At 47.5% G+C, this 72,089-nt stretch overlaps 1 protein-coding gene across 1 annotated transcript; it reads left to right on the top strand.

Annotated features, from left to right (window-relative positions):
- The first annotated feature begins 25,193 nt into the window (after positions 1–25,193).
- Positions 25,194–53,101, top strand: LOC147709881 (uncharacterized). Its single transcript, XM_086928324.1, has 2 exons — positions 25,194–25,321; positions 49,611–53,101. The coding sequence occupies exon 2, from the start codon at positions 50,037–50,039 to the stop codon at positions 51,300–51,302; it is 1,266 nt and encodes a 421-aa protein (XP_086784450.1). The 5' UTR covers positions 25,194–25,321; positions 49,611–50,036; the 3' UTR covers positions 51,303–53,101.
- The last annotated feature ends 18,988 nt before the right edge of the window (positions 53,102–72,089 follow it).

Raw genomic sequence — 72,089 nt, 5'->3', positions numbered from 1 at the left:
GGCACCACCATCCACCCAGGCGGTGAACGGACCACTTGGCAGGTCAATAGGAGAAAGAAGTGTCGATGGCTCTCCCCCGCCAGGCGCCGATCGCCCCCAGCCTCTCCGGGCGCTGGCTCCACCCCCCTGCTGGGTGTCTGGACTCCCTCATCCCGGACCTCCCGACTTCCCAGTGCGAGGGTCCGGACATCAAAGGGCGCCAGACCTATAACTGAGGCAGCTCCAGAGCAGGAAGGCAGTTGTATCCTGGAGTCGAGAGACACCGTGAAGAACTCATCCTTGACGGACTACTGGCGCTGCCGTAGCCCTGCCTTGTGAACTGTCGTCCTGCCTGCTGGCGCTGCCGCGGCCTTCTGCAACCTTCATCCTCGTGGGACCTGCTGGCGCTGCCGCGGCCCGTTGTAACCTTCATCCTCGTGGGGACCTGCTGGCGCTGCCGCGGCCTCTTGCAACCACCATCTTCGTCGGGACCTGCTGGCGCTGCCGCGGCCCGTTGCTATCTATGACCTTCTCGGGACCTGCTGGCGCTGCCGCGGCCCGACCTGCCGAACGCCGAGCTCGAGGATTGTGAGCCACCCATCATTCCACCTCCATACCCGAGTGGTACCAAGACTGTCCCGCTACCCCCTTTCCCTTCCAGAGACTAGAATTGAGAGGATCCTCGTGTCCTGATCTCATTGTACCGCACTATCGTACTTCAAGAACTGCATATAAAAAGCGTTAACCTTATCTTCGTGTGGTGTCCATCTGTGGGGGGGAAGTTACTTGTCTGTACGATCGCTGGAGACGGCCCTCACCGGAGGCCTCTCCCCTTGTCCTCGGCCGACCCTCCAGGTCCCCGTCTAACATGCGCTCTATAAATGTCTTTGATTGATTGATTGATTGATTGATTGAGTAGGGTACACCCAATATGTGCTCTGAGTGGGAGTAGGGTACACCCAATATGTACTCCGAGTGGGAGTAGGGTGCACCCAATATGTGCTCCGAGTGGGAGTAGGGTGCACCCAATATGTGCTTCGAGTGGGAGTAGGGTGCACCCAATATGGGGAGAGCATGTAGCCTTACGGCTAGTGCGGTCTACCTCGAAGTTGGGGAACCAAGTTCGAGTCTCGACAACGACGTTCCACATCCTGTGATGCTGGGCAAATCACTTAATATCCCCATGGCTACCAAAAAAAAAAAAATTAATGTGTCCTTCTGTAACAAAACGGATGCTCATGTAAAGTTCTCTGATACCCAATGTCTCTGATCTAGTTCGCGCTATATAAAACTCTAAAATAATGTGCGCTCCGAGTGGGAGTAAGTTGCCCCCAATATGGGCTCGGAGTGGGAGTAGGGTGCACCCAATATGTGCTCCGAGTGGGAGTAGGGTGCACCCAATATGGGGAGAGCATGTAGCCTTACGGCTAGTGCGGTAGACCTAGAAGTTGGGGAACCGGGTTCGAGTCTCGGCAACGATGCTCCACATCCTGGGCAAATTACTTAATCTCCCCATGCCTACCAAAAAATGAATATGTCTTTCTGAAACAAAACTGGTGCTCATGTAAAGTTCGCTGATACCCGATGTCTCTGGTCTAGTTCGCGCTATATAAAACTCTAAAAAAATGTGCGCTCCGAGTGGGAGTAAGTTGCACCCAATATGGGCTCGGAGTGGGAGTAGGGTGCACCCAATATGTGCTCCGAGTGGGAGTAGGGTGCACCCAATATGGGGAGAGCATGTAGCCTTACGGCTAGTGCGGTAGACCTAGAAGTTGGGGAACCGGGTTCGAGTCTCGGCAACGACGCTCCACATCCTGGGCAAATTACTTAATCTCCCCATGCCTACCAAAAAATGAATATGTCTTTCTGAAACAAAACTGGTGCTCATGTAAAGTTCGCTGATACCCGATGTCTCTGGTCTAGTTCGCGCTATATAAAACAAAAACAAAAAAAGGTACTTGGAGCAGGGTATATCCAATATGTACTCCGAGTGGGAGTAGGGAACAGCCAATATGTACTCCGAGTGGGAGTAGAGTACACTAATATGTGCTCAGAGTGGGAGTAAGGTACACCGATATGTGCTCAGAGTGGGTACACCGATATGTGCTCAGAGTGGGAGTAGGGTACACCGATATGTGCTCCGAGTGGGAGTAGGGTACATCCAATATGTACTCCGAGTGGGAGTAGGGTACACCGATATGTGCTCCGAGTGGGAGTTGGATACATCCAATATGTGCTCCGAGTGGGAGTAGTGTACATCCAATATGTGCTCCGAGTGGGGGTAGGGTACACCGATATGTGCTCCGAGTGGGAGTAGGGCACTCTAATATGTGCTCAGAGTGGGAGTAGGGTGCATCCAATATGTGCTCTGAGTGGGAGTAGGGTACATCCAATATACGCTCTGAGTGGGAGTAGGGTACACCCAATATGTGCTCCGAGTGGGAGTAGGCTACATCCAATATGTACTCCGAGTGGGAGTAGGGTACATCCAATATACGCTCTGAGTGGGAGTAGGGTACACCCAATATGTGCTCCGAGTGGGAGTAGTGTACATCCAATATGTACTCCGAGTGGGAGTAGGGTACATCCAATATGTGCTCTGAGTGGGAGTAGGGTACACCCAATATGTGCTCCGAGTGGGAGTAAGGTACATCCAATATGTGCTCCGAGTGGGAGTAGGGTACATCAAATATGTGCTCAGAGTGGGAGTAAGGTACATCCAATATGTGCTCCGAGTGGGAGTAGGGTACACCAATATGTGCTCCGAGTGGGAGTAAGGTACATCCAATATGTGCTCCGAGTGGGAGTAAGGTACATCCAATATGTGCTCCGAGTGGGAGTAGGGTACACCAATATGTGCTCCGAGTGGGAGTAGGGTACATCCAATATGTGCTCCAAGTGGGAGTAGGGTACATCCAATATGTGCTCCGAGTGGGAGTAGGGTACATCCAATATGTGCTCCGAGTGGGAGTAGGGTACATCCAATATGTGCTCTGAGTGGGAGCAGGGTACACCGATATGTGCTCCGAGTGGGAGGAGGGTGCACCCAATATGTGCTCCGAGTGAGAGGAGGGTTCACCCAATGTGTTCTCCGAGTGGGAGTAGGGTACACCGATATGTGCTCCGAGTGGGAGTAGGGTACATCCAATATGTGCTCTGAGTGGGAGCAGGGTACACCGATATGTGCTCCGAGTGGGAGTAGGGTACACCGATATCTGCTCCGAGTGGTAGTAGAGTACACTAATATGTGCTCCGAGTGGGAGTAGGGTACACCGATATGTGCTCCGATTGGGAGTAGGGTACATCCAATATGTGCTCCGAGTGGGAGTAGGGTTCATCCAATATGCGCTCCGAGTGGGAGTAAGGTACACTGAGCGGGAGTAAGGTACACCCAATATGTGCTCCGAGTGGGAGTAGGGTACACCCAATATGTGCTCCGAGTGGGAGTAGGATACATCCAATATGTGCTCTAAGTGGGAGTAGGGTACATCCAATATGTGCTCTGAGTGGGAGTAGGGTACACCCAATATGTGCTCCGAGTGGGAGTAAGGTACATCCAATATGTGCTCCGAGTGGGAGTAAGGTACATCCAATATGCGCTCCGAGTGGGAGTAAGGTACACTGAGCGGGAGTAGGGTACATCCAATATGTGCTCCGAGTGGGAGTAGGGTACACCCAATATGTGCTCCGAGTGGGAGTAGGGTACACCCAATATGTGCTCCGAGTGGGAGTAGGATACATCCAATATGTACTCCGAGTGGGAGTAGGGTACATCCAATATGTGCTCTGAGTGGGAGTAGGGTACACCCAATATGTGCTCCGAGTGGGAGTAAGGTACATCCAATATGTGCTCCGAGTGGGAGTAGGGTACATCCAATATGTGCTCCGAGTGGGAGTAAGGTACATCCAATATGTGCTCCGAGTGGGAGTAGGGTACACCGATATGTGCTCCGAGTGGGAGTAGGATACATCCAATATGTACTCCGAGTGGGAGTAGGGTACACCCAATATGTGCTCCGAGTGGGAGTAGGGTACACCAATATGTGCTCCGAGTGGGAGTAGTGTACACCGATATGTGCTCCGAGTGGGAGTAGGGTACATCCAATATGTGCTCCGATTGGGAGTAGGGTTCATCCAATATGCGCTTCGAGTGGGAGTAAGGTACACTGAGCGGGAGTAGGGTAGATCCAATATGTGCTCCGAGTGGGAGTAGGGTACATCCAATATACGCTCCGAGTGGGAGTAGGGTAGATCCAATATGTGCTCCGAGTGGGAGTAGGGTACATCCAATATACGCTCTGAGTGGGAGTAGGGTACACAGATATGTGCTCCGAGTGGGAGTAGGGTACACAGATATGTGCTCCGAGTGGGAGTAGGGTACACCGATATGTGCTCTGAGTGGGAGTAGGGTACATCCAATATGTGCTCCGAGTGGGAGTAGGGTACACCGATATGTGCTCCGAGTGGGAGTAGGGTACCCCAATGTGCGCTCCGAGTGGGAGTAGGGTACACCAATATGTGCTCCGAGTGGGAGTAGGGTTCATTCAATATGTGCTCCGAGTGGGAGTAGGGTACACCGATATGTGCTCCGAGTGGGAGTAGGGTACCCCAATGTGCGCTCCGAGTGGGAGTAGGGTACACCAATATGTGCTCCGAGTGGGAGTAGGGTTCATTCAATATGTGCTCCGAGTGGGAGTAGGGTACACCGATATGTGCTCCCAGTGGGAGTAGGGTACCCCAATGTGCGCTCCGAGTGGGAGTAGGGTACACCGATATGTGCTCCGAGTGGGAGTAGGGTACACCCAATATGTGCTCCGAGTGGGAGTAGGGTACACCGATATGTGCTCCCAGTGGGAGTAGGGTACCCCAATGTGCGCTCCGAGTGGGAGTAAGGTACATCCAATATGTGCTCCGAGTGGGAGTAGGGTACACCAATATGTGCTAGGGTACACTGATATGTGCTCCGAGTGGGAGTAGGGTAGATCCAATATGTGCTCCGAGTGGGAGTAGGGTACACCGATATGTGCTCCGAGTGGGAGTAGGGTACTCCGAGTGGTAGTAAGGTACTCCGAGTGGGAGTAGGGTACTCCGAGTGGGAGTAGGGTACTCCGAGTGGGAGTAGGGTCTTCCATCACCCTCAGGTCTCTCTCAACCTACAGTGTTTAGCTCTCTGACAGTCACGCGAGTTGCTTGATTGTCAAATGAACGCGGCTCTGATGCTTAATGAACCAACCCCAACATTACAGCCATGGTGATAAACATTTCATTTACGATCAGCATTGAACAATAAATGTACCTCGCTCTTTATTCTTACTGTACTTTCACTGCGCTGTATTTCTATAGGTGCTGTGCATTTCTAAGCTAAGGTCTATGTAAACACACCAATGTCACTGACCGCAACTTCATCACGTGGTATACCAGGGGCCACAATTTTTGGGGGCTCTGGGGGCCTCTTTTCCATTTCAACCCTAGAACTCAACAGGAGTGGCCGTCTGAGCGGTGATATTTTTAACAAATTGTTTCTAGACACCCGAGGGAGATTGGGAATGTTACTGTTCAATAATACTCTTGAACTGTACTCACAGGACTCGAGGCGCTACTAGCACCGGATTAGAAACAAGGCCCTGGACAGGAGGGTTAAAAAAAGCAAGCCTTGCCGTAGTACAGACTGTCTGTTCAACTACAATTAGAACCGTCTTTATGGACCCGCGTCTATTACTTAAAACATCACACTTCGGCTGGAACAAGCAGCTGAAAACTGCAAGAAGTACAAGCAGAGCACCCCCGGGTGAAAAGAATCGGAGTGTCTGTGTCTGCGCCCCCCCCCCCACAACTCACCTGCAGCAGATCACACGGCGCGCTCACCTCACACAACTCACCTGCCGCAGATCACACGGCTCACCTCACACAACTCACCTGCAGCAGATCACACGGCGCGCTCACCTCACACAGCCCCACAACTCACCTGCAGCAGATCACACGGCGCGCTCACCTCACACAACTCACCTGCAGCAGATCACGCGGCTCACCTCACACAACTCACCTGCAGCAGATCACACGGCTCACCTCACACAACTCACCTGTAGCAGATCACACGGCGCGATCACCTCACACAACTCACCTGCAGCAGATCACACGGCGCGCTCACCTCACACAACTCACCTGCAGCAGATCACACGGCTCACCTCACACAACTCACCTGCAGCAGATCACACGGCTCACCTCACACAACTCACCTGCAGCAGATCACACGGCTCACCTCACACAACTCACCTGTAGCAGATCACACGGCGCGCCCACCTCACACAACTCACCTGCAGCAGATCACACGGCTCACCTCACACAACTCACCTGCAGCAGATCACACGGCTCACCTCACACAACTCACCTGCAGCAGATCACACGGCGCGCTCACCTCACACAACTCACCTGCAGCAGCTCACACGGCTCACCTCACACAACTCACTTGCAGCAGATCACACGGCTCACCTCACACAACTCACCTGCAGCAGATCACACGGCTCACCTCACACAACTCACTTGCAGCAGATCACACGGCTCACCTCACACAACTCCCATGCAGCAGATCACACGGCGCGCTCACCTCACACAACTCACCTGCCGCAGATCACACGGCGCGCTCACCTGCCGCAGATCACACGGCTCACCTCACACAGCTCACCTGCAGCAGATCACACGGCTCACCTCACACAACTCACCTGCAGCAGATCACACGGCTCACCTCACACAACTCACCTGCAGCAGAACACACGGCTCACCTCATACAACTCACCTGCAGCTCACAATTGTCACTTTTACCTTTACTACCTCATGTATTTTGGTTGCTCACAATTGTCACTATTACCTTATGTAAGTAACGTATGCTTTTTTAATCTGCTCTTTTGTAATGTTTCTCATTATGTTTCATTTCTGTTCCTAATGTAAAGCGCTCTGACGCCTTCGGGTAAAGTCCGCGCTATATAAAAATGCATAAATAAATAAATACATAAATAAAAAACTCACCTGCAGCAGATCACACGGCGCTCACTTCACACCGCACTCCGGGTGAAAATTACTCGCCTGCCGGCGTCTGGCATCCAGGGGGTATGTGATCGCCCCGCCATTATCAGTGACGTCAGAAGTGCGTCATCCAGGGGGAGTGGTCAGAGGGGGGGCAGTCCCAAAACTCCCTCTGGTCTCTCCCACCTGAAGGATAATTGATGTTAATGACTGTCTGTTATGCCCCTTAGTTCGGCGCCCCTCCCCCAAGGGAGGGGAATGTGGCTGGACCGGGCGCCTTACTGGACCCCCCCCCACACCCCCTCCCAGAGCAGAACCGGCCTGGAGCGGGCGGGGGAGGGAGGGGCAGCAGGACACTGGGGTCAGCCCAGCCATAGAGTTTAAGCACAGGATCGTGGCTGGTGGGAGGAGGAGACGGCCCCCTCTCATACAGAGGGGAGGGAGTTGGAGGGCTCGGGATGGGGGAGGTGCCATGCGAGGTGGGGGAGGTATGAAAGAAGATCCCATACCCTCCACCCACAGGGGCAGCGATGCATCAGTGCCTGGGCGGTGCCCCCCGCCAGAGAAGGCCCGTGGGTGGGTGACCAGATCTTGAGAACCAAAAACCGGGACATTTTGCAAAAATAGGACTTCAATTTTACATCAACAATGCTGCGCAGAAAGACAACTCTTATCAACAGCATTGGAACACAGAAGCACGAAGAAAAAAATAAAATGAGATTTCCAAAACCAGCCGCATACCTGTTCATTAATTGCTTCCTTTTAACAGCTGCTAACTAGCACAGCTTTAGGACACCCAATCTCACGTCTCACTAGTTTCAGTCGACCCCACTTTAAAACACGGGGCAGGAGCCAAAATTGCAAAAATCTGCCAGGACAGCTGGTGAAAACCCGGGACTGTCCGGGCAAATCCGGGACGCCTGGTCACCCCACCTGTGAGGCTGACTCTCCGGGGCTCCTGGTCACCCCACCTGTGAGGCTGGCTCGCCATCCGCATAGCGGCCAAGGTTTCAGATTGCCTTGTGTGACATTTTCATCATTTCAGTGTAATTATGACTGACATTTCAATGTCTATGAGTGACACTTTCTTGCGAGCAAAATCAAGCACAAAAGACGATCGAAACATATAAATATTAGAAATCACAACCATTTGAGCAACTAGAAACTCTAAGATCTTAAACACCAGAAAGTGTGCAAAGCTCCAGAAATGGAAGGACACAATATGGCCTCTCGTTGTAGGAATGGTCATCTGCTGTGCGTGTGGCTGCCTTCCACATAGGACAACAGACCATTTCCAGGCCTGCCATCACACACCTGCAGGGCATAGGAACTGCACCACAATAAACAGGGTGCCACTCTGGCAACGTAGAACCACCTCGGAGCATGGCATCAGGACGCCAGGGCCTCTCTCTGCCACCATAGGACCCAGCCAAGACAGAGGAAATGCACCACAATAAACAGGGTGCCACTCTGGCAACGTCAAACCACCTCAGAGCATGGCATCAGGAGAGCATGGCATCAGGACTCCAGGGCCTCTCTGCCACCATAGGACCCAGCCAAGACAGAGGAAATGCACCACAATAAACAGGGTGCCACTCTGGCAACGTCGAACCACCTCAGAGAATGGCATCAGGACTCCAGGGCCTCTCTGCCACCATAGGACACAGCCAAGACAGAGGAAATGCACCACAATAAACAGGGTGCCACTCTAGCAACGTCGAACCACCTCAGAGCATGGCATCAGGACGCCAGGGCCTCTCTCTGCCACCATAGGACCCAGCCAAGACAGAGGAAATGCACCACAATAAACAGGGTGCCACTCTGGCAACGTCGAACCACCTCAGAGCATGGCATCAGGACCAGGGCCTCTCTGCCACCATAGGACCCAGCCAAGACAGAGGAAATGCACCACAATAAACAGGGTGCCACTCTGGCAACGTCGAACCACCTCAGAGCATGGCATCAGGACTCCAGGGCCTCTCTGCCACCATAGGACCCAGCCAAGACAGAGGAAATGCACCACAATAAACAGGGTGCCACTCTGGCAACGTCGAACCACCTCAGAGCATGGCATCAGGACGCCAGGGCCTCTCTGCCACCATAGGACCCAGCCAAGACAGAGGAAATGCATTTAGACAACGTGTTCTACGTGTGTAGCGCGTAATAGAGGAAACACTGTCTGCAACAGAGACCACGTGACACAAACTGATGGTACACTATGTGTGCTTTGCATGTATAATACAGAATTCAGAAAATAATGAAAGATGAAACTCTATTCGATGCAGAAGCAGTTTGTCGGAAGTTTTGTCGCATGAGCTGCAAAAGTGGTGTACAATATTTTGTTATATTATTGTTTATAGACCAGCAGTTCTTTCCTAAAATGTTTCTGATTCAATAAAAGTATTTATTTTTAAGGAATAAATCACCAATGGTTGGACAATCCAGTTTGACAAAAATCTTTTGAAACCTGAACTTGAATAAACACTGTTAGCCCACTTCCAAGTCAGACTCCCAACTCAGTAGACATTTGTCCAAATAATTTGCCCTGTTATTGCTTCAGCGCCGGGTTTCTGTAGCTTATCCCTAAATGAATATGTTTAATATCTAAATCCTGTAACAAGTATGTTCCTTTGAGTTTTTGACATAAAATACTATTTTTGAAAGTTCACTCGAGCAGTTGACTCTCAGAGTTGGTGCATTTTGCTTAACAAAGCAGACAGGAAACATATTGCACCCACAATTGACTGCCTTTAGGGCAGTTTCATTGGACAAAGTAGGATCAGCCCTGGCCAAATTGAAAAGTGGCTCTCCCCTTGACCCCGCACCTATCAGATTCCTGAAAACAGTTGTCCCCACCATCCTGCCCACCATCACGGAACTGATTAACATCTCGCTATCCCAGGGCTCTGTTCTACCGAGCTGGAAGAGCGCTGTAGTTAAGGCTCTTCTCAAAAAGCCCCAACTGGATCCCTCCGACCTGGCCAACTATCGGCCAATCTCGCTCCTTCCTAGTATCAGCAAAATAGCCGAGAAACTAGTAAACGCTCAACTGTCCCAGTTCCTTGAGTCAAATAACCTTCTACGTCGGTCCCAAACTGGGTTCCGCCCGGGCCACGGTACAGACACCGCCCTCCTCGCTGTCATCGAAGAGGCTAGGTGCATTTTGGATTCAGGAGGGTCAGTGGCAGTGATCGTCCTGGACCTCAGTGCAGCCTTTGACACGGTGAATCACCGTGTCCTACTCCACCGGCTGGCCGTGGCGGGACTCGCGGACACGGCGCTTGCGTGGATAGAATCTTTTCTATCTGGTCGCTCTTTCCAGGTTTGGGACGGCAATTCCCGCTCAGCCCCTCTCCCCCTCACTAGTGGAGTCCCCCAGGGGTCGTCATTAAGCCCTACTCTGTTTAACGCTTATATGGCCCCCCGAGGATGTCGTCTCCCCTTTCGGAATCAACATAGTGAGCTATGCGGACGACACGCAACTGGTCGTCTCACTCTCTCATCTTGACAAGCACCCAGACAACCTGCTGAACTGCCTCCAGGAAATCCACCACTGGATGTGCGAGTCATCTCTGAAGCTCAACGGTTCGAAAACCGAAGTCATGCTCATGGGCAAGAAATGGACCACCATCCCCCCATCGGTCTGGCCAGACGTTTTCGGTGAGGTGCCTACCCCGAAGCCAGAAATCAAGACCTTGGGAGTCTGGCTTGAACCGGAGCTGTCCATGAAGACCCAGGCAGCCAAAACAGCAGGCACCTGCTTCGGACTCATGCGTTCCATCCGCAAAATCCTTCCAATACTCCCGCCCCTTTCTAGGAAACTCTTGATTCAAGGTTTGATCCTTGCCCGGCTAGACTATAGCAACACTGTCTATCTGGGAGCCCCTGAATCCACCCTGGCCAAACTCCAGCGAACTCAAAACGCTGCAGCCCGGCTCCTTATGGGCCTCCCTTCCAGAACCTCGGCCAGACCAGCGCTCAAGGCCCTACACTGGCTTCCAGTGCGTCAGAGGGTAGAGTTCAAAGCGATGTGTACTACCCACAAACTCCTCAATGGTCTTGGCCCCTCTATCCTGAGAGACATGGTCACCCCTTACAAGGCCCCTAGACTCCTACGCTCGGACAACGAGCGCTTGGCCATCGTCCCGAGATTCAGGAAGGCGCGCACCGGCGGTAGACGTTTCGCAGTAAAAGCGTCCGCAGGATGGAACTCACTCCCCCGCTGCCTGCGACTGGAACCCTGCCACCTCCTCTTCCGTAAGAAATTAAAAACTTTGCTTTTCCCCAAATAAACTTCCTTTCCCCCTCTGGCTTAACATGTATCATTAGCGCGGGGATGCCTCCGGGTCACCAGGCGCTTTATAAATCGCTAAATAATAATAATAATAATAAGTGATGCAGTATATAAATGAGTAAACCTGTTCCATTACATCTCTGCCTCCCAGACCCCAATCCTGGGAGACAGCAAGTCAAAGAGCCAAGCTCACTGCATGGGTGAGCGAAAACAGACACTGTAATATGAACGGCATCGTCTCTAATGCGTGCGGGTTGTTTTTTAAATGAACGGAGGCCCGGCCTGCGTAGTGGAATGACCCGTTGTACTGGGAAGAGAACATGTTCTGGTGTGTTTTGGGAAAAATGAAGTCCTGCAGTTGAAACCTCATCAAATTAGACGTTTGTGCTGAGCTTTTATTCTGCAAAGTTAATCTTGTGTATTCATCATTCTATCTGCAGAGTGCAGAAAAACGACTTTTAGAAAAATAATGTGACTCACCGTTATAATCGCACCAATAAAACCCTCACCTTTGTATAGGCTTCATAGTAACATATTTTTGAAAAGCGGGCACAATTTTGCGGCCATGGCATGAGAGAGACTCGAGTCTCGTCATGCCTCCAGGCCACTCTCTCAGATTCCCCCGCCGCTTCTGCTTCCTTCTTAGTTCCTCCGGACGTGACGCACTCTACAGCCGGCACATCCGGATTTTAATCGCGGCCCCCATGGTGCCACGGTAATTGACAGCTGCAGTGTCGACTGATTCCAGGGCAGCACAGGCCCTGGGCAGAGTGCAGCGCTCTCAGCCACTACACAGAGCTGAGAGCAGTCTGGCTAACTATTTAGGGACTCGGCTCAGCCAGCAGCACCTCTCTCGGAGCAGCAGAGAGCCCGTGCACAGGCACCGCTGGTGGCGCGCCTGGCAAGCGGCAAAATGCGTGACAACGCATTTCAGTGCGGTGATGCGGATCACCGCACTGAAATGCGTGAGCGTCACACCTGTTGCGTGACGCTTGGCAGGACTGCATCCGCGCGTCCCGTGGGAAGGGCCCCCTCCATCCGTGGGCCCCATGGGAAGGGCCCCCTCCCAGCCCCCGCATCCCCTTCTTCTGTCGCCTTTCTTAGTGTGTGTCTGGATACAGACTCAATGTAGTGATAGAAGGTGGGGTTTTGTAGCGCTCAGAGGTTGCAGGCTGCAGCACTGAGCGCTTGGTGGAGTGGGATTGAGATGCACGGCTCATGGCGGACGCTGACTTCCCCGGGGGTGGGACGCGTCGACGCCTTGGTCCTGTGGAGTTTTTTTAATGCTTTTTTAAAAATAAAGCTCGAACTCGACCCGAAGATATCAGGTGTTGTTGGAAATGGCCCTTTTTGCAGGGTGATCCCTAAACTTTTAGCTTTTTCCTCCTATTTTTAGGTCTCGCCTGTCAATGCGCATTGAGCGGAGCGAGACTATAGGGGCTTAAACAGAGCTTACCTAGACTGGCGATTTGATGAGGTGCATGTGCACTTTTAACTCAATGCGCAAGGGAAATTAGTTAAAATGCGCGTGCACAGCATCAAATCGTCAGCTTGGTGCCGCCAGCAGCTCTTCCCGCTCCGCCCCCTGCTGCATCAAGGGCTTTGTGCTCTGCCTCAGCCCAGCCATTCTCCTCCCCTAATTACCCCCTGCTGCATCAAAGGCTTTTTCAACGCCGGCCGGCCGTGCTTTCAGTTTCACGGCCGGCCGGCCGTGTCTCCTTTTCTTTTTTCATTAATTGAATGCGCTCACAGCTGCAAAGGTCTGCGCCCTCCGTCACTGGTAATCTCCCCATCTCTTGCCCACAACGAATGGATAACCAACATGTATAAAACCTCCTCATGAGTGCTGCAAAGCCCACGGCCCCCTCCCCTCCGACAAACTTTAAGAAATCCAGGAATGTTGCTGATTTCATCTGTCGTTAAGAGCCCGCAGCGTCTCCGAACCAGCTTGCTTTTTTTTAGTCATGCCATAAGTATGCGCTATATCCACATCCACATCCACCACCACATCCACATCCACCACCACTTCCACCACCACATCCACCGCATCCACCACCACCACCACCACCACATCCACCACCACTACATCCACCACCCCATCCACCACCACCACCGCATCCACCATCACCACATCCACCACCACCGCATCCACCACCACATCCACCACCGCATCCACCATCACCTCCACAACCACCATGACATCCACCGCCACATCCACCACATCCACCACCACATGCACCACCACTGCATCCACCACCACTGCATCCACCACCACATCCACCACACCCACCACACCCACCACCACACCCACCACATCCACCGCATCCACCACCACATCCACCACATCCACCACCACATCCACCACATCCACCACATCCACCACCACATTCAACACATCTACCACCACTTCCACCACCACCGCATCCACCACCACCACTGCATCCACCACCACCACATCCACCACCACCACCGCATCCACCACCACCACCACATTCACCACCTTATCCACCACCACATCCACCACCACCACATCCACCACACCCGCCACCATCACTTCCACCACCACATCCACCACCACATCCACCACCACCACATCCACCACCACCACATCCACCACCTCCACCACATCCACCACCACATCCACCACCACCACATCCACCACCACCACCACCACATCCACCACCATATCCACCCCCACATCCACCACCATCACCACCACATCCACCACCACCATATCCCCCAGATCCACCACCATCACATCTATATGTGTGTGTGTGTGGCTCTGTGTGTGTGTAGGTGCAAATGCAATGTTCTTGGATTTTCGTCACAATATAATACACTGAACATAATCTTCACAAAAGTTATTTACAAACGGTGGAGGGGTATTGGTGGTGGTGGTATTGGTGCTTGTGGTATTGGTTGTGGTATTGGTGGTGGTGGTATTGGTGGTGGTGGTATTGGTGGTGCTGGTAGTATTGGTCGTGGTATTGGTGGTGGTGATATTGGTGGTGGTGGTATTGGTGGTGGTGGTGGTGGTATTGGAGGTTCTGGTTGTATTGGTGGTAGTGGTGGTATTGCTGGTATTGGCGGTGATACTGGTATTTTATGGTATTGGTGAAGTATTTGTATTAGCGGTGGTATTGGTGGTGGTGGTATTATGGTGGTGGTATTGGTGGTGGTGGTACTGGTGGTGGTATTGGCAGTGGTATTGGTGGTGGTGGTATTGGTGGTGGAATTAGTGGTGGAGGTGGTGGTATTGAAGGTGGTGGTCGACTTGGTGGTGGTGGCATTGGTGATGATATTGGAGGTTATGGTGGTGTTGGCGGTATTGGTGTTGTTATTGGTAGAGGTGGTGGTATTGATGGTGGTGGTGGTAATGATGGTGGTGTTGGTACTGTTAATAAAACAGGCTTTTGAAAACAACCCGTCAGGTGGCTTTAGTGCAGATGACATGTAACACAGATGTGCTGTTGTCAACTTCAGTCCATTAGCACAGGATTATGTGCTACATGGAATTCACATGACTTAATTTGCTAATCATTTCTAAATCCATTTAACTTGGGGGATTGAAACAGACACAAGATAATGCTGGGTTAAATTGATTGAAAGCAGGGCTGCCGTGCTGCTTAAAAAAACACACGTGGTTCAGCTGAAGCAGCGCATGCCTGGACTGCACTAAGAGAAACTCAATAAAGTAAGTAGTGCTTACAGACTAAATAACAGGTCCCGTGTAATGACAGAAGTAAAAGGGCCCATCGCCATGAGAGGGTACAAATGAAGCCAGGGCCGTACTAAGGAGGGAATAAAAGCCTATTAATGAATCTGAAGGCAGCATTTACAAAAGACAATGACACAAGCCAATGAAAAAAATGGGTGGAGAGTGGGCGTAGCTTCTCTCCCATACTGTACTTCAGCAGTCTTGCAGAGTGAGCAGCGCATGCGTGCTGCCGCTAGACTTGACCTAAAAAACAAGGTTTCCTATAAACCCCTTTTTCATTGATTAGATCAGTGGTTCCCAAACTTTTTAGACCCGCGGCTTCCTTGAAATAATTGGGCGTTGGCCTCGGCTCCCCATCATGGCCATTTTTGAGTGGGTGGGGTTATGAAAACCCGACCACAGGTGCTGGAATGTACAGTGATTAAGAAGGAGATGTAATAAATGAGAACATGTTATGTCACATAGCTACTTTTGGTATGGAGACTTACTGGTGTTGTGGGCAAACACATACCATAACGTTGACTCAAATTGTAAGGTAAACTAATGTGTAATCAGGGATAGAAAAGATAAGCAGGTAGTTCAGTGGGTAAATTGGACTGCAGTGGGATATGTCTGCATTCTCAGTTAATATTAATCCACGTTTCTAAAGCGCACAATCACCCGTAAGGGTCTCTAGGCGCTGGGGGCCGTCGGGAGGATTAAACAAGCTATTGCCCAGAGTCACATGGTGCTGGGCTAATCTGCCGCCGGTGCCGGGGATCGAACCGTTATCCCCAGATTCCGGAGTCAGTCGCCCTAGCCGCGGCACCACACCTCTTACCTCTTAACTTAACATGCAGCCAGTTGCATGCAATGCTCAAGACGTCACTGCGGTACAAAAGGGGGTGGTAATGGACGGAGCATTTGAATCAATCAAACACTCACACCCAGTCAACTGATCTGGGTTTAATCCATCACCATTCTTTAGCCCACTCTGCCACCCCAGTTCAGACATACCTATATGCAAATCAGTCTGACCATGTGCCTCATGGGAACAGTCTAGCCCGAACTGCCAAGCCATGCCTTCCCTGGACCGGAAACAAACTTCCGAGGACCGGTTTCTGGCATTGCAGCCGTCTTCAGCCCGGCTTGCTTGAATCCAGTGGCAAAGTGAGCAAGGGACTCACGTCTGAGCATACCTTGCCACACTTGTGGCGGCCAAAAGCGGTACAAAAGAAGGTGGTAATGACGGAGCATCTGAACCAATAAAACACTCACACCCAGTCAAAAGAACTGGGTTTAATCCATCACCGTTCTTTAGCCCACTCTGCCACCCCAGTTCAGACACGGCTATATGCAAATCAGTCTGACCCTGTGCCTCATGGGAACAGTCCAGCCCGAACTGCCAATCTATGTCTTTCCTGGACCGGAAACAAGCTTCCGAGGACCGGTTTCTGGCATTTCAGCCGTCGTCGGCCCGGCTTGCTTGAATCCAGTGGCAAAGAGAGAAAGGGACTCATGTCTGAGCATACCCTGCCACACTTATGGCGGCCAAAAGCGGTACAAAAGGGGGTGGTAATGGATGGAGCATCTGAACCACTCAAACACTCACACCCAGTCAAAAGATCTGGGTTTAATCCATCACCGTTCTTTAGCCCACTCTGCCACCCCAGTTCAGACATGGCTATATGCAAATCAGTCTGACCCTGTGCCTCATGGGAACAGTCCAGCCCGAACTGCCAAGCCATGCCTTCCCTGGACCGGAAACAAGCTTCCGAGGACCGGTTTCTGGCATTGCAGCCGTCACTGCATCATTTGGCGTTTGATTCAAATAAAGCACTGTATGTGTATAACAGCGGCACCGGGCTGTAATAAACAAGATTTGAGTTTTAAAGCGGCAGCCCAGCATTTAATAGTTTTTCAACTACTCTGAAATTTCATTTAAAATCATGTGCTTAGATAAGCCCTTTTCAGTAAATGTGTGGTTGTTTTCAATGCTTTGTTTTACACTACATACAGAGTGGGGAACATTTTGAAAGCATGGAGAATGAGCAGTTTGTATTCTTAACTTTGGAAAATATGGCAAGCAAGCTGAGAATATGGTATTGTCAGTGGCAGGAAAGAACCCCCCAAAACTCCAGAAACACTTCACCTGATCGTAACTTGACCCCTTCGCCTCACATGATTCTGTTTATCCGATTTTTCTATTATTAGAGGGCAGAAGGCAGCAAAAACACTCGCTCTGCATCACTGTCCTGATGATCCCTGTCCCAGCCTAAGCGCACACGCTCTTTATTTGTCGCACGTCATGCGCTGGTTCAAACCATTCCAGACGTTGACTGGTGTGGCTTCCGTAACTCCCCCACATGGCATTCCCACATGGGTTACATGGGGCCTGCAAATGCACCTTACAAAAAAGATAAGTGCATGTCTTTATAACGACGCCGTAGAATAAAAAACAAAGAATCACAGAGTGCACAATCGGCATCACTAATTAAGAAAGCATCGGGTTAAAGTTACAGTACAGAACCTTAGAAGTGTGCGGCGCCCCTGGTGACATCTGATGGCGTACCGGGGTGCCGAGCACACAGTTTGGGAACTACTGGATTAGATGTTGCCATATGAATTGCTGCATTATTGGTACACAATGAAAAATCATTATAAGCTGCAGTGGTGGTGTTATTATATTACTTTTGTAAATCGTCCATTGTACTAAATAACATATCAAAACATTGTCACCAATTGTTTATATATTTTATTAACTTATTTTGAATATACTTTTAATTCAACAATTAGTTTCTTTGGGAAAGCTGTGAGGGATCTACACAATGACCCCTTTCTGAATTAAGAATTTTGTCGACTTGGTATCGGCCGTGGCCAGGACCCCAAGATGGGCACACAATTGTGTGGATCCTGCTCAGCATTTCCCTACTTGCTGTTTTCTGCTGACGAAGCCCTTACATATCAGGATGCACAACTAGCTGGGAAGCCAGGGACTAGAGGACTGTGGAAATGGTGCCCGGCCAAAGGACTAATGCCCGCATTTAAAGGAGAGGGGAAAGGCAGGCCTGCGCAGCCGACACAGCCGCGGAGGCCCCGCGGCGGCAGAGGTCTGAGGCAGAGGTCAACCGACCTCATCGGTTGCTGGCACCCTCCCTCCTTCGCCTCTACATCGAGCTGCAGGAACAGGCAGCCCCTCCCTGGGGGAACAAGAATTGCCTCCAGAGACCGTGAGGTGGGCCTACTGGGTAGACGTGGCCAGATGCGACCGGGCCCTGTATGGGCGTGGTGGGCTGCCCAACACCGGGCAGAATTTGATTGAAGCCAAGACCCACTCCCTGTCGATGCACCAGGCCACAGAGAGATGGCTGAGTGGACAGAGCCACACCTACAAAATTGGAGTGAGTGATGTGCCGCACACAGGTACTAATTAGAATGCACAACTGCCCAGCGCCATTGAGTTGGCAGGGAGAGATCGTGGTGGCGCAAAGTGCTATAAGACTCTCACGGCCCTGTCGACGATGCAGCAGCACTGACTGCAAGTGAACTTTCTGCTGCCCCCGCTGTCTCAACTATACGACCAAGGGCAATACACGCTGCATCTACCTACTGCCCACTCTATATCAACACCAACCCCCAACTAGGGGGACACGACTGTTAACACCCCGGGCAGGATAGCTTCTCATCAGAGGTGCACTCCTTTTAACATCAGGGGCTAAGCATGTTGCCTCCATTGCAGAGCCACAGAAAGCATTTTCCCGACCCAGAAGGAGAGAGGGTCCTACGGGGGCATTTGGACGCCACTACACCGAACTGTTGGTCCTCCCGCCGCAGCGTTCTACAGCGGTTGCCCCCCCCAGGGGGCGCCATAGAATTCTATGTCAGGACCGGAGGCTTCTGATTATGCTTCTCAATCTTTACTAGAAGCTCACAGCAGCCAATGAAAATGCTTGCTTTTCATTTCAATAAACGTTAAATTGCATATCCCATCATGCTTTACATATAACCACGCCCCTTTAGTCCATAAGAGGCCTTAGCCTGCCGCCATCTTCCTCTTTCTTTGCTGCTCACAGAGCTAAGTACAACCTTGTTTACTCCCTCTGTGTCTCTATTGCGCTTGTTAATGTTTGATTGACATTACTTGGCACTGTATGCACTGTTCATTCTGTTTATACATTGTTCATATTGTTATTGGCGGTATTCTGCTATCGTATTGCTATTTTTTGTGCGGAGGTTGTTACCTCTTCAGGGGGAGTAGCTGTCCTTCGGTGGAGCACCTTTGGGCCCGTCGTCTTGGTAATTCATTCCTCAGGTGGCAGGAGCGCGCTGTATTCGCGCGAGGGTAGCGACGGTCCTTGACCGGAGGCAGACGGATGCCGGTAGTCTGTTTGTGGAGCCTGCTGGAGCCCGGTGTTGTCCCCGTAGGCTACGCGCGTTAGCGCATGCGCAGACGGCTTCCCTCATCGCCGCTGACGCTTATTCAGGCCGGGTGGCACCCGGCCGCGACGTGCACCCAAAGCGCGCTGAATTGGGCTATTTTCTGGTAGGTTTTCAGTCGCGCTTGGGCTGCACGTCGCGGCGCGAACCTCGTTTGTCAGTTTCAGTTGCATTTTCATATCGGAGTGTTAGGAAGGGTCCCTCTGCCTTAGCGATCGCCTGGTGAGGTGGTATAAATACTAATTGGGCCAATTTGAGCGCACACACGCTCAGTGTATTTCAGTGGCCTGGGTCTCTGGCCCGCTTTGACTACAGCTTTGCTGAGGGGGTTTTAGGTTGTGAAAGTTTGTGTGCTGTGTGGGCTGACCCCCCCCTGACCCTCCTAGTACCTGGTTTTGTCTGAACACAACCCAGTCAGTATTCCCAGTGAGAATGTCGGAAGAGCAGTTTAATGAGGGGTACTATCAGGAGGAGGAATTCGAGAACAGGCAGACTGCTGCCTTGGAGGACAACCTGGTCAGTGCTTTGGACGCTTCGGTCCAGTCCTCCGTTAACCGGGCGATGGAAACGACTGTACCTCAGACAGTGCATCAGGCACTGGCCTCAGCCCTTCGTCCTATCCGACGACAACTGGAAGGTTTTGCCAAAAGACATGGCTTTAATAAACCTCAGAAGAAGAAGGATGATGCATCCACCTCGGGTCCTTCAAGGGACTCGGCCACCTGGCCTCACATGCAGGCCTTAGCTACCCTGCCGGACACGGCGGACCATTCTTACGCTGAAGCCAAGGTCACCAGTAAACGTAGGGTCCATGACACCGACACGGACACGGATACTGGCACGAACACGGATACGGACACCGACACCTCAGAGGATCGCAATCCTCCAAAGAAGGCAAAGGTGGCGCAGCCCAAGAGCCTCGCGCCGGATGATACACCGTTCACCTTTGATCCTTTGGAGATTGTACACCCTAGATCACAGGATTGGATGCCGCCTGCTGCAGTCACGGCTTACATCCATGATAATTTGCGCAAGTGCTTCCCTAGGGATGTAAGAAATCGTTTACGCTCAGAGTGCCCTAGGCCGGAAATCCCGAATCAGGTGGCAGAAACACCGGAGATTGATCCTAATCTTCTCACCTTTCTGAAGAAGTTCACCAAGGACCCGAAGAGAGGTCTGAATAGAGCATGGCGGGGGTGTCAGGACAAAATGTTAGACGCCATCGGCCCCTTGGCAAAGATCCTAGAGATGGCCTTTGTGGCCAAGGAGACCTCAGTCATCATAAACCCGGACGTGCTCGCTGGATGGGCTCAGAGAGCCATATGTTTTTTGGGCAACGCGAACTGCGCTGTCTCGGCAGAGAGGAGAAAATCTTTGCTGATGAAGATGGATTCGAATCTTACGGAGCTCGCTGACGCGGAGCCGGGACCCCTCGCAGAAGGCCTTCTTTTTGGTGACAAATTCGTTAGGGACGTCTCAAAATATGTCGGTACCTTTACAGCTTTGGACAAGGCCAAGTCGGGCATCAAGCGCGCCCTCAGCCAGGGTGTTTTTCACAGGGCCGGACGAGGCGGGGGTCGCTCGTCAGGCCGAGGAGGTCCTCCTGGCCCCCACAGAGGAGACTTCGGAAGGGGCAGAAATGATTTTGACTCAACACGAGGAGGAACCTTCTACCCCTCCCGGAGGAGGTTCAACAAAAACAGATATCAGACTGGAGATGGACGAGGGAAATTCAAGCACCAGCAGAGCTCAGGTGAGAATTTCAGATACTTCCCTTCTTCCCCTGGGGGGTCGGACTCAGCACTGCCTGGGGCGGTGGGAGGACCTTACTCAGGACGCTTGGGTCCTTCAGACTATTCAGGGCTTTCATCTGGAGTTTTACTCAAGTCCAGTTCAGACTTGCGCACCCCCTATTCTCCATTTTTCCCAACTAGAGGCCAGTTTCATAGACGAAGAGATTGCGGCCTTGCTACAGAAGCGCGCGATTGCACCAAGTATTCGGTGCCCTCACGGCTTCTGCAGCAACATTTTTGTGATTCAGAAGAAAGGGGGTGGAAACAGACTAGTTTTAAACCTCAGGGAGTTCAATCAATTCCTGACTTACAATCATTTCAAGATGGAGGGCATCCATCTTTTAACGGATCTACTGCAGGTGGGAGATTGGATGGTCCGGCTGGACCTGAAGGACGCTTATCTCTCTATTCCAATCTTTCCCCCACATCGCAGGTTTCTTCAATTCAAATGGAGAGACCGCTGGTACGAATATTTGGTTCTGCCTTTCGGGCTCTCCTCGGCACCTTGGTGCTTCACCAAGGTGATGAAGCCGGTAGTGGCGTACCTCCGAGAACGAGGTATTCGTCTTATCATATACCTCGACGACATTCTGATAGTGGACCAGTGTCGGCAGACTCTCTTACGACACCTCCAACTGACCACGACTATGTTGCAGGATCTGGGGTTTGTTATAAACACCAAGAAGTCAGTCATGGTTCCTTCACAAGTTATAGATTTTCTGGGTTTCACGGTGGATTCGGTAATGGCCCAAATGTGCCTTCCGAAGGACAAACTTCGGGATCTGAAGAAAGAGATCCGGAGACTTCTGAGCAGCCAGTCTGTCTCCTTGAGAGCGCTGGCGAGAATGGTAGGAATTCTAGCGTCTTCAGTCCAGGCGATTTTCCCGGGCCCGCTTCATTACAGGGCCCTGCAACAACTGAAGATCAGACACCTTCAAAAGGGTCTCTCGTACTCGGACAGCATTCCCCTCACGCAGGAGGTGCGGTCGGAGTTGCAATGGTGGTTGGGACACGTCGACGCTTGGAACGGCCGAGCGATCTTCGGGTCACTCCCGGAAGTCACGATAGAGTCGGACGCCAGCCGATGGGGCTGGGGCGCGCGTTGTGAAGACATCTCCACAGGAGGACGTTGGTCCCCGGAGGAGCTTTCCCTCCATATCAATTGCCTGGAGCTGCTGGCGGGGTCGTTCGCGGTGAGAACATTGTCCCCTCAGCGGACATCCTGCTGTATCCTCCTGCGTCTGGACAATATCTCGGCAGTGAGGTACATCAACAAGTTGGGAGGCACGAAGTCGTCCATGCTTGTTCAAATAGCCAAAGACTTTTGGCATTATTGCCTCCGCAACCAGATATCAGTCATTGCGGAGTATCTCCCAGGCCAGTCCAATCAAGTGGCGGACTGGAACTCGAGGTACCTCCGGGACTTCAGCGATTGGAAGCTGAGCCCGAGGATGTTCGAGTGGCTAGAGAAGATTTGGGGTCCGTTCGGGACGGACTTGTTTGCATCGAGGTTGACCTTCCAGATCCCTCGATTCTTCAGTTGGAGACCGGATCCGTTAGCTCAGGCGACGGACGCCTTTCTACGGGACTGGTCGGTGGGGATTCACTATGCATTTCCCCCCTTCTTGCTGATCCCCAGAGCGATGTCGCAGGTAATCAGACAGAATGCGGAGGTGGTCATGGTGACGCCTTGGTGGACGTCCCAATCTTGGTTCCCCAAACTGATGCAGTGGAGCTGCGACCTCCCCAGACTCCTTCCGGAGTCGACGGGCCTGTTGCTGGGCCCTCATCAGGAGACACATCCATTGATCTCGGAGGGCAGGCTCCGTCTGATGGCCTGGAGGCTTTCAGGCAACAGTGGCAAGTGCCAGGGATTTCGAGCAGGGCTGCAGACTTCATCAAGCAGGCCTGGGCTCCTTCCACGAGGAAACGGTACTCCTCGGCCTGGAAAGGCTGGGTGGGTTGGTGCGTGGAACGACATTTGGATCCCGTGGGGGCCGGCTTACCCCATGTGTTGAATTTCCTGACGGATAAGGCTTCGCAAGGCCTGGCCTATCGGTCCATCAACAATTTCAGGTCTGCCATCTCAGCGGGCCACGTTCAGCTGGAAGGAAGACCTATCGGTATGCACCCGGTTGTGTGTAAATTGTTGAAGGGTATTAGGGTAGAGAATCCCCCTAAACCTAAATATTCTGGTTTGTGGGATGTCAAGCGAGTTTTAGACCTCTTCAACAAATGGCCAGCTAACAAAGATCTTTCCAGGAAACAGCTTTCAGCCAAGCTGGCTATGTTGCTTTGCCTTTCGGCGTGTAGGAGATCGTCGGATGTACGAGCACTGGATATAACAGGTAGAGTATTTACTCCGGAAGGAGTTTCTTTTCAGATTTTTAGGCGTACTAAAACACTGTCTACACATGTATCGTATAATGCATTTCAGGAGAATGAAAAGTTATGTGTCGTTCACTGTCTTAAGACTTATGAGGAATGTACTGCGGCACTTAGGCCTCAGGGCTGTTCGCAGCTGTTAATAGCCTTACAAAAGCCGTTCAGAGCTGTGGCTGCGGCCACCATTGCCAGATGGCTTCGTTTCGTGATGGAAGAAGCAGGCATTGACATCACCATGTTTGGTGCGCATTCTGTCAGGGGTGCTATGGCATCGAAATCGTTCATGTTGGGATCCAGCATTCATGATATTATGCATTGTGCAGATTGGTCGTCTGAATCGACATTCAAGACGTTTTATTATAAGCCGGTGGGGGATATTACCTCTGTTGTTTTTAGTAAGCGTTAAACGTGCATAATCAGAAGCCTCCGGTCCTGACATAGAATCACAAATTTGCTAGCATTCGCGACAAGAATTTGCAATTCTATTAAGGACACGGAGGCGAGGATTATCCCACCCGGCATTGTATATAGAGTTATAAAATGCTTGCCCACCCAGATGGTTACGGTGGTTACGGTCTCGTATCCTTTCTTTCAGGTTCGGAAAAAAAGGGTGATTGAGTCTCGAAGTATAACAAGATGGTTCGCCTGAAGGTTCCCCTTCCCGTTGGAAGAGTTCTGGAGTTACATGTTCGGTTGGAGCTGTTCGCCGCAAGAAAGAGGAAGATGGCGGCAGGCTAAGGCCTCTTATGGACTAAAGGGGCGTGGTTATATGTAAAGCATGATGGGATATGCAGTTTAACGTTTATTGAAATGAAAAGCAAGCATTTTCATTGGCTGCTGTGAGCTTCTAGTAAAGATTGAGAAGCATAATCCTCGCCTCCGTGTCCTTAATAGAATTGCAAATTCTTGTCGCGAATGCTAGCAAATTTGTGATTCTTTACCTCTGCCCCCCCCCCCCCCAAGGGGGCCCCATAGAGTCCTTCACCTCTGCCCCCCCCCCCCCCCAAGGGGGCCCCATAGAGTCCTTCACCTCTGCCCCCCCGGGGGGCCCATAGAATCCTTCCCCTCTGCACCCACCTGCCCCCCCTCCCCCCAGGTGTCCAGTGACCCCCCCTCCCCTCAGCCTGGGTCTAGTTCAGCTCTCACTGGTGCTCGTCAAATCCCATCAACACAAACAGTGATGACGCTGCACTCACCCCTGCTCCGGGGATCCTGCTCTGACTGCGGCAAACATGGGGTCAGGGGTCAGCTGTCAGGACAACACACTGGTTCCTCAGCGCATGCGCAGACCCCTACAGGAAGCAGTCAGGGTATCATACTGGTCGCACTGCGCATGCGGAGACCCCGGCGAACCTCTTTCAAGGTATCATACAGGCCGTGCTGCGCATGCGCAGGCCCTTAAACAGCGGTTTCCCTCACAACTTGTAACTGAAGGTGCGCGCATGCGCAGTTATTAACAGTCGATCTTTTCACAAACGCGTAGCCAGCGTTGCGCATGCGCAGATCTACACTCACTACCTGCACTGAGCTCACTTCCCCATAAATCCGTAGCCAGTGGGTGGCGCATGCGCAGATCCGCATTCACGACCTCCGGAAGTGACGTCCTCCGTAGCTGCAGCCAAGAAGTGTGAGCCACAGACAGTGGAGCTGCAGCCCCGGGGGCGCCTCGAAGCGGAGGCTTCATCTCCAGGCACTGTGAGGCCTGGTGAGTCAGAGGTGAGGCTGAGGAGGGGGAGGCTGAGGAGGGGGAGGAGGGGGAGGCTGAGGAGGGGGCTGGGGGGCGGGGCCTCGTCCATGTTCCCCCCGCTCTGTCATCCACCATCATCCCTCAGCATTGACCCCACAGACCCTGTGTTGACTCCTCCTGGAGGCTCCTCGAGGCCCTGAGCTTTTACAAGAAAGAGTTCATCAACCATTCGTGAATTCTGTATCTATGTCCTCAGAGCACAGGCCCTGAACAATCATTGACAAAACCAATAGCTGTCACCCATGCACAATCGCCTGGCTTTGCCAATGTCTGTTTGTTTGTTTAATGCTTGTAAAAGAGAGGAGATCTACTGAATTTCTCAAATGGAACGGCAGATCATTCCAGGCCTTAGCTGCGCAGGCGATGAAACTCCTAGCTCCCCAACTGGCTTTTTTAAATATAGGAACTAGGACTTGTCTTGCTCCTGTGGACCGAGGAGTCCTTCCAGGAACATACCATTTGAATCTTTGCCTCAGATGGTCAGGCCTATTGCATTGAGGGTTTTAAATGCCGTACAGAGGGCCTTAAATCTTACCCTTTGTTCCACAGGGAGCCAGTGTAGTTATATTAGTTATTTTTTGACAATATTTAGCTGTCCCTGTCAACAACCTGGCCGCCGTGTTTTACACGATCTGAATCCTGTTAATGTGCTGTTTTTGGGCGTTCAGACAGACGCTGTTGCAATAATCCATACATGCCACCGTCCTGAGACTTTCTTCTGGAAGATAAAGCTTTATTTTTCTTATGATTCTGAGTATCAGAAAACAAGCTGACACCACCGTGCTTATTTGGTCACTAAACGTAAGTTTGTTATGCACTAACACCCACAGATTTGTTGCTTGCTGGAATCAGGGCAAATACCAAAATCTTCTGGTCACCAGTCTGGTGTCCATAGGTGTGGATTATTCCTGAATATGATGACTTCTCTTTTGCTTGAATTTAGTTTCAAGCAGTTGGTCGACATCCAATCCTGAGATGGCTTTCATACAATCATGAAAACGTGCCCCAGTTTCTTTTTCCTCCACATCTCTAAGATATAGCGCAATTTGAGTGTCGTCTGCATAGGAGGTGAGTTGGAAGCCAAAGGATCTTATCAAACATGCCAGAGTTATCATGTACATATTAAAAAGTGTTGGGCTTAACGGTGAGCCGTGAGGCACCCCACAAGAATCAGGAAACAGCTTTGACTTGTTGTCTAGATCGACTGTTTGTGTTCTTTCAGCTAGAAAGGACTACAGGAGGTTCCAAGCATCAACCTGTACCCCTGCTTCAGACAGCCGGTCCATCGGAACTTCATGATGGACCGTGTCAAAGGCCGCTGACAAATCTAGCATAATCAGTATTGCCTTGCCTCCACAGTCCAAGGCCTCCCTCACTTCCTCTGTAGATTTAATTAAAGCCAGCTCCGTGCTGTGTTCACCTCTAAACCTGTATTGAGACTGGTCGATTAGATTATTGATTCGGATAAATACACTGAGCTGGGAATTCATAGCTTTTTCAGCATTTTTTGCAAGAAGCGGAAGCCATGAAATTGGCCTATAACTACTTGGGTCCTTAGGAACCAGAGTTGTTTTTTTTAATGGGGGGAGTATAGAGGCCTTCTTTCAGTCCCTGGGAAATATGCAGGTGGTGAATATGGTGTTGAGCAAAGGGGTAAGAGCTGACCCTTTGACTTCCGGAATTAATTTCAATACAAATGCCGGACATGGGTACATGGAATACCCTGATCGAATAGAGTTCAAAAGTTTGATTGACTCTTATATTTCTAGCAATAAGAATTTATCTAAAACTGGTGTAGGGTTTGGTCTATTAGGTTCTATTTTAGGTGGCTGCACTTTTTCACCTTTTTGGGCTAAAGTGAATGTAGAAAAAATACATTCCACCTTTTGTTGGAAAAAAGGAGCACATTTTTCGCACAATTCAGGACTACTTAAGCTCTTAGGGGCTGGTGCGGCAAGTTTAGTAATCGTTTTAAAGAGTTCTTTGAAATTGGAATTAGCTTGAGAAATTTGTTCTGTAAACACTTCTTTTTTGTTTCCAGCAATAGTTCCTTATAGATTCTGAGACTTTGCTTATAAATTTCTATATCCTTACTTTTATACCCTTTCCTCCATGCCCATTCTAATATTTTACAGGCTGTTTCAGGTTTTTAAAAATCATCTGAGTACCAGGAATCTGAGGGTTGGGCCCGTTTAAGGGTTCAATGTTTAACCGGAACTAATTTATTGCATGCTGTGTCTATCCAATCTGTATAGGCCGACGTAGCCTCGTCCACCCGAGAGGGGAGAGGGCACATGGTTCTCTTTAGTGCTCCTTCTAATGCTAAACAATCTGCATTTTTCCAGGCTCTTTTTGCAATCTTCCTTATGGGTTCAGGTCTGGGTTGAAGGCCTTTTGAATCCTTCAGGTCAAATAAAATGGCACTGTGATCGGACCACGACAATGGAAGTACCACAGTGTCAGCATATTACAGGACTGTATTGTATATGGATAGCTCAGTAGGTTAATGCGCCTCCGGCAAAGAGTATGCCATCATATTACAGGACTGTATTTTATATAGAGAGCTCAGTGGGTTAATGTACCTCCTGCAGAGAGTCTGGCAGCATATTACACGACTGTATTTTATATGGTTAGCTCAGTCAGTGGGTTAATGTACCTCCTGCAGAGAGTCTACCAGCATATTACAGGACTGTATTTTATATGGGTAGCTCAGTTGGTTAATGTGCCTCCTGCTGAGAGTCTGCCAGCATATTACAAGACTATTTTATATGGATAGTTCAGTGGGTTAATGTGCCTCCTGCAAAGAGTCTGTCAGCATATTACAGGACTGTATTTTATATTGATAGCTCAGTAGGTTATTGCACCTCCTGCAGAAAGTCTGCTACATATTACAGGACTGTATTTTATACGGATATCTCAGTGGGTTAATGTGCCTGCTGCAGAGAGTCTGTCAGCATATTACAGGACTGTATTTTATATGGATAGTTCAGTGTGTTAATGCGCCTCCTGACTAGGATCTGCCAGCATATTACAGGACTGTATTTTATATGGAGAGCTCAGTGGGTTAATGCGCCTCCTGCAGATAGTCTGCCAGCATATTAAAAGACTGTATTTTACATGGATAGTTCAGTGGGTTAACGCGCCTCCTGCCTAGAGTCTGCCAGCATATTACAGGACTGTATTTTATAAGGATAGCTCAGTGGGTTAATGCACCCCCTGCAGAGAATCTCCAGCATACTATAAGACTGTATTATATATGGATAGCTCAGTGGGTTAATGCGCCTCCTGCAGAGAGTGTGCTACATATTATAGGACTGTATTTTATACGGATGTCTCAGTGGGTTAATGTGCCTGCTGCAGAGTCCGCCAGCATATTACAAGACTGTATTTTATAAGGATAGTTCAGTGTGTTAATGCGCCTCCTGACTAGGATCTGCCAGCATATTACAGGACTGTATTTTATATGGAGAGCTCAGTGGGTTAATGCGCCTCCTGCAGATAGTCTGCCAGCATATTAAAAGACTGTATTTTACATGGATAGTTCAGTGGGTTAACGCGCCTCCTGCCTAGAGTCTGCCAGAATATTACAGGACTGTATTTTATATGGATGGCTCAGTGGGTTAATGTGCCTCCTGCAGAGAGTCTGTCAGCATACTACAGGACTGTATTTTATATAGATAGCGCAGTGGGTTAATGCGCCTCCTGCAGAGAGTCTATCAGCATACTACAGGACTGTATTTTATATGGATAGCTCAGTTGGTTAATGCGCCTCCTGCAGAGAGTCTGCCAGCATACTTCCAGACTGTATTTTATATGGGTAGCTCAGTAGGTTAATGCACCTCCTGCACAGAGTCGGCTGCATATTACAGGACTGTATTTTATATGGATAGTTCAGTGGGTTAATGCGCCTCCTGACTAGGATCTGCCAGCATATTACAGGACTGTATTTTATATGGAGAGCTCAGTGGGTTAATGCGCCTCCTGCAGAGAGTCTGCCAGCATATTACAGGACTGTATTTTATATGGATAGCTCAGTCGGTTAATGCGCCTCCTGCAGAGAGTCTGCTGCATATTACAGGACTGTATTTTATACGGAAAGCTCAGTGGGTTAATGAGCCTCCTGCAGGGAGTCTGCCAGCATATTACAGGACTGTATTTTATATGGATAGCTCAGTGGGTTAATGCGCCTCCTGCAGAGAGTCTGCTGCATATTACAGGACTGTATTTTATACGGAAAGCTCAGTGGGTTAATGAGCCTCCTGCAGAGAGTCTGTCAGCATCTTACAGGACTGTATTTTATATGGATAGTTCAGTGTGTTAATGCGCCTCCTGACTAGGATCTGCCAGCATATTACAGGACTGTATTTTATATGGATAGTTCAGTGGGTTAATGTGCCTCTTGCACAGAGTGTCTGTCAGCATATTACAGGACTATATTTTATTTGGATAGTTCAGTGGGTTAAAGCGCCTCCAGCAGAGAGTCTGCTAGCATATTACAGGACTGTATTTTATATGGATAGTTCAGTGGGATAATGTGTCTCCTGCACAGAGAGTGTCAGCATATTACAGGACTGTTTTTTATATGGATTGTTCAGTGGGTTAATGCCCCTCCTGCAGAGAGTCTGTCAGCATATTACAGGACTGTATTTTATATGGATAGCTCAGTTGGTTAATGTGCCTCCTGCTGAGAGTCTGCCAGCATATTACAAGACTGTATTTTATATGGATAGCAGGGCTCTACAAATCTAAAAAATCTCACTTGACCTGCAAGTCGAGTGAGTAGACTTTTCTACTCGACCTAACAGCAATGCACTCGACCCACAATTGATCGTATAATGGACTTTTTTCAAAACATTTGCAGCGCCAACAACCTAGGAACTAATTAAATAACTAATTAAAAAATATAACTTGAAGTTTGTACAAACTACAATACTGGGTTAATATACATTTGCTTTCAATAAAACAATGATGGTTCCAATATACATTTTTAACTGCATCAGATCTGTAACTCTCACTGTGTGGCAGATTCGCACAAAAGCACTCAATTTGAAATGCGCTCAGCCTCTAATCAATGGAACTGAACGATGTGCAACACCAGTGCAGCTTATGAAATAACTGACTCACTATTGAGACTCACTAGTCTGCTCTTGAGTATTGCGGGTTCTAATGGGGGACGGAGGGTTATAATACCTGTTCAGTAAAACTAAACTTTAGGTCTGCCTGACGCTTCCCCCTCCCAAAGCCTAACTCTGGGCCTAAACTTACTTTTTGGGGGGAAACTGGGTGGTAATTAGTGGTCACACAATCTGCACAATCCGCACCTTAGCCTAGGTGATGGTGACACTGTCTTGCGTGCAAAATCAAGCAATGAAGGTGAGGAAACATAAACTATACCAGCATAGTAAACCTGTTCTAGGAATGCAACTTGCATAGCAGTAGAAACTCGGGGAAGAGACATTTAATTTCCACCTTCGGACGTTTATAAAAGAGTGCAAGTAACCCTACGGTGCAACACAGCCAAATCAAACTCTCCACTTCATTGCGCTTCATCCGGCCAAGGCAAGCAAACCTTTTTTAAACATTGAGAGCGGGCACAGCACAGACAGTCCGACCTGTAAACAAATATTTGCACAATGGTCTCTCAGGCTTGACAACGTAGGGCGGTCACCAGGCAATTAGAGTGAGCATTAGAGTTTGTCTCTGCCTACATGTTGGAAGCCAATAATTACATGATGTTTTCAGACAATGTGCCTGCACCAAAAAGTGTTTTTTTTTTTGCTCTACACAGAGTGTCAGTGCAACTACTGTTCTACTACCGCATTGTCATTCTATATATGCAGCATAATCTGCCAATTTGCACATAAGTTTACAGATTCATTAAAACATTCATTTTCAACTCACAGTTGCACAAATAATATATTGAATCTTATTTAAGACCAAAGGAAAAAATTCAATCAGTGCAGCGTACCTAGGCAGCTAATTACCAAATCAAGCAATGAAGATGAGGGAAACATATCGTAAATTTACCCCAATATGACCTAAGATCATGAAACTGCACGGCACTAGAAATGGAAGGGCACAGTACCATCAAGCATCCAGTAACTCACAGTGATCCCCACGAAGATGATGATAAGTCTCCGGTGTCTTGGCTCATCTTTCTTTCTGGAGAAGGAGGGGGGGAGAGAGATGACACCCTTTCAACTGCCCCCCAAGAGCATGAGAGACGCGGGAGTGATGCTGTAGGAAGGGGGAGGCTCTAGTTGGCGCAGTGCAACACTAGCGACAAGCAGGGACTCTCTCTTCCTCGTCAGGGCTGAGGGTTACCTTCCAGACAACCTCTGCTTACCCTCTAGGTAGTGTGGCTTAAGCAGTCGTAGGCTAATCTTTGGGGCACATAGGGTTAAACACTTGCAACAGTACACCTTTACAACCAACCCACCACACAACGAGACCAGACTGTATTCTGTAAAAATATATATCTTTATATAGATTTTAAGCAGGCTTGTGAATACAGTCAATGTACTTTATGAAAACGGTTGCAGATTACTTAATTCGGGTTACCACAGTTCTTATGCAGTTCTCTTGAGGCCCGTAGGCCGGTGTTACTCAAAGTTCTTGTGGAGCCGGCGGCTTCCAGGGGATCTGTCCCACGTCGCGTTGCCTTCCCGGGGTCGCTGATCGTTGAGGCTCTTCAGCCGAGCAGGTCACTGGTCATCCGGGGCAGTGGTGTTGTGTGGCGGCAGGGCCCTCTCCTCGTCGTCCGCTCCGACCCTGGAGGCGGCGGCTGGGCGGCGGTGGCAAGTGGCAGTACGGTCCCCAAGTGCAGGACGTACCCAGCCAAGTGCCGGTGCAGCTGTGGGCTCACAGCTGGGCTGTCGGGCAGGCTACCGACCTTGCGGATTCTCGTAGGGCAACTGTCCGTCTTTGCAGGTGAGTGACTGCTCGCTATGCAGTCACCTCGAGAGCTCGGACCGGACGGGTCCTCCTTCCCTTTGCTCTCGGGCTCCCGGTGCAGTTGCGGTCACGGTGTTCGGGCCAGCGGCGGCTGGTCCTTACTTTGCTCTCGCTGTTGCTTTGGGCCCCGGTCACGGTGGTCAGGATGACGTTGATGCCTTAGAGGAGATTCCTCTGTCGATCCTGCGGCGATGGTCAGCACCCGCAGTCGCTTTCTTCCAAGGGGGTAGCGTCCACTGGTCCTGGGACGCTGGTCAGGGGGCAAGTTCAGTTGCAAGCCCTTGGAGATCTCTTTAGCAGAGTTTGGCACAAGTAGAGCAAAAGTCTTTTCGTAGTCTTTTCTTCTTCCTCTCCTTCAGCAGCAAGGCACCAGACACAGGCAAGAGTCAGCACCCTTCCTTGTCTCTCACGGTCCTTCTCGTAGGGCAGAGTCCTTCTGTGGCCCAAACCGGATCTAATTTTCAAGGAGCAGGGCTCCTTCTTTTATAGGCCAATTCTTTTGTTCTCGCAGGCCAGGGGGGCCTTTGTATAGCCACTCTCAGTTCTGGAGTACCCCGGCGGGTGTACTCCGGCTTCTGCTTTCAGTGTGAGGGGCAGGCGCATCAGACGCCCCACAGGAGGTGGAGCCAGCATTGTCTGGACAGGGGTGGCCAGAGTACCTTGTTGATGGGGGCTTCGCCCTTCGTGGGCCAGGTGCCGGCAGAGTCATCCGCCGCTCCCCAGGAGGGTGGAGCCAGCATTGTGGTGGCCGAGCACAGTGACAGTTCGAGTCAAGAGGCACTCCTACCTCCCACTAAGGTGTAATCTGCGCATTCACCACCTGTCATCCCTCCAGCCCTGTCACTCACACATCCCAGACAGTCAGATACACATACCAGCAGAGGCGGCTGAAATGGTTAAGCAAGCAAATGCTAACTTTCTAAAAGTAGCATTTGCAAACCCAGGATACTAAAATAAACTTGACTACAAGAAATATCTTATCATCCTGAGTTCAGGCATACTAAACATGACTCGCTACCATGCTCCTTGAGCCTGCGGGGATTATAGGGTGTAATAATCCTCGCAGCTCAGTCTGGCCTAATGGAGCAGGTAGCCTTCAATAGTGAAATACGGTCTTCGTTGTAAGTCACTACTAGGACATGCCACGCACATCTGGGCTTGTCCTACCTTACACCTACAACGCACCCTGCCCGCAGGCCTACCATAGGGGTGACTCACATGTAGTCAAGGGAAGGGTCGGTGCTGGCAAGTGGGGACACTTGCCCAGCTAGCGTGACAGTACGAGATCGCACGCGGGTTCTGCGGTCGCAGTTCCCAGACACACCTTTACGGCTGCTTCGGTGGGTGGCGCAACCAGCGCTGCAGGCCCACCAGCAGTATTGGCATCTACAAGCCCCGGCACTCTCTTGTGCACTTTACTAGGGACTAACAGTAAATCCAAAGAACCAATCATGGATACCAATCGCATGTACAATTTACAGTAGGGAGCACTTGCACTGCGGCACGGATCAGCCGTGGCGCAGTGCCCTGAGTATCGGAAAGCCAGCAAAACATCGGAGGCACACCAGCAAAAAGTGGAAGGGAGACTCACGCCAAGGTGCCAGGTCTAACAGATGCCTTGATGTCCGACAAGCATACTTGGGACTGCTAGCTAGGGACATGATCGCGCACACGCTTGGGGACGGTAAATTATCACGCATTGTACCTTTGAGGGTGCATTACTGTTTCTCTCACACGGGGGTCAAAGCCAATAATTCCCTCCACTCCACCTTCATTTAAACGCAATGTCTTGGGTTTGGCAGGCCTGTAGGAAAATAGCAGCTGTGCGTTAGTGCCTCAAATCTGAAAATAATTACCCCCCGGAACACGAGAAGAGTGAAAGCCTCTGAGCCCTGCCCTGTGGTAAATGCGGCTCCTGCACTGGCAGTCACGGACATCTGCTGAGCTCGGCTGAGGTGAGGACCACTCCCATTAATCAGGACGGTACTCCAGGGAGAGCAGATAAACCTTCCGGAGACAGAACCTTGGCTCAGGAGGGGCCCTCGCTGCCTTGTCAACACAGGCCGCCTAACTGTAGCAGCGAAGAACCGCTTCTCACTTCTGTCAGTGTTTCGTACACCCCTACCCTCAGCAGTCCTTCCTCATGGTGCTGCATTTTCCCAGATTTTGCCAAAGAAACGCGCCATGTGTTTTGGCCATTTCACCTTCGATTGTGTTGCGGTGTCTCCTGGGCCCCGTAGGGCATATTTGTTAACTTTCTAGAAAAGATTTTTGGACTGCAGTTTGAGGGTGTAACAACGTACATATAATTTGCTGCATCGTAATTTTGCTCCCTGCTGGCTTACGCAACATTGCATGCCCACCCAGTGGTTAGTAGAGTTCGCAATCATACTCCCTGTTTTCAAGCCTACTAGCGACTGGTTAAATCATAGTACTAATAACTATGATGCTTCCTGTTTTCAAGGCTGTCATTAGTCCCCCCTTGTAAAATGAGGCAACTCCGTCGGGCAAGTGGAAAAGCACTTTATTTCCAGGCCGTCAGTCCCCAGGTCTAGGCAGCAACTGCCGTCCTAGGATTCGTTTCCCACTCAACAGCCCCCCACATTCCTGGACTCCACCAGAGCCAACACCTTGTGACTTGAAAGTTGTAGAATAAAGATCACATGCACACACAGACGGAAAGATGCCCCCACCAGCAGTGTTATGACTTACTCCAGCATGTGGCTCGCACACAACACAGGCAGCGGCGCGCAAAGAGCAATAACTGGCACAAGCTCAGCGAAATCAGAAATACAATACTCACAATTAAGTTTTGCGGTCGGCCTAAATCGTCCCGACTCCACCGAGGAGAGCGCGTGGTGGCGTGCTACGTCACTGCTGCACTTTTAAGCAGCACAGGGCGGGGACAGGCCAGGGCCGTCATTGGTAGCGCTTTTGCGCGCTACAAGATTGACGGCCCTGGCACCCAAACAAACAATAGGCAGTGCTTGCATGATACATGTGCTATGCTGCCCCCTAAGCCTTTCATCGCGTACCGCACCCCGCCACCTAGAGCCTTCCACAAGCTACTGCACCTACCAGAGAGGCACTCGCCAGGCCGGTCAAGTAGGCCTTGAAACTGACTTGACCTGCACAAAATTCACTCCCATTTGTGAGCGGGCGAGTACATTTCTAGAGCCCTGGATAGTTCAGTGGGTTAACGCGCCTCCTGCCTAGAGTCTGCCAGCATATTACAGGACTGTATTTTATGTTGATAGCTCAGTAGGTTATGGCACCTCCTGCAGACAGTCGGCTACATATTACAGGACTGTATTTTATACGGATATCTCAGTGGGTTAATGTGCCTGCTGCAGAGAGTCTGTCAGCATATTACAGGACTGTATTTTATATAGATAGTTCAGTGGGTTAATGTGCCTCCTGCAGAGAGTTTGTCAGCATATTACAGAATCAAACTGTATTTTATACGGATAGCTCAGTGGGTTAATGCGCCTCCTGCAGAGAGTCTGTCAGCATATTGCAGGACTGTATTTTATATGGATAGCTCAGTTGGTTAATGTGCCTCCTGCTGAGAGTCTGCCAGCATATTACAAGACTGTATTTTATATGGATAGTTCAGTGGGTTAATGTGCCTCCTGCAAAGAGCCTGTCAGCATATTACAGGACTGTATTTTATATGGATAGTTCAGTGTATTAATGCGTCTCCTGACTAGGATCTGCCAGCATATTACAGGACTGTATTTTATATGGAGAGCTCAGTGGGTTAATGCGCCTCCTGCAGAGAGTCTGCCAGCATATTACAAGACTGTATTTTACATGGATAGTTCAGTGGGTTTAGTTTAGTTTAGTTTAAAGGAGCTTGTAGAGCGCCTGGTGACGGCTCCCGGCGTGTCCCCGCGCTGTGGAGAGAGTGAGTTTTGAGGAGAAGGGGAAACTATCACGGATTGAAGAGGCAAGTTTTCAATTTCTTCCTAAAGGAGGTCTCATTCACCTCTACTCGGATGTCCATAGGCAGGAGGTTCCAGTGCTTCGCTGCCATTGTGCGGAAGGATCTGCCTCCGATTCTGGCCTTTTTTGGACGGGCAGTTCTGAGCAGACCTGTACCTTTGGATCTAAGGGTTCTGTTGGGTTCATATGGCGAAGCCAGATCTGACATATAGGCAGGTGCCTTGTTATGGAGGATCTTGTGACACCATAGCAGAGCTTTGAAAATGATCCTCTTCTTGATAGGCAACCAATGGAGAGTTGCCAGAGAGGGTCGTGAAGGGGCTCTGCGGGGCAGTCTTAATACTAGGCGTGCTGCCGAATTTTGTAGGACCTGTAATTTCTTTATATTTTTTTCTGAAGTGCCTAAGAGTAAAACATTCCCGTAATCAATCCGGGAAGTTATTAGTGCCTGCGTCATAGTCCGTCTGGAGTTGAGAGGCTACAAGTCAAGGGTACGGTTGAGAGTCTTCATCACTCCGAAGCACTTGCCTACAGTTCTCTTTATATGGCTATCAAAAGATAGCTTATTATCGACCCAGACTCCTACGTTCTTCGCCTCCCGACTGGGAGGGGGCAAAGGACCCAAACAGGTGGGCCACCATTCTTTAGTCCAGTTGGTCTCATTATCTCCAATGATGATGACCTATGTTTTGGTTCCGTTCAGTTTTAAACAGTGCTCTGTCATCCAAGAGGCCAGCTTGCTCATACAGTTGTTGAAGTTCGCAGCTTCCGTGGATGGGGCTTGCGTCAAAGATATTAAAAGTTGCGTATCGTCGGCGTAAGAGACAAGCTCCACGCCGAACGATTGCACCACCTCAGCCAAGGGGGCCATGTATAGATTAAACAGGGTGGGACTCAGGGCCGAGCCCTGAGGCACCCCCTGTTCAAGCCGTACACCAGAGGTCTTCAAACTTTTTGATGCCGAGACCCCCTTGTAAAACCTTTTTAGGGGTAAGGACCCCCTTCCGACAAAAGTGTCTAGAAACTGGTACTCCTCATCATCATCTTTTGACAACCATAAATGCGCCTGTTAGACCTCATCACATCCATCCATCATTCATCCACCCACACTTTCACACATCCATCCATCCTTTCATCCTTCCATCCACCCATCCTTCATCCATCCACCCTTTCATCTTTCCATCCATACATCCATCCTTTACCCATCCACCCTTCCATCCATCCACCCATCATCCATCCACCCACCTTTTCACACATCCATCCATCATTCATCCATGCAACCTTTTATACATCCATTCACCCTTTCATCCTCCCATCCATACATCCATCCTTCACCCATCCACCCTTTCATCCATACATCCACCCACCCACCCTTTCATCCATCCATCATTCATCCCCCCACCTTTTCACACATTCATCCATGCATCATTCATCCATACAACCTTTTATCCATCCATACATCCATCCTTCATCCATCCACCCTTTCATCCATCCATCCACCCTTTCATCCATCCATCCATCCCATCATTCATCCCCCCACCTTTTCACACATCCATCCATGCATCATTCATCCATGCAAACTTTTATCCATCCATACATCCATCCTTCATCCATCCTCCCTTTCATCCTTCCATCCATTCATCCGTTCATCCACCCTTTCATCCACCCATCCACCCTTTCATCCATCCATCCATCCATCCATTCGTCCTTCATCCGTCCACTCTTTCATCCTTACATCCATACATCTATCCTTCATCCATCTATCCTTTACCCATCCACCCTTTCATCCTTCCATCCATACATCCATCCTTCATCCATCCACCCTTTCATCCATCCATTCACCCATCATTCATCCACCCATCTTTTCACACATCCATCCATCCATCAACGAAGCACTGGGAAAAATGTCTCCATCTTCGATCACATCAGTTTTAGGAAACGCAAGTACCAAACATAAGTATTTATGTCTTCTAAGAAAGCCAATGTTATGTGTATGGTACATAGAGTTTGCCTTTTGGAGGTTTCTGTCCCCTGCTAATAAAGGCAAGTGTATTTATGATTACTATAATTGAATTCCTAATACATATATGACTGAAATTGGGAATTTTCGTGAAAATCCTTTTTTAAAGGCCCCTTGAGGCAGATTAACACACATTTGTTAGTTTTCTTTTCTTTTAAATGTTTTAATGTTTATTTTAAATGTTGAAACCGTTTCCATTGTTGCTGTCTGCCTTAGTGGTTGTTGTCTGTCGTCCCAGTAAATAGAGCAGGTAGCTTTTGTCCCCACTACAAGAAACAACAGATTTCTACAAAAATGCATTTTATTTCAAGTAGCGGATTCAATATTTATGTCTGCTGTACATAGTTGTCAGCTGCTTGGGCCCATCAATCTGGGAGAAGCCCAGCTGATTTGTTTGCTCAATTAGCCAGAGCGTGAGCGGTATCTAGTCTGCGCGCATGACGTTTGATGGAGCCTTGCATGTACATCATTTACTGCCTTTGGAAAACTTCACTGCAGAAGTTACACACAGGAGCTAGACAACTTGAGCAATGTGCAAATAGCGAGCAGCGAAAGATATCGCACCACCCAACACGACTTTAACTTTTGCTTTGGGAAATCAGCCAAACAAACAGCACAGAACAAAATGCTCCATTTTCTTGCCTGTTTTCAAGAATGGCGATATTGTTTGTGAAAAATTAAAGGCTTCTTAGAAATTATCAGACAAACTGTTCCCAATATTAGTGGCAACACTCTTTAAACACCGTAAAAAGCCACAATGTGTTATTCTCATGAAGTGGTTTCACAGTTTTTCAGCCTGGGTAAAAGGCTTAGCTGGCTCCCGATATTCTCAGATTTATCAGCTAATGCTGGTAACAGCTGTAGTGGGCCAGTGGAAAAAGAGCCTAACAGTTTGCACCCTAATTAACTTGGTGATTCCCAAATTCTGTGCATGGCGCCCCTGGCTAGTTTTGCCAGCGCACCTGGGTGCCGCGGTGCACAGATTGGGAACCACTGGGCTACACTACAGCCTGCTCCCCCAGCCCCCTACTTCCCCTCCTCCCCCAGCTCGAAACGGCTTCATGGACACACACACACAGCCACACCCGAGTACTTGACAGGTCTTATAAAGCCCTTTTACTTGTTAATGAGGCTTTGATGTTTTTCACACCTTGGTGTGAATTAGGCCTCCACCGAGCACCCTCGATCAGCCCAAGCCAGGAACTGCACTCTGCCGGAATCTGCGACCCCCTTCCAAGGACTTCACGACCCCCCTGGGGGTCGCGCCCCACAGATTGAAGACCTCTGCCGTACACTGTCTGAGAGGGAAGTCTCTCTTTGGACTTGGAAGCTCCTATCGATCAGAAAGGCTTTCAGCCATCCCAGTGCCCTGTTGGTTACTCCGGCTTTGTTTAGACACTGTAGCAAGATGGAGTGTGCTACAGTGTCAAACGCGGCACTGAGGTCGAGCATGATGAGGGCCATGATCTTGCCCTTGTCTGCTCCCTCTCGTAGGGTTTCAGTGGCCCTGAGGAGAGCCGTTTCCGTTGAGAAGTTGGATCTGAAGCCCGATTGGGATTTATGGAAAACATCGTGTTCTTCTAGATGTTCCATGAGTTGGATGTTGGCAATTTTCTCGGCTAGCTTAGCTAAGTATGGTAGCAGGGAGATTGGCCGGAGGTTGTCCAAAATGTCTTGGCTGACATTCGGCTTTTTCTTGATCGGTAGTACAACTGCCTGTTTCCAGTCTGCCGGCAGGCAGGCTGTGGAGAATGAGATCTGAAGTAGATGTCTATAATGAGGTTCAAGAGCAGGGAAGGCTTCAGCTAAGATTTTTGGAGGCGCCGGGTCTCGGGGAGAACCCGATTTGATTTTATTACATAATTTAGACAGGACTTCGTACAAGGGAACTTCAAAAGATTTGAGGCACTTTAGAGTCTTAATAAGACTGTCATTTTCTATGAAGTCAGAGTTAACGCGCCTCCTGCCTAGAGCCTGCCAGCATATTACAGGACTGTATTTTATATGGATAGCTCAGTGGGTTAATGCACCCCCTGCAGAGAATCTCCAGCATACTATAAGACTGTATTATATATGGATAGCTCAGTGGGTTAATGCGCCTCCTGCAGAGAGTTTGTCAGCATATTACAGGACTGTATTTTATACAGATGTCTTAGTGGGTTAATGTGCCTGCTGCAGAGAGTCTCTCAGCATATTACAGGACTGTTTTTCATATGGATAGCTCAGTGGGTTAATGTGCCTCCTGCAGAGAGTTTGTCAGCATATTACAGGACTGTATTTTATATGGAGAGCTCAGTGGGTTAATGCGCCTCCTGCAGAGAGTTTGTCAGCATATTACAGGACTGTATTTTATACAGATGTCTTAGTGGGTTAATGTGCCTGCTGCAGAGAGTCTCTCAGCATATTACAGGACTGTATTTTATATGGCGAGCTCAGTGGGTTAATGCGCCTCCTGCAGAGAGTCTGTCGGCATATTACAGGACTGTATTTTATATAGATAGTTCAGTGGGTAATGTGCCTGCTGCAGAGAGTTTGTCAGCATATTACAGGACTGTATTTTTATAGATAGTTCAGTAGGTTATTGTGCCTCCTGCAGAGAGTTTGTCAGCATATTACATGACTGTATTTTATATGGAGAGCTCAGTGGGTTAATGCGCCTCCTGCAGAGAGTCTGTCAGCATATTACAGAACTGTATTTTATATGGGGAGCTCAGTGGGTTAATGCGCCTCCTGCACAGAGAGTCTGTCAGCATATTACAGGACTGTATTTTATATGGAGAGCTCAGTGGGTTAATGCGCCTCCTGCAGAGAGTCTGTCAGCATATTACAGGACTGTAATTTATATAGATAGTTCAGTAGGTTAATGTGCCTCCTGCAGAGAGTTTTTCAGCATATTACAGGACTGTATTTTATATGGAGAGCTCAGTGGGTTAATGCGCCTCCTGAAGAGAGTCTGTCAGCATTTTACAGGACTGTATTTTTTATGGAGAGCTCAGTGGGTTAATGCACCTCCTGCACAGAGAGTCTGTCAGCATATTACAGGACTGTATTTTATATAGATAGTTCAGTGGGTTAATGTGCCTCCTGCAGAGAGTTTGTCAGCATATTACAGAATCAAACTGTATTTTATACGGATAGCTCAGTGGGTTAATGCGCCACCTGCAGAGAGTCTGTCAGCATATTACAGGACTGTATTTTATATGGCTAGCTCAGTGGGTTAATGCGCCTCCTGCAGAGAGTCTGTCAGCATATTACAGAACTGTATTTTATATGGATAGCTCAGTGGGTTAATGTGCCTCCTGCTGAGAGTCTGTCAGCATATTACAGGACTGTATTTTATATGGATAGTTCAGTGTATTAATGCGTCTCCTGACTAGGATCTGCCAGCATATTACAGGACTGTATTTTATATGGAGAGCTCAGTGGGTTAATGCACCTCCTGCAGAGAGTCTGCCAGCATATTACAAGACTGTATTTTACATGGATAGTTCAGTGGGTTAACGCGCCTCCTGCAGAGAATCTCCAGCATACTATAAGACTGTATTATATATGGATAGCTCAGTGGGTTAATGCGCCTCCTGCAGAGAGTTTGTCAGCATATTACAGGACTGTATTTTATACAGATGTCTTAGTGGGTTAATGTGCCTGCTGCAGAGAGTCTCTCAGCATATTACAGGACTGTTTTTCATATGGATAGCTCAGTGGGTTAATGTGCCTCCTGCAGAGAGTTTGTCAGCATATTACAGGACTGTATTTTATATAGATAGTTCAGTAGGTTAATGTGCCTCCTGCAGAGAGTTTGTCAGCATATTACATGACTGTATTTTATATGGATAGTTCAGTGGGTTAATGCGTCTCCTGACTAGGATCTGCCAGCATATTACAGGACTGTATTTTATATGGATAGTTCAGTGTGTTAATGCGTCTCCTGACTAGGAGCTGCCAGCATATTACAGGACTGTATTTTATATGGATAGCTCAGTGGGTTAACGCGCCTCCTGCAGAGAGTGTGCTACATATTACAGGACTGTATTTTATACGGATGTCTCAGTGGGTTAATGTGCCTGCTGCAGAGTGTGCTACATATTACAGGACTGTATTTTATACAGATGTCTCAGTGGGTTAATGTGCCTGCTGCAGAGAGTCTCTCAGCATATTACAGGACTGTTTTTCATATGGATAGCTCAGTGGGTTAATGTGCCTCCTGCAGAGAGTCTGTCAGCATATTACAGGACTGTATTTTATATGGAGAGCTCAGTGGGTTAATGCGCCTCCTGCAGAGAGTCTGTCAGCATATTACAGGACTGTATTTTATATAGATAGTTCAGTAGGTTAATGCGCCTCCTGCAGAGAGTCTGTCAGCATATTACAGGACTGTATTTTATATAGATAGTTCAGTAGGTTAATGTGCCTCCTGCAGAGAGTTTGTCAGCATATTACAGGACTGTATTTTTATAGATAGTTCAGTAGGTTATTGTGCCTCCTGCAGAGAGTTTGTCAGCATATTACACTGTATTTTATATGGAGAGCTCAGTGGGTTAATGCGCCTCCTGCAGAGAGTCTGTCAGCATATTACAGAACTGTATTTTATATGGGGAGCTCAGTGGGTTAATGCGCCTCCTGCACAGAGAGTCTGTCAGCATATTACAGGACTGTATTTTATATGGAGAGCTCAGTGGGTTAATGTGCCTCCTGCAGAGAGTCTGTCAGCATATTACAGGACTGTATTTTATATGGAGAGCTCAGTGGGTTAATGTGCCTCCTGCAGAGAGTCTGTCAGCATATTACAGGACTGTATTTTATATAGATAGTTCAGTAGGTTAATGTGCCTCCTGCAGAGAGTTTGGCAACATATTACAGGACTGTATTTTTATAGATAGTTCAGTAGGCTATTGTGCCTCCTGCAGAGAGTTTGTCAGCATATTACATGACTGTATTTTATATGGCGAGCTCAGTGGGTTAATGCGCCTCCTGCAGAGAGTCTGTCAGCATATTACAGAACTGTATTTTATATGGGGAGCTCAGTGGGTTAATGCGCCTCCTGCACAGAGAGTCTGTCAGCATATTACAGGACTGTAATTTATATAGATAGTTCAGTGGGTTAATGTGCCTCCTTCAGAGAGTTTGTCAGCATATTACAGGACTGTATTTTATATGGAGAGCTCAGTGGGTTAATGCGCCTCCTGCAGAGAGTCTGTCAGCATAATACAGGACTGTAATTTATATAGATAGTTCAGTGGGTTAATGTGCCTCCTGCAGAGAGTTTGTCAGCATAATACAGGACTGTATTTTATATAGATAGTTCAGTAGGTTAATTTGCCTCCTGCAGAGAGTTTGTCAGCATATTACAGGACTGTATTTTATATGGAGAGCTCAGTGGGTTAATGCGCCTCCTGCAGAGAGTCTGTCAACATATTACAGAACTGTATTTTATAGGGAGAGCTCAGTGGGTTGATGCTTCTACTGCAGAGAGTATGCCGGCATATTAGAGGACTGTATTTTATATGGATAGCTCAGTGGGTTTACACGCCTCCTGCAGAGAGTCTGCCAGCATATTACAAGACTGTATTTTACAGGGATAGCTCAGTGGGTTACTTGGGTGTATAGACCACCAGGCACATCTGCAATTGCCCCTGCTTACATTAAAAACCCGCCCCCTTTGTATTCTGTGACCCCATTGGCCACCCGCTCCCGCCTCCCAGCTGCTCCTCCCTCCCCCTTAGCCTCAAATGGAGCCGGCGCGCCGTAGGCGAGTGTGACCTGACCCTAGGACACCCCCACGCCGCACGGGCCACCAGCTGTAGGCGCGTCTCGGCCCCAGCGCTACAGGTTCGTCCCTGACCTCGGTGCCCCCTTGCTGCTGCTCATTTTTTCCTCCCGCTGTTGCCCTCATCTTTGCCATTTCATAATTGTATTGTATTTTAGTGTTTTCTGCTGTCAGTAGTTTTTGCATTTTTTGTCAATATTGTACCGCCGGTGTGACCTCTCCCCGCCACTGCTCCCTCGCGGCCCCGCCCCCTTTGTATTCTCTGACCCCATTGGCCGCCCGCTCCCATCTGCTCCTCCCTCCCACTTCGCCTCAAATGGAGCCCGCGCGTACGCGCTGCGGTCACACGCAGCGGGCGTGCTGATTGTGCGCAGAGACCACGCCCAGCGCCAGGACACCTGGTCCTCGACGATGCCAACGCACCCGACAAACTTATGACACCGCCACCCTCCACGCACTCAACGCCGGCCGAAACACCGCCTGCTACCAAGCCACCTCGAGGCACACACACGGACCCTTCACCTGCCAAGCCTGCCAATTCTAAATTAAGGCCTAACCCCACGTGGGCTACTAGGACTACAGTGCGCACTACTAAAATAACGTATAAACATTCAAAGAACTTTTCAAATTAATCCACAGTGTATTCGATACGTTTCATTTATTTAAATCATCAGTAGAATCCAAAAGACTGTTCATAGGATCAAATTATATAACATTTACAATATGCATTGTTTTTAGAATGTTTCATGAACCACCACCCAATGCATTTCGGGACGTTCTTGTCCCTTCGTCAGGGGTTCCAATTGTCAACTTAATAGAAAAGACGAACGTCGTGGCTAAATGATCCGTGCAAAATCAAGAACGATGACAACTCTCTCTATAAGCGAACCTATGTAGTCTGTCTATTACGAAGAATCCTCTGTACCTAAATGAAACTTATCGAATACACTGTGGATTAATTTGAAAAGTTCTTTGAATGTTTATACGTTATTTTAGTAGTGCGCACTGTAGTCCTAGCAGCCCACGTGGGGTTAGGCCTTAATTTAGAGTTCATTCACCAATGCTTGGCAGGCATTAATACAGAGCAGCACACATATCGGTGAAACTTGAGCAATTAGTTGAAAGTGTGCGACACCCAACCACATTTATTCATATAAGCCTGCCAATTCACCTGCCTCCGGACCTGCACCGCACCCGCCAAGCCGAGCACCAGCAACAACCACCTCAAGTGCATCCTCCTCAACACCCGCTCCGTCCACAGGCACACCGTGGAACTCTGGAACCTCCTCGACACAACATCAGACGTCGCCTTCCTCACGGAAACATGGATGAACGCCTCCTCAGCCCCCGACATCGCCATAGCCATCCCGGATGGCTACAAGATCACCCTGAGGGACTGCGTCAACCAAACCGGAGGAGGCATCGCCATCGTCCACAGAAACACCGAACCGCATCACGACCAACTCCGACGACACCCTCACAAGAGGGTATACTCGGCCCAAATATTATAGTGGGCCCTGAGTTTCCCCTGCACCGCAGCAAGAGGGCGAAGTGTCTTTCAAGAAGGATTCTGCTTATGCGCAGTTTCCAGTGTCGCCAGTTCCGCCTCCAGCGCCTCCCTCTCCTCGCGCCGAAGCCTGTTCAGGGCGGAGTTCAGCGCAATGCACGTGCCCCGTGTCGTCGCCTTAAAGGCGTCCCATTGGGTGAAGACCGAGGTGTCTCCATCTTTGTTAAGCTCAAAAAACTCACCAATGGCTGCCCTAAGTTTTTTGCAGGATTCCTCATCCCGCGTAAGAGAGATAGGGAAGTACCATTTGCGATGAGGGGATGACTCCGGGGCCCAGACCAAGCACGTCGCCAAAAGGCTATGATCAGACACTGAAAGCGGAAATATCTTGCTGTCCCGCAAGTCGCCCTGCAAAGACTGATGTAGAAAAATGTGGTCGAGACGTGAATATGTGTGGTGGACATGGGAATAGAACGTGTAATCCCTAGTGCGGGGGTGTAGGGAGCGCCAACTATCAACAAGGCCCAGACTGATCAAAGTGTCGCGCAGTTCAGGGGAGAAGAGACCCGCCTCCGTCCTCTGCTGATGTGAGCAATCAAGACTTTTGTCCCAAACCAAATTAAAATCCCCCATCACTATCAACGCTCCCTCCCCAAAGTCCCCCACCACCCTCAGAAAGGCCTCAAGGAACCCATTCTGGCCCGCATTCGGTGCATAGACAACCACCCACGTGCAAAGCTTACCCAGGAGCATCCCCTTCACCATCAGCCACCGCCCCTCCTTGTCACCCCGCACCCCCATGGGTTGAAATTGAAGTTTAGAGCGGAACAAAAGCGCCACCCCTGGTGCTTAGTAGTGGCAGAGGATTTGTAGATCAGGGGGTATTGCCTGTGCTTAAGTCTAGATTCATCTTTACGGGCCAAATGAGTCTCCTGCAGGCCCACCACATCTAAATGATGATCAAGAATATACTTCCATACTTTCTGACGCTTTTGAGGAGAATTAAGGCCTTTAACATTCCAGGAGCCTATTGTAACAGGCAACATTTAGTCATCGCCCCCCCCCCCCCCCCCCACGCTCCAAACAGTGCCCCCCATAATGCCAGAATCAAACCAAACACACTGCAATCACACCAAATCCCCAGCCGCCACCACTGAGTCACTACCACGTCTTACTCCGTCGCCATCTTGGCCACGCCCCCTCCACATTGTTTTTAAGGTCGAAACGTCGTCTACAAACAGAAGCAAACCATTTTCCCAGCACATATCATTGTATATAGCTGCTGTTCACATGCTACAACTGTCCTAGCTCGCACAGAACATTTGGAGATGGGCCATTCCACAGAACATATATCTGTTGGCAGAGCACCTTCCAGGAGTTCACAATCAGAAAGCAGATCTGTTGAGTCGGCAGACACAACAAATTCATGAATGGGAACTACATCCGCAGGTTCTTCAACCATTCTTTCACAAGCAGGGTCATCCAGACATAGATCTGTTTGCCACACACGAAAACGCAAAATGCCTAACCTTCGCCGCCAGGTTTCTACACCCGCTGTCCAAGGGCAATGCAATATGGATGAACTGGTCAGGAAGATTTGCATACGCTTTTCTGCCAATACCACTAATACCATTAGTAGTATGCAAGCTCAGACAACAGTCTCTCAAACTAATCCTAGTACCTCCCACATGGGCACCCAAAAATGGTTTACCACACTGCTAGAACTATCTGTAGTTCCACACCAAAAGCTACGACTAACTCCATCCCTGCTAACACAGAACCATGGAGACATCCGACATCCAGACCCAAATCAACTGAATATGGCAATCTGGCTCCTGAAGTCTTAGAGTTTGGTTATCTTAACCTACCACCAGACTGTATGACCATTATTAAAGAGGCCAGGAAACCTACTACCAGAGCTTGTTATGCTGCTAAATGGAAGAGATTCACCATTTATTCAACAATAGCCGCATTGATCCCCTGAATGTCTCCATCCAGAATATTATGTGTTACCTTTTACATTTACAAAGGTGTAACTTAGTATATTCATCCATACGCCTGCACCTTGCAGCAATTGCAGCATATTTACAAAACAGACATCTGTCTCTTTTCAGAGTGCCTGCAATTAAAGCATTATGGAAGGATTAAAAAGAATCATCCCTTCCAGGTTGCCACCTTCTCCAGTATGGAACCTAAACGTTGTTCTTACAAGACTCATGGGACCCCCTTTCGAGCCTTTACATGAATGTGAACTGCAATTCCTCACGTGGAAAACAGCTTTTCTTATTGCTATCACCTCTCTTAGAAGAGTAAGTGAAATACAAGCATTTACAATACAAGAACCATTTTTACAACTACATCGTAACAAAGTGGTTTTAAGAACTAATCCAAAATTCCTTCCAAAAGTCAGAACTCCTTTTCATTTAAACCAATCTGTAGATTACCTGTGTTTTTCCAAAACCCAAACTCTGTAGCAGAAAGGGCTCTACACACATTAGATGTTAAAAGAGCTCTTCTCTACTATATAGATAGGACTAAGTCTTTTCGAAAAACAAAACAACTGTGTTTGTCTTTCTCTCCACCTCATAAAGGCAACCCCATCTCTAAAGGTGGGATTGCCAGGTGGATTGTAAAATGTATAAAAATATGCTATCAAAACACAAAACGTACATTAACAGTTCCTCCTAGAGCGCACTCAACAAGCAAACTAGGAACCTCTATGGCTTTCTTAGGAAACATCCCCCTAGAGGACATATGCAAGGCTGCAACATGGTCTACAACACACACCTTCACTAAACACTACTCTGTTGATGTGCAAGCCAACCAGCAAGCTGCAGTAGGCCAAGCTGTTCTTTAAAGTCTTTCAAACTACTGCAACAGATACAGGTGACCGCCGCTAGGGGAGACACTGCTGCACAATCGATGCTAAGTGTACAATCTGCAGCTCATATGCCTCGAACAGAAAATGCTACTTACCAGTATGCATCTGTTCTTGGCATGTAGAGCTGCAGAGTTGTACACGCCCTCCCGCCTCCCCGGGACCTGTATCTGTTCCAGTTTTATCTTACATAGATGCACACGCATGGACATCTTTTTTCTTTACTTCTACTAACTCCGTCATTTCCCATCATGGTGAAAAACAATCTAAGGATGGAGCCGATGCCCACAGTCCCTATCGTCCAAGGGAGGAGTCGCCTATCTCGTGACTACAAAGACTTCTTCCAAGATGATTACAACATGCGGTCATCCGAGCCCACCACCAGGTGACGATCTAATGCTAAGTGTACATCTCTGCAGCTCTACATGCCAAGAACAGATGCATACTGGTAAGTAGCATTTTCCTTACTGGTAAAGTCAGATTTAACATTACTATTTTAGAAAAGCTACTTTTAGAAAGTGGACTTTTCCCTGCTTGTACTGCTCTTTGTGCCTTATACCCTGTCTCTAGTACACGTCTGGGCTAGGTGACCGACCCCTTTGTGTATTCCTTCTAGAGAGCCACAGACACTGCAAGGGTTGGGTGTGATTTAGCACTTATCTGCATCCATCTGCATCCCAATGGGTCTTTCTGGGCAGATGGGAGGAAGCGGCCCACTCTTACCCTTCACAGGGTAGTAGACTGTCCCCATATAAAGGAATGATTACTCCCTTTGGTAGTCTGGAGTGAGTGCCAGGATTGAAAGCGATACTGGTGTACTTCAAAACTACTCTTTGAAGTTTCCCTCACAAATAAGGCCCATTTGGACGTAAGTGCTGAGTCTCTGGCCCCATCACATCCGACTCTTTTGGATCTACATAGAACCGCTGTCAGAAGAACTGTGGTGCTACACAAAAGACTCAACTGGAGTCTTGGTTACTCCTTGAGTCCACAATCCACGATAGGAGGGCGTCAAGAAAGGATCATATGCCCTTGCTCTGCCTATGGCATCTTTGCATTGAAAGTGTAATCTAGAATTTCTTCAGCACACTTTTCTATGTGGTGAAATAAATGTCTCATTAAATGCCAATAGAATTTCGTGATGGACCCACCATTTAAGCTTATCCAGTGTTTTTTTTTTCCAACAGGTGAAATAAATGCAGTAATGAACAAAAAAAGTGAAGGAATTAATCATCAGTTGTGTAGGAAGTGATGTAAAAACAGTGCACCTTAAAATTTCTTCCATTGAAGGCTAATGCCTCGCCAAAGTCTTTCTACAGCAGAAAATCCAAACTGCCCAATGTGGTCTGTACTTGGCTCTTAGGGATCACCTGATAAACATTGGCAAACTAACACACTGACATACTGAAGCAAGTCTGATAAGGTTCTCACTACGAAGGAAGAGATAACCTGGATCAGAAAGAACACACAGAAGAGAAACCGTTTGAATATCTAGAAAGTGACAACACATTTATTAGGGAGACAAAGCAAGTGCAACATCAGAAAATCATACTGGAGAAGAACCATATTGATCGACTGACTGTGGAAAAGTTTTCTCTGCTGTGAAAGCCATAATGCAGCATCAGAATGTCCACGTAGAGGAGAAATCCTATAAATATAGAGAATGTGACAAAGCATTTATAACAATTGAACAGCTAAAGCGACATCAGAAAATCCACTCTGGGGAGAAACCATATAAATGTACAGAATGTGACAAAGCATTTGTAACAAATGGAGATCTAAAGCAACATCAGAAAATCCACACTGGGGAGAGACCATATAAATGTACAGAATGTGACAAAGCATTTATAACAAATGGAGAGCTAAAGCGACATCACATGATCCATACTGGGGAGAAACCATATAAATGTACAGAATGTGACAAATCATTTATAACAAATAAAGATCTAAAACTACATCACATGATCCACACTGGGGAGAAACCATATAAATGTACAGAATGTGATAAGGCGTTTAAAACAAATGGATTGCTAAAGCAACATCAGAAATTCCACACTGGGGAGAAACCGTATAAATGTACAGAATGTGACAAAGCATTTGTAATAAATGGAGAGCTAAAGCGACATCAGAAAATCCACACTGGGAAGAAACCACATCAATGTACAGAGTGTGACAAAGCATTCATTAGAAAGTCACGTCTAATGGAACATCAGAAAATCCACACTGGGGAGAAACCATATCAATGTACAGAGTGTGACAAAGCATTCATTAGAAAGTCACGTCTAATGTTACATCAGAAACTCCACACTGGGGAGAAACCATATCAATGTACAGAGTGTGACAAAGCATTCATTAGAAAGTCACGTCTAATGGAACATCAGAAAATCCACACTGGGGAGATGCCATTTCAATGTACAGAGTGTGACAAAGCATTTCCTAGTAAGTCATATCTACTGGACCATCAGAAATTCCACACTGGGTGGAAACCATATCAATGTACAGAGTGTGACAAAGCATTCATTAAAAAGGCACGTCTAATGTTACATCAGAAAATCCACACTGGGGAGAAACCATATACATGTGCAGAATGTGAGAAGACATTCATTAGAAAGGAACAACTAATGTTACATCAGAAATTCCACACTGGGGAGAGACCATATAAATGTACAGAATGTGACAAAGCATTTATAACAAATGGAAACCTACAACAACATCAGAAAATCCACACTGGGGAGAGACCATATAAATGTACAGAATGTGATAAAGCATTTATAACAAATAAAGATCTAAAACGACATCACATAGTCCACACTGGGGAGAAACCATATCAATGCACAGAATGTGACAAAGCATGTATAACAAATCGACAGCTAAAGTAAAATCAAAAGGTCCAAACTGGGGAGAAACCATACCAATGTACAGAATGTGAAAAATCATTTTTAATCAATTGAGAGCTGAAGCAAGATTAGAAAATCTCCACTGGAGAGAGAACATTCAACTGCACTGAATGTGAGAAGGCATTTATTAGAAAGTAGCATCTTATGCAACATCAGATAGTCCACGTAGGAGAGAAACCCATGAATGTGCATAATGCAACAAGATATTTATTACTAGGCAAAGATAAATACTACATCAGAAATTCCACACGATATCAACTCAGGTGCTACTCTTATACAAAATTCAAGTGATATGTCTAATATTGCACCCATACCTCCTTGTCAATGTATGCTGGGAACTGTAGTTTAGCCATGTATTCAATCTGATGCCCATTCGGTCTCTCTCCTGGAGCAAGGCTCTAATCTGTTGTTTGCGAATGGTACAGTCATTACTCCAGAGTCTGGTCTCGATTCAAGGGGGCCAGAGAGCACTGAGGCCACAGATACATTTTATTCAGTTTCGGATCATTCATCAGCGGAGGAGGATCCGGAGTTTGATGCTGAACTTGAATGGTCCGACTACGACAGTGAATCAGGGGTAGCGCCTTAGTGAGGCTTCTAAGGATGTGAATGCTGCGAGCGCTGTTAATACAGTTCAAAAAGCCCCCTGCCACAAGGGATTGATAAATACCGCCTGCCTACAGAATATAGTATTAGACCAAGCTGTAACGAACAGTGGAGCTACACCTGACAATCCCTATGGCTCATCAACAGAAACCTCTGAAGAAGTTACCCTCTCAACAATTTACCAAACTATCATCACCCACAGCGAGGCTACAAGACAGGAGAACATTCGTACACAGGGGGCGTGCCGTAGAATGCAGAACTCCTTGCGCCGAGTGGTGAAAACATGTACTGACATTGCCTCCAGGGTTTGGGAAGCTGAGGAGCGGATTTTGGCGTTAGAGGATGCAGTGGTGGCTCAGAAAGAACTCACAACAGAGATTAAGGAACAACATACGGATATCCTATGGAAGCTCACGGACTTGGAAAATCGAGCAAGAAGAAACAACTTAAGAGTCTTAGGAATCGAAGAAAATATAGAAGGCGAAGATGTTAGGCAGTTCATAGTCGAGCTCTTTTTGGAGGCGTATCCAGAAGTTACACAATGGGACTGGAATTTAGAAATATAGCGGGCACACCGGTTTCCATTTTAGCAGCGGCAAACCTCAGCTTCTGGTACCAATAAAACCTTCCCACGCGCCATCCTGATATGCTTCAACAATTTTCAAGCACGTGAGAAAATATTTGATCTCGCCAGACCTGATAAAAAGCGGACTGCGAAGGGATGTCAATTTTTTGTGCAGCCTGATTTCTGTCCAGCTACAGTTGAGAGGTGATGGCACCTTCGTCAGCTGATGCCCTTGTTCCAGGCTAAGGGTGCTCAAGCCTTTCTACTCTTTCCTTCTATGTTGAAAGTGATCTGTAAAGGTCAGACTAAATACTTTACATCAGAGATATTGGCCAAGGAGTTTCTTGTGACTATCTAGGTTGAACTGCCTTATTTAATTTAACTTGTTGCACTAAATTCGGATTGACTCGGGATGGGATGTTTGCTCACTTTGAAGATTAGTGACTTTAGATGACCTGACAGATAGTTTGCTAGATTTTCTCTCTTTGGCTTTTTTGTTTATCTGGCGGTCAGGTCTTCCGTAGTGCTTTAATGGAGGGGGGGGTCTCCGGTTCCGGGAGAAAGTGGGTCTCACCAACCTGACCATCAAAAGGACGATGGTCCTGTTGCTCTACATAGGGGGTGGGGGCGAGGGGTGTTGGGAAGGTGGGGGGTGGTTTCGGGGGGGGTTTAGGGGAGTTCGGGGGTGGCTTTTTAGTGGCGGGGGCTCAGGAGGCTGTTTCTGTTTCTAGTATCTTTTTTGTGTTTAGGAAACATGATTGACGCGCTAATGACTCAAATATTGTCGACACTATGTATATTCTTGTTCAGAGGTCCAGTATTTTTTCTGTACAGTACTATTAGTAAATCGAGTGTTGTTGGCTGTTGGTTTTTTTACTGTTTGAATGGGGTGGGGTAGGCTACGCTGTGTCACATGGAATATCTGTGGTTTGACTGATCCCAAGAAGTGTAGGATGGTTTACAAGATTCTCCAAATTCTACTGGTCTGATCTAATTTGCTTACAGGAGACTCATATCCCATGGACTAAACGTAGCTGGTTAAGATTTCCTGATATGAGTTGGTTGCCTGTTCTAGACAAACATCTACAATCAGGGGTGTAGCTATTCTCCTGAAGAATGGGGTTGGATCTATTAAAAGGGTGAAGGTGGATAATTTTGGAATATGGGCAATTATTGAACTCTTGCTTAACAGATCTCCATTATCAGTCTGCTCAATATACGCTTCCAATTTAGATGATCCGCAAGTTCTCAGGAGCCTAAATTTGGAATTAGTGGGATGGCCCCATCCAATATTATTTACTGGCGACTTTAATATTAATCTTTCTAATCAATCTCCTAACTTGTCATAACTATGTGGGCAGAAAGCCTCAGGTATTCAAGGCTCTCCAAATTCTTTTGTTGGACCATGGTCTTATAGATCTATGGCACTATCACCATCAGGATATGGGTGGATATACATTCTATTCTGCCCCACGTAATAAAATGGTACGCCTTGACTATGCTTTTCTTTCGAATCAAAATGCCTCTTTGGCACACATTGAAGTTGCCCCCAGGACCATATCCGCTCATAATCCCATAATTATTGATCTCTCATGGGACCGTCCTACTAACCAAATTAGGCCATGGACTTTCGAGAGCAAGCTCCTTATAGATCAGCCATATCAGGAGCGTATGGCTATTTGGATTCCAGAATTCTTTAATATTAATAGGGGTACCTCTTCTGATTCTATTGTCTGGGATACATTTAAAGTGGCTTTACGTGGGTAAACTAAAAACTTTGCCTCCCACCGTTGGAAACCAGCACAGCAACAGACTAAAGATAGACTCGAAGAGTTGCAACAAGCTGAACTTGAATTGTGTAATAATATCCGCCTGGGCCACGATGTATCCAATAGTCAGAAAGTGGTCACTATAGCTAAGTCTAATCTGTTAGAACCTTTGTATTAAAATTTAGCAGCCAAATATTTTCAATTTCGTACGCTAATGTATGAGTTTGGGGAGAACTCAGGCTAGGTTCTTGCAAAGAGACTGCAGCAGAGGGCTATGGCGAACCGAATTGTCCAAATTACAGACCAACAGGGCCGTCTGCAAGAGACCCCGGCGGGGGTCCTTGATGTTTTTGTGAGCTTCTATACTAGATTATATACAGAAGATCCTAGCATGGCTCAAAACCAAGTTGGTCTGGATGACTTCTTTCACCCCTTCAACACCTTGCGGGTAACAATGGAACAGAATGAAGTCCTTTCAGCACCCATTAGCTGGGATGAGGTAGAAACCGCTATTAAATCTTTCTAACGGTAAGGCTTCTGGCCCGACCTTATCCATCTCGAGTTTTATAAGACCTTCTCACCACTGTTCAGACAAGAAATGTTAGCGGTTTTTAGGGCTGCCCAACTTGGGTTTGTTCCTGATTCTTGGCGCCGGGCCACCATTGTGCTGTTTAAAAAGAAGGGCAAAGATGAGCTAAACCCTGCCTCATATCGGCCGATTGCACTCCTTAACACAGACAGTAAGATCAATTCTAGAATTCTAGCTTTTAGACTAGCTCAAGTTATAGTCCTCTTGGTCTCAATCCGGCAGCATGGTTTTATTCCCAAAAGGGACACAACAGATCACATTTGGCGCATCATTGCCCTTCTTGATTGGGCTCAGGCTACGAGCTCTCCGCTCGGGGTAATCCTGTTGGACGCCGAGAAGGTGTTCGACAGGGTCTCCTGGGGGTATCTTTGGGCGGTAATGCGTTGGAAGGGATTCCTCCCGAGTTCATCCAGGCCCTCCAGGTGCTTTATCAGGCTCCAACCGCCGCAATTCGTATCTCAGGGAAAGAATCTGCCTATTTGTCTATCAGTAGGGGAACTAGACAGGGCTGTCCCTGTTCCCCCCCTACTATTTGCCCTGTTCATCGATCCCTTCCTGAGTATGATCGAAAATTGCCATGGGATTGCTCCAGTCAGGGTTTGCGGGGTGGACTACAAGGCATTGGCGATTGCCGATGATATTGTTGTACTAACTGACAGTGTTGGCTCTTCTTTTTCAGCGTTAGAGAGTCTCGCGGCTCAATTTGGTGCTATGTCTGGGTATAAGCTCAACATCTCAAAGAGCCAAATAATTCAATCCTCAGCTATGCCCCTCACGCATGTTTCTATAATCAAAGAGGCCACATACCATGGGGTTCAAATTTCCGCCGATGTTGATCAGATTCCAGACCTAAATTACCTCCCTGTAATTGATTCGCTTCATAGGAAACTTGAGAGAATGGACCATCTGCATCTTTATTTATATGGACGTTGCAATATCCTGAAAATGCTTGCTCTCCCACAGTTCTTTTTAGGTCCACCCCACTCTTAATCCCTAATTCAACATTAGTGAGAGCTGATAGAATATGTCAACGGTGTCTGTGGGGGTATCGCAGGCCGAGAAGGCCCGCTAAATGGACATGTCTCCCCCGGGAGCCAGGTGGCTGGGCCGGTCCTAATCTTTTATATTATTATTGGGCCGCCTTGATTCAGCACTTTGGCCTCCCCCTTCTTGGGGATAATGTTGAGATTTCAATCTGTATGTCCCCATCCATTTATGAAATAGCACTTGGGGATGCTGCCAAGGGGCTTATAACACGTGTACTGGAAATCAGTTATTTAAAAAAAAACTAATTTAAGATCTGCTGGGCCTTATTCTCTGTATGGCAGAAAATTCGCTCTCGTCTGGCTATTCCAAAACTTAATTATTATACCCCATTAGACGCCTCTGCCTTGCTTCCTCCAATATTTTATGATGGTTTGATGATGAAATGGAGGTCTTTAGGGTTGAAGGGAATTGGTGATTTAGTCAGTCCGATCAATTGGCCCCTTTTTCTTTTTTGAAGGGGAAATTTCCCTTACAATCTAGCTATTTTTTTTTAATATTTACAGATTAGAAGCTTTTTCGACACGAACCTCTCCAGAAACCCCTATCTGTATGTTAAGATCAATTTCATTGAACTAATTCGGAAGGAGTCTAGAATTAGCTCTCTGTACCAAAGTCTTTTGTCTGAACTTCCGGATGACCTATCTGCTCAGAATGCAAAGTGGGCTGCTAAATTTGGTGTTCCAATATTAGACCTGGAATTTCCGCTTGAACTAGCTAGATCTGTTCTTGTCTCTGGCTCACTGCGCACTCAAAGTCATATGGCCATGTTTAACTTGTATCATACCCATGCAAAGATAGCTAGTTGGGGGACTCCTAGATATTAGCGGGGGCCCTTGTCCTAGATGTAAAATGGGCTCTGCTGATGCCATACATATGTTCTACTCATGTCCCAATTTAAGTTCCTTTTTAAATGAAGCGGTAGTTTTTCTCAATCACTTCTAGCTCCGGTTAAGATCTCAGCGAAACTAATAATAATTGGATATGAATATTCAACTGGTTCTCAAAGAACACATCATTCATCAGCGTTTTTGTTCATTGCGATGGCTATGATTAGACTGTGTATAACATCGCAATGGTTAAATCCTGAAACTCCTACCTTTATCCATTGGAAAGCTAGGATGCTTGCATGGTACAAATTAGAGTCATCGGTGCTGTTGTTGGGGGGAGGAGAAGGCGTTTATTGGCATTTAAGAACTGGGCTCCTCTTGCAGATTGGCTCTCTTAGTAACGGCTTAATTCTATATTTAACTGCGTTGTGTACTCATTTGGTTATGTGTGTGTATATATATATATATATATATATTTGTATCAACATGTACTTCTAAACTATGTACTTTGTTCTATTGTCTCCTGATGTCCACACTGGTTAGAAACGATATGGCTGTACTGAATGGGACTTAGCAGTTATTACAACGCAATGTTTAAAAATACATCAGAATGTTCACACATGAAAGAAACCATATCATTGTACAAAATGTGACATAGCATTTATTCCAAATGGAGGGTGACCATTCAACTGCACCGCACGTGACAAGTTTTTTATTATAAAGAGAAAGTTAAAGGAATATCAGCGTCCACACTGGAGAGAAACCACATGAATTTATAGAATGTAACAAGGGATTTATTACAAATCAAAATGTAATACAAGATGAGAAAGTTCACACAGAGGTGAAGACATATGTATGTTCTGAATACCACAAAACATTCATAATAAAGGGAAAACTGAAGCAACATCTGAAAATCTACATGTCAGGAAATCCAATGTATGTACAAAGTTTAATCAAATCTTCCACAGGAAGAATACGCTAATGCAGCATGTACAAATCCACACTAGGGAGAAACCCTAATAATAAATAGAATGTGACAAGGGATCGATTACAAAACAAAATGTAACATATCATAAAGTTCACAAAGGAGAGAAACTCAATAAATGTGACCATGCATTCATCAATGGAGAGCTAACTCGGCATTAAAAGTCAACCCTGAAGACCTCACTGAATTTAGCAAGGCAATTATTGGCAAGGGAGAGTTAAAACCGCATCAGCAAGTCCCCACTGAGAAAAATCTATGAATCTACAGACTCAATCAATCAATGGGTATTAAGCGCTGTAAATCATCAGTGAGGTTCTCAAGGCGCTGGGTGAGGAGTTGTTGTCCGGAGGGACCGATCAGTTGAACAGCCAGGTCTTGAGTCCTTTCCAGAGTCAGTGATGAGGCAGATCTCAGGTGCAGGGGGAGTTCATTCCAGGTTTTTTGCAGCCAGGTGGGAGTAAGAGCAACCTCCGTTCCTTGTGCCTTAGACTCTAGGAGTTTAAGCTAGGAAGAGGGAGGCTGAATGCAGGTATCTGGCAGGGAGCCATTCAAAGATCTTGCGGTGCATGCGCATTGTGAGGAAACAGATGGCGCAGATCATAAAGCCGTCTTTGACCTGCCAAGGTCTGCCTCCCCTTCCCAGGTCAGATTGGAATTCGGCCTTCACCACCAGAAATTCCGGGGAATGAGCGGTTTCATTAAACTCTCAAAGGACCTGTATCCATCTTGGAAAACGACCTTTCAATCAGAGACGTGTCGATTATGCGGCTTCAAACAAGAATCTCTAACTCACATATTATGTGCCTGTCCAGCAGTTCTCGTCTAGAGGAGACAGTACCTAAAACACATCTTCAAGGATCTGATTATCCGTTCAAGCAGGCAAGCGGTGATATGATGGCTGGAGGGCACATCCATTATTCTCGCTTGCCGGGGGGCTAAATTCATGGCAGAGGTTAGAAGACTTTTACAGCAAGCTGATGGAGAACATGTACAACAAGTGGACCCATGCAACTTTGTAAAAGACGAACTCCCATTGGCCAAAATAAAAGGACAGGTCGAGAAATCACCATTGAACAATCGGGTCTTACTAATATCATTGTTCTCCCTAAGGGGTTCGTACAATGTGAATCCTGACGTTCTGAGGTTAAATCGTAGCCCTTTTGGTGCTGTCTTATGCCGCCTATTTTACTGCCCGTTTTTCTATGCTCTAGCCAGGAGCCGAGGAAGGACTACATTGGAATATAGTCCTAGAGCTATACTGGTTTTATGTCAGGAGAACGCCGTTAAAGTAGGAATTCTTAATAATGAATTTTGTTGTTAATCATTTTGTATGGAAGTACATGAACCATGGTATTGCGTTAAACCAGGTGAATTTTAAAATGGGATTGTAATGATTTTTGTTAAGTAACTTTTAATTACTCCAGGGGGGGTATTGTAATGATTTTAATTAATCAAACAATAAAAAAAAAAGAATTTGAGGTGGCGGAGATCATGTTGATTTGCTTATTCATAGAGAGCTTGTTGTCCAGGACAATGCTGAACTCACAGGGATGGTCAGTAGGGGAGGGGAAGAAGGCAGGTTCTGCTGACCACCATGCGTTGCTTCAAGGAGATGCGTGGTTACTGAAGATGAGGACTTCTGTCTTGTCCATGTTCAGTTTTAGGCAGTTGTGCTTCATCCAGTCAGTGATGTTGGCCGTGCACCTATGAAAGTTGTCTCTGGAGGTAGTGAGGTGGGTCTAGTATGTGTAGATGGCCTTCAGCCCATGCGACCTGACAATGTTGGCTAGGGGTGTCATGTAAGTGTAGGAGAAGGGGGCTTAACAGAGGATCCTTGTGAGGAGCTGCTGATGATGTCCTTGGGTTCAGGAGTTGGGCGGGAGTCTGAGTTCTTCTAGTGAGGTAGGAGGTGATCCATTTGAGGGCATTTTCTTGGATTCCGATGTGGTAGAGCTTGTCAATCAGGATTTGGTGGGAGACCATGTTGAAAACAGCTGAGAGGTCAAGGAAGATGAGGGCTGCAGTCTCACGGAGGTCCAGGAGGGCTCTGATGTCATCTATGGCTGCTATCAGGGCAGTCTCTGTGCTTTGATTGGCTCGGAAGGCGAACTGGGAGGAGTTCAGTAGGTTGTTGTGCTCCAGGTGTCTGTTCAGCTGCCTCTTGATCGACCTCTCGAAGACTTTGGCTGGGAACGAGAGCAGGGGCATCAGTCAGGAAATCTTCAGCTGCTCTAGGTCTGCTGAAGGTTTTTTTCAGGAGGGGTTTCACTTCTGTGTGTTACCACTCTTCTGGCAAGGAGGCCATGGCGATGGATCTGTTCAGTGGCTTTATGAGCTCTAAGCTGATCGCCTTACTCCTGAGGTTAAAGATAAGATGGGGGCATGGATCAGTAGATACCCCAGAGTGCATCAACTTCATTATAGAGGCGGTGTCTTGTGCGATGAGGAGGTCCCAGGATGCGGCCGGAGTTTGGAGTTGGTGTCAGTGGGTGTGTGGAGGTCGAGGCTGTCACTTGAGGAGAGCTGAGATTCAAAGTCCCTGTAGATGATGGCGATCTTCTAATGGAAGTAGTCAGCAAGCATGTCGCACAGATCCAGAAGGGAGTTATGATATTCTCAGTGGACGCAGGTTTGCTGAATTCACTAACGATGGCGAAGAGCTCATTGCTGTGGTTTGAGCTGAGCTCTATGCAGCAGGTGACGGCACTCTTCTTCGCTTCTTTAAGGAGGAGGTAGTAGTGGTTCATCGATGTCCTGAAGGTGGTGGAGCGCACTGGATCCTTGCTGTTACTCCATCTTCTGTCTAGCCAACAACAGTCTCATTGAGGGGTCTAATGTTTTGGGGGTAAAGAAGTTGACACACTTTGTGGATTCTCTGATCTTGTTCGGTGGGGTGGGGGTGACCTAGTCAGTGATCCAGTCTGTGAAGTTCTTGATGGCCTGTTTAAGGTCTCGAGCTGTGTCCGGTCAGTTGGCATGGAGAGTACTGTTCCAGTTCTCGTCTGAGATGGTTTTCAAGTTGCTCTGAGGTGTGTTGGGTGGTTTGGCTTTGGTTTCTGTAGCATTGTGCCCTGTGATGGTGAAGTGGACAATGGAGTGGTCTGTCCAGGTGAGTTCTGTGTCATAGTGGTACTTGATTGTTTCACTGGAAATGAAGATGGAGTCAAGCATGTGTCCCACGATGTGCTTTGAGTCGATGATGAGGCCGATGCTCATGCTTTCTATTAGGTACTCAGTGCTGGCATCGCTATGGTCTTCTATGTAGAAGTTAAGATCTGCTAAGAATATATAGTGTTCGGAGGCAAGGGCAAGTTGGGTGATGAAGCAAGGAATGACTTTGCAAAACTCGGGGCGAGTTCCTGGAAAATGTGACAAAGTGTTCTTAATGAAGTATCCGTATGAATGTACAGAAAGTGACAAGGCATTTATTAGAAGGGCCCCGCACAGCCAATGTACCATAGGAAAGCCCACCCTGGGGAGGAACCATATAAAGGGCCAAGGGTATGCCCAGACGTGGGTCCTAGGCTCCCTGTGCACTGGATTCAAGCTGACTGCTGAGGGGTGATACCCCTAAACCGGTCCCAAGATGCTTGTTTCTGGGCCAGGGAGGACCTGGCTCTGCAGTTCGAGCTGGACTGTTCCCATGAGGAGCAGGGCCATTGGTTTGCATATGGCAGGGTCTAAACTGGCGTGACATGGTGAGCAAAAGAACAATGGTTGTAAACAAGATCTCTTGATTGGGGGTGAATGTTTGATTTATCCTGAATTCCGTCTATCATTTGTGCTTCTTTTGGTTACCTATATAAGCACCATACAAATTTTGAACCAGCAACAAAACACAAGAGACGTATCAATTTTATCAACTCTATGCCTGCATACTTAGATTGAGGTGGTCTGCGATATCACTGCTGGTTGTGGTGACGGGATAACACATCCAGTGATCTGTCTTGTTTACAAAGCCGACTCATGGTCACTAAGCAGCTTGATAAAGCCCTTTTCCTGTCCCAGAGTCTACTATGATAAATTGTTATGATAAAGGCAATAGCGCTATACCACGCTCCTCTCCGACTGGGCTACCACCAAGTAACAAGGATAGCAAATACAATACTACTGAACTGCATGGGCCCATTTGGTGACTGAAGAGCCACAGTGGGAAGAATACAAAAATAAATCCTCAGTCCTTGAATGGACAGAAGGGGCAATTGATAGGTCAGTGTTTCACCATCCTGAAGACAACAATACTTGGATAGAGGCTATAAAAAAACTGGTTGCTTCGCTTTACTTGTTTATGAAAGGCTAACTGTTAATTCCACTGCGATCAAGGCTTCAATCGAGCAGGATTTATAAAGCGCGGCTAATCTCAGCTGTGTCTCCCTCCACAAACACTCGGGGCAGACTCGCCTCGTTGCCAATGTGGTGTAGGGCCTCAGGCCCACATTGTGCAAATGATGGACACAGACACCTGGTGACTATAGTGTAGTAACCGGCCACATGCACATGCACTCCGGCCCATTTATTGGCGGGCCACGTCACTCGTGACACCTGTGATGGATGGGTGTGGGAGTGCATATGTGTACAGCCTTCAAGGGAGTGGCTGGGAGTACAGCTTCCTGCTGAACACTAGAACGTGTCCAGCAGGACACTACACCAAGTATGCCAGCCCTCAGTGCAGCCTCTCTACCTCATGCAACACCAGGAGGTCGGAGTCCCCAAGGGGTAAAATAGGAGGGAGGCTGTTTAAATCAGACAATGGCCCCCCAGCGCTGAGATAGCAAAGCAAGATCTGGAGCACTAGGTAGAACACATTATTGTTGTAATTGTCCATTTCAATCTTTTTTTAACTAAAACACATCTCCTCCAACGTCTCCGTGAATCACGGTGACAGCATTGTCAGGAAGGTTTTTGTATTTGTATTTATAAGCTCTACCTTCCTCAGGGAACATATAACGGTGCTTGAAAGCCTAAGACCTGAATTAGGGTGCATATTAGAGGCTCCTGTGTCAGCAGTTACAGCCTGGGGAACAGATATGTTTTCAGCTTCCTTCTAAATGACATATAGTCATCGGTAAGACAAAGTTCTAGAGGTAGTTCATTCCAGTGGGTTGCCGACAAATGAAAGAGTGGCCTCCTGCCCTAGCTTTCTTAATGCATCTTGTTATTGCCCATGCCTGGTAGCATGAACCTCAAATTCTGTGTAGGGGCATAGAATTCGATATTATCTTGTAGGATTCTGGGGCCGTGTTGGTGTAGGGCTTTGTCTGCATGGCCTAGGAGCTTGAATTTGGCTCTTTGGCGCACAGGCAGCCAATGAAGCTCCCTCAGGCATTCCGATGATGGGCTGTATTTGCTTTAGTTACACACCAGCTGGGCAGCTGCGTTCTGGACTCCCTGCAGATGGGAGAACAGGTAGTCTGCTATGCCCTCATAGAGCGCATTCCCGTAATCCAATTTGCTTGTGAGTAAAGCCTGAGTGATGGTTTTCCTGCAATCCAGCGGGATCCATACGAAGAGTCTTTTTAATAGTTTTAGTGTAGTGAAGCGTTTCCTACACAGTGATCAGACTTGGTCCTGTATGGTTAGTGCATTATCGATGAATATGCCCAGGTTTTTTATGACCTGTTTGACTCCGGGGCAGATCTTAATGATAGGGGCGACCAGGTTGCATCCCAGATTAGGTGGGCTCCTCCATAAAGTAAGATCTCTGAGTTCTCTGCGTTCAGTTCCAGACAATGGTCTGACGTCCAAGTCGCCATTTCTGAAAGGCAGTTATTCAGTTTATTCCTAGTTCCTCATGCCTTTCTTCAAGGCCTATCAGCAATTACGTGTCGTCTGCATAGGAGCAGATTTTAAAGCCCCGTTTCTTTCTGATTTTGGCCAAAGGGCCTGATATGCAGTGCTCACTATTCTAGTGAACACTATGTATCAGTCCAGCAACCCTTATTGATGACTGGTTGTAAGTCAACCTTATAGACCAGCTATCCTAGTAGCGTGGATACGAGCAGTCTAAGGCTAAAGACTCGAGAGGGCGTGTTAAGCCAGCTGTTATACCACATATACCCGTGCAAACACCCCTTGGTACCCCTGATAGGGTCGGGCACACACGTCGGAGGTAGAAATGAGCTGTCCAGTAGAAGGACTGGTAACCGCAGGTTGCAGGAGAGAGGAGTTGGCCTAATTGCTAGGGCAGTCAACCTCGAATCTGGGGAACTTGGTTCGAGTCTCGTCAATGACTCTGAACATTCTGTGATTCTGGGCAAATCACATAATCTCCCCGTGCCTAACAAAAATGAATGTGTCCTCATGTAACGCAACTGCTGCTATGCTATGTAAAGCGCTCGGATACCCGATACCAGGTCAAGTTTGCGCTATAATAAAACTCTGTAAAAAAATGGCACCTGCCAGGACCATGGTTGAAAATGACATCGCCCATCTAGTCCTTCGGGCGGTTGTAAGCCTGAGCGACCGGGGGCTTCCCTGGCCACGCTCCACTCCTAAAAAGGCATAAGTAAAGTTATGGACTGGTGGCCCATGGTTTTTAAGGGGGATAATACCCACATAAATGGTAGGACCGATTGGGTTGGCTACGGTGCAGTTGATTCATCAGGCGGGCGGGGCAGCGTAGGTTAGTTTCCGTTGTCTGCCCTTGGATCGCCCATAAGTTATCCCACCACGTTGGCATAGTTCCTTGTATAAAATAATCCTGCAGCAAACTGTTTTCCAACAAAATTTGTGAGGACTGATTATTTACAGGGCACTTAACTGCTAAGCAGTGGGGTTCCTGATATCAGCACTATGTGTCCTCTCCTCCTGTCCCCTTCTCTTGTGTCCTCGTGTCCTGTCCCCCTTCTTTCTGTCCTCCTGTACAGCACACAGGGCAGCATCAGGTGTGCGGTTTAGTGCTCCACACTCACTGTACAGTGTCTCACTGTGCGTCAGGCTCCTGTGCCCTCTTCTCCTGTGCTCTCCTCTCCTGCCCCCTCCTTCTGTCCTCATGTACAGCACATAGGGCAGCAACAGGTGTGCGGTTCAGTGCTGCACACTCACTGTACAGTGTCTCTTTACACGTCCTTCTTGTGCTTTGGTGGCCCCGCCCTTGACCTCCTCTGCCCTTTATCTTCAGGCTTACCCAGACCGACGGACGCCACCTGTTAAAGAAGAAAAGGGATTCAGTGGGGAATTCATGGCTGCGAGTAATCTGCTCTCCACCCAGCCAGAACTGGAAAATAGGTGGAGGGCGGCTGCTGTAGAGGAGGCCCTCCGCTGGTCGATGTACCCACAGCTGACCCAGCCCCAGCCCCACCAGCCTCTCCTGGATATTGTTCTGCGTGCCTGCCCCGAGGTCCCCTCCCCCTCCTTTCCAGCGCTGCTCTTTTCCCTGCACTGGGATCTGAGAGAGGAGCCTGGACGGCCTCTGAACTCCAGGCTCTTAAATAAACATCAAGTAAGTTGGGAAAATGAAAGAATACCTAGTGCATATTTTTTTAGAAACAGGAAAGTGTGGACCGTCTTATCAGCTGTTTTTCCTATGTTCTTTTTTTTAATGTGTACCACTGCTTTGTCTGTGTTCAGGGATGTGGTCTTTTAGAACGCGTAGCACACCCTACCACAACTGTTGCACAGATACGTAAGAATGAATTTACTCAGGTAGAGAGGGGCACAAGGGTAGAACTTTATTTTTCTACCAGTCAGTGGGTCCAAATATTGGTACAAAACTTCCCAGCATCCCGGCAAAATTAGATGTCACTTGTGCAGATCACGAGGCCTGGTCCATAGTTTATCGCATCTGAGCCTCTGCGCTCAAGACAGCCCGTAAAGTGACTGCACTGTCCCTGCTCAGTTCATGATGACGCCTGCAGTCAGTGCTTAATCTGAGCCGGTGGTTGCAGGGGCGGATATTCAGCAGCGTGATTCCATGAGTTAAACATTCACCGCTGAGATGTGCGGGCCATTAGTCGGAATCACAGAAAGGCTAACTGAGACCTTGATCCTTCAGAGGATGGTAAATTAAGTATAATTTCACAGGGTTTTCAGGAGCTTCTATTGTTCTTGGAAGCGTGGGTTGAAACTCAACATGAAACAGGTTATTACCCTTAAAATATGGTCAATTATAGGACGGGATGTGAGAAAGGCAGACGAGGGACGAAGCCACCTGCCTGTTAACTTCATTTTAAGAGCTATTCGTGGCAGACCACCCTGAGGGGGTCCAGTGACACCCACCCCTGAAAGGAACAGTCTTGCCCGTTCTATTGACCCCCCCCCCCCCTCTTCCCCATCCGCTGTTACCAACTCAATTCACAGCAGCCTAGATGCCCTCACAGTCTCAATTAAGAGTCCTTCCTATGTGTGAATTGAGCCCTGAATAGTGAAGGGTGGCACGCATAGAAGCAGTGTTCCCTTCTGCTTCCCCATCAGCACTCTTACCTTATGTTCTCTCTCTCGCATACCTACACTTAATTCTCCTCCTCTCCATCACTGTTTGGAAGTGGCGAAGTCAGCCACAAAGCACATTCCTGCCACCAACTCCATACAGCCTTTTCCTATCCCCTGCAGTGCTCTGAAGTGGCCAGCAGATGACTTGTACTTCTATGAGCTAGTGCGTATGATGGCTCTTGAACGCCGTGATGCCACGCTAAGGATCAATTTATTGTTTTATAATACAGAAACTCCACACAAGCAGGTCTCAGAGTGCTGTGCACAAGAGGGTGTTGGAACACAAGACAACTGTGAATTAACTGGTGACACAACAGAGCAGATATAGTCTACAGTACAGATCTGCTGGGTAGCGAATAATTACTTTAGGCAAGCAATCATAGTATAATCATTCAGCAAAAAACATGATTTTTTTTAAATACACTACACCAATTTTTGACCAAAGTAATGTATATATTCTTTTTGTATCAAATGATAGTCATTAAGAGTGGGCTGTCATACAATACAAGAAATAAAGTGATTGATAGAGACTGTTACATGAAGTGAATATGGAGAGACAACGGAAACAAGAAATGAAAACACTAATAGATGGATAACACATATTGTTGGCCAGTAAATCTATATCTCTGTTCAAGTGAATAAATACAGTGGTAACCTGTGCCTTCAATTATTTATGGAAACACTGTTATCGGACATAAGAGATGGCACGTCGATGTTTTGACTCAAAATGTCTGTTTCCTGGGGACATCAAGGTGGGTCTTCTTCAGGGCGAAAAGCGGGGGGGGGTTAGACAGCCAAGTCATAAGGAAACTAACTCCTCCAAGCCTGAATAGAGTGTAATTGTAATTGTAATTTGGATTTATATAGCGCCTATCACCCAGGGGTCTCTAAGCGCTTGCTTTGGTAACCCGTCCTGGCTTTTCCCTGTGAGATAGCCCCTACTGGGCATCCCCAAGGTGAAAGCCAGGCATCCCGCCACGGGGGGGCCGTAGTGGAGATTAAGCAAGCTATTGCCCAGAGTTGCAGAGTGTGAACCTGTGATTCGAGTAGGCGCCGAAGTGAGAATTATCGAGTCCGTGGACATTTGGGCTCAAGACCCTTCCGCGTCGGGAATTGAACCCTGGTCCCGGGTCTGACCTCTGCTTCAGGGTCTGCCTCCTCTAACCAGTGAGCCTCACTTCTCCACAGAGTGAGAGTGGGGCGTCTTGTCAGGGCATCTATAAAAACGGGTAGGTGCCTTAGTAAATGTGAAGGAGAATAGCAATCCCTTTGAGTGTGGCATGAGAGTCAACTCACCATCAAAAGGACCATGAGGGAGTGTTCCACTCCGAGAGTCAAAAGTCGTAGGTGCTTGCATCTAGATCTTCCTCAGGAGTAGGTTCTTCAAAGAGAATGCCGAACTGCAGAGTTAGGGAAACGGGGGACCGTCCAAGATTCCAATCAGGTCATGAGGTGCATCTCTCAGAACGTGGAGTTAGTTACAACTCCTCAGTAAGTAAAAATGGTAAAAATATATCACTGTGTGGGCAACTTGAGGCAGGAATGGAAGTGAAGCTTACTCCCGGTGTCGTCTCAGCCGAGTAATAACAGAGCAGAGCAGATTGTGGACAATGCAATATCGGCCCTTGATGAGCAGTGGATTTCAGAACAAGGAGTGTAAAATCCTCTGTGTAGAGGATGCTGTGGTGCAGGGAGGCACACAAACTAGTTTATTTGAACAAACTGACTACACTGAACGGGGTACTTGTGCACCCTAAACTGAAAACACAGTGAATAACACAAGAGATGTGGGATTAGACAGTGCCGCATGTTGCGGTGGTTGTGATTGTTTCATTTTATTTGCTTTTATGGTTGAATGATGCCTGGTTTGAATGTGGTTTCCCTTAATGTTAAGGGACTGAATCATCCAGTCAAGAGGGCAAAAATTCTTGATTATGGTAAATCTTTATCTGCAGACTTGGTTCTATTGCAGGAAACAAAAGTCTCCCGTACGGAGGCTCTGTGGTTGAAGAAGTATTGGGGTCTGGATGTGGCCTGTTCGGACGCCCGTGTTAAAAAGAATGGTGTAATAACACTTATATCTAGGAATTCCGGGCTATCGTTTATCTCTACTGAACAGGATTCTGAGGGCAGGTGGCTTCTATCGAAGTTATCTGATGGAGTTTCGGATCTTTATGTTATGAATATCTATGCGCCGAACAAAGATGACCCTGCTTTTTGGCAAAACATTATTAAAGTGCTTGCTCATTTACAGCATAATGGCAATTTAATAGTTGGTGGTGACTTTTACTTGCCTTTGGACCCTCTCTTGGATAGAAACTCGGCTTTTACCTTCCGTCCCCCTAGGTCCCACAAGCAATTGTTGAATATGTGCTCTTCTGCCAATCTTCAAGATATTTGGCGTCTTCATAACTCTACGGGTAGTGAATTTTCCTTTTTCTCCTCTCCTCATTCTAGCTTTTCTCGTATTGATTATCTCTTAGTACATTCGTCCTTAGTACAATCCTCGTCTTCACCGTATATTCATCCTATTCTTGTTTCGGATCATGCGGTGCTTTCCTTCTCCTTGTCAAGTTTTGCTCCCAGGAAAAAGCATTCTTCATGGAAATTGAATACGGAGATTCTGCATGATGCTTCACAAATTCAGGCCATACAATCTGAAATTCAGCGTTTCTTCTCTGAAAATGTAGGTTCCGTTAGCTCTCCAGTGGTCTTATGGGACACATTTAAATGTACTCTTCAAGGGCAAATCATTAAAATTATGGCAAAGAGAAATGCTGATATTAAAAAGGAACTGATGGTTTCTATCAGATAGTATTCGCCAACATGAACTTATTTTTCGTCAATCTAGAGATAAACAACTGTTGCAAACCATTAAAAACTTGAAATACTCCTATAATTCTATTGTTACTAGGAGGGCGCATATTGTGGTTCAGGCCCAGAAATCGAAACAGCTTCTTTTGAAAAATCGGGCTGGTAGGATCCTGGCGACCACATTAAAGATTCAAGAGTCTAGTTCTAGGTCCTCTCAAATTTCTTCTATCACTGACGGTTCTGGTACTAAGAGATTTCAATCTAAAGAGATTCTTCACGATTTTCGAGATTTCTATAATACTTTATATACACCCACTAATCAGTCGACTTTTGAGGATTGTCAGGAGTTCTTGAAATCTCTTCCTCTTAAATCTGTCTCCATGGAGGATGGGGTGAAATTGTGTTCCCCGATTACACATGATGAGATTATTCAGGCAAAAAATCCACTCGATCTGGCAAGGCTCCTAGTCCGGATGGTTTTCCCATCTTGTTTTATAAAACCTTTCTCCCTTCTATGGTTCCTCGCCTTAAAGATGTTTTTGATTTATTTATTCAACAGAGTGCGGTTTCTGGGACGGGGGCGGATGCTACTATTGTGGTAATCCCGAAAGAAGGGAAGGATCCTTCTGATCCTAAAAATATTCTTCCTATATCACTCCTCAATATGGAGGCTAAAATCTTTGCTAAGATTCTTGCTAAGAGATTGGAATCCTATATTCCCGTGTTGGTTCATCAATCTCAGACAGGTTTTGTTAAGGGTCGGCTTGCTAGAGATAATATTCGTACTTTTTCCCATATTCTACGCACAGCCAAATGTTCCACACTTCCGGCTGCAGCATTAGCCTTAGACGCCGAGAAGGCTTTTGATAAGGTCTCTTGGCCTTTTCTTCATGCTGTTCTTCGTTCACATAATCTTGGGGATTCTTTTGTGAACATGGTTATGTACCTTTATGCCAACCCTAGGGCGAATATTAGAGTTAATGGGGATACTTCGAACTTTTTTAGTCTTCGTCAGGGTACGCACCAGGGGTGTCCGTTATCTCTGCTATTGTTTTTGTTAGCTATTGATCCGCTCCTGTGATTACTTGATCTCCACCCGGCCATCAAAGGTTTTATTTTTGGTTCGCATTGCATGAAAACAGCGGCGTATGCGGATGATGTTCTTATTTTTTCTGATGATATCGTTTCGGCTATCCTGGCGATTTTGGATACTATTGCTCTTTTTTCTAAGGTATCTGGGTATACTTTTAACAGAGATAAGACAGAGATGTTTCCGCTCAATGCGTATTGCTTCCCATCACCTATGGGATCAGCGGGTTTTAAATGGCAATCAAAACACCTTAAGTATTTGGGGGTCTGGTTCGGTGGTACCCTTTATGAAACTGTAGCTTATAATGAGGCTCAGACCTTAATTAAAGTACGGCGTCTTTTAGATACTTGGTCCCCTAAGCATATTTCCTGGTGGGGTCGGGTACAAACCTTAAAAATTATGATCACCCCGATCATTAATTTTATTTCTTCTATGCTTCCTGTGAAGCTGTCTTCCTCCTTCTTTCGGGAGATTGATTCTATTACTTCTAAATTTCTCTGGAGTGATAAGCGGGCCAGAATTGCATATAAGTCTTTAAGAAAGCCCTACGAGTTGGGTGGTTGTAATTTTCCAGACTGGGAAAAATACCAAGTGGCTTTTTTGGCCTCGCAGGGAGTCTTGTGGTTTTCTTCTGTCCCTGGTCACACACCTTCTTGGATGTTCATTGAACAACATCTTTCTTCTCCTCTACCGGTCTCTTCCTTTTTAACCATGTCCACATTAGCTATTCCGTTTTCTCGTACTTCGTACTGGATACTATTGCTGCTGTTAGAGCGGTCGACAAGAAAGTGACTACCCCGATTCATAAATCAAGGTGGTCTTCCTTGTGGCATAATCCTAGATTAAAATTTATTATTGATCCTTCTCTGATACATTCCTGGGCTTCCAAGGGACTTACGTTGGTTCGTCATTTATATGACTATCATAATGATCCGCTACCCTTCTCCTCCTTGGCTCACCAGTTCTCGCTCTCGAATTTAGATTTTTACGCCTTCCTCAAAATTAAAGTGGCCCTCGCCAGGGTACGTTTGGTGCCCACTTCTTCCACTATCGCGTTATTCTCGTTGTGGCTTAAGACTGGTCATACTGCTTCACGAATGTATACGTTTTTAAAATCAACTTCCTCTTGCTCAGATACTGTTGCACTGCAGAAGTCGCTACGTCACTTTGATAAGGAAATTATTGACCATATTTCTCCAGAAAAGTGGCAGCTGATTGGTAAGCTCTCTACGTGATAAAATTGCTCCCTCTTTGTTTCAATCTAAATTCTTTTCTGTTAATCTTCTTCATTGGACTCCTGTGCGATTACATACTCTCCACTTAAAAGATGATGATCTTTATTGGAGTTGTGGTTTAGCTGCTGGGGATTTTCCGCATATGTTTTTCCACTGCTCGCTATTGCAACCCTTTTAGGATCTTATACATAAACATCTTACGGTAATTTTTAAAATCGAGTTCCAGCTTGCCTTCTCGTGATCCTTTACCGCTGGATACTGCAGGTATGCAGTTATTAGATTTGTTATTGACGGTTGCTGTTAAAGTGATTCTTATGGAATGGAAGACTTTCCCTTCGGTTTCATATCATACATGGTGGGCATGGGTTTCTTTCTTGCGAAGTGCACACACTTCTGTTGATGCTGCACACCTCTCCCCCGCTATTTCCAGTAATGTATGGAGAGCTTTAGATACACATATATATATATATATATATATATATATATATATGGATTTGGCCTCAACGGGCTTGGTTGATCAGTATCCCTTCCTGCCGTCTACCTGATTGCTGTTTGTCTTTTTTGTGTACATGTGGCGCCACAGTAGATCTTTCTCTTTTCCTCTTTTTTCTTTCCTCTTTTTCTTCTTCTTCTGGTTCTTTTCTTTCTTCTTCTCTCTCCTTCTGATTTCATTCTCTTCTATCTTTCTTTTTTTCTTTCTTACCTTGCTGACAATGATATTTTTGAGGGGCTGTACGGTTCATTACTGTCACTCTGTTATTTTTCCTCCGTACTGGATATGAATATTAATTGAAATGTTTTACTTATTCTCT

This window comes from Lissotriton vulgaris, chromosome 6 (genome assembly GCF_964263255.1).
Source record: "Lissotriton vulgaris chromosome 6, aLisVul1.2, whole genome shotgun sequence".
Taxonomy (NCBI): Eukaryota; Metazoa; Chordata; class Amphibia; order Caudata; family Salamandridae; genus Lissotriton; species Lissotriton vulgaris.
The sequence above is the reverse complement of the archived record's forward strand: the minus strand, read 5'-3'. Positions and strand labels throughout refer to the sequence as shown.

Coding starts and splice junctions, on each gene's coding strand:
- LOC147709881 (XM_086928324.1), top strand. CDS start 50,037: ATGCAGCATCAGAATGTCCACGTAGAGGAGAAATCCTATAAATATAGA.